We start from the raw sequence: 72,089 nt of genomic DNA, 5'->3' as shown, positions 1-72,089 counted from the left end.
TTGAGTACTCTTTAGTGAAAACCTCTATATCTGACTTCTAAATAAAAGGATCTGGCCTGTAAAATCAATACTATTAACATATAATTTTAAAGTAATTTTGTTTAAAAAATTCTAAAATATATATATTAGGTGACAAATGTTAAAATTCAGTTATTTTACTCTTCCTCTTCCCTTTTCTTTCTGAATAATTCCATGCTAAAGACTTTAGGAAGGGCAGAACAAAGGATGTGTCCATGCTGGTAGGGGTTGGGGAAGGCTGTGGTGGCTCAGAGGTGGGTGTTGGAACCTGAGAAGAGTGAGGAGGGCATTCACACCGGGGTCAGAGAGAAAGAGAAGGTGGTCCGGTGAGACCATCTCCAGGTCTGAGCTGGTTAAGGAGGGCTTCTGCACAGTGGGGCTAGTGTGTCAGCATGTGAGTGGGATGAGGAAAACATCTGTCTGTGTGATGGGTAGCCAGAGTGAGTGGCTAGAGCTCAAGCAGGGTAAGGAGGGGGATCTGTGTAGGAGGGCTTCCTGGCAAGGGTGCTGACACTGAAGCAGGCTGAGAAATGCGAAAAGAAAATGAGATAATATCTTAGAAATCCTGATGGAAAATTATTAATAACCAGAAATTTTGTACTCAACCAAACTATCAATCAAGTGTCAGAAGAGAATAAAGTTACTTTTAGGTATGTAAGGTCTCAACATTTTTCTTCCATTCACTTTTTCTCACGAAGCTATAGGAGGATAAGTTCCAGCAAATGAGGGAGCCCAACACAGAATGTAGGAAGCAAAAGGCCCAACACAGGGATAACCTCCAACATGGTGGTGAAGGGAGAACTTAGGATGAGAGCTGAGTACCAGATTGTAGCGGGAAAACAGTCCAGGTGAGAGCATGTCAGAAGTCTCCAAATTTCTTCAAGAAGATATTGATTGAATAACTGATTTGAATGAATGTCTTGGGAGGAGATTTAGAAACCAACAAAGAGTTAGAGGTTAAAGAAGTGATAAATGCATAGAACATTAAGCACACAAAACAGCAACAAGACTAATTCCAGAGAAAGCAGGAAACTGAGCAAGAAAGGAAAAGTAATTATACTTTATTTAATGGCACAGCTGTGAAAAGTGTTTTCATCATCATTATAATGTGAACATTGAATATTTATCTAACTAAAATGATTACCAGTACTTGAAGGATGGGGGAATGGGAAAGATGCAAGTGTGTGGCAGTTGTGGTGGAGGTGGTGTGGTGGGAAAGCTAAGAGAGCAACTTCTTCATGATCAAAATAGTATGTCAAGAAATAGTATCAAAAAAATATTTTGAAACATTAAGAAGTAACTACAGGGACTTCCCTGGTGGTCCAGTGGGTAAGACTTTGCTCTCCCAATGCAGGGGGCCCGGGTTCGATCCCTGGTTGGGGAACTAGATCCCGCATGCATGCTGCAACTAAGAATGCGCATGCCACAACTAAAGAGTCCGCATGCTGCAACTAAGAAGTCCGCATGCCGCAACTAAGACGCGTCACAACCAAAATAAATAAATATTAAAAAATAAATAAAAGCATTTAAAAAAAAAGAAGTAACTACACTGGAATGTTACTTGAGGTAAAGTTACACGAAGTAACACAGTCATTAACTAAAATATGAGTGCTTTCCACCAAAGGAAACCATAAACAAGATGAAAAGACAACCCTCAGAATGGGAGAAAAGATTTGCAAACGAAACAACCAACAGAGGATTAATCTCCAAAATATACAAATAGCTCATGCAGCTCAATATCAAAACAACGAAAAACCCAATCAAAAAATGGGTGGAAGACCTAAACAGACATTTCTCCAAAGAAGACATACAGATGGCCAACAAACACATGAAAAGATGCTTAACATCACTAATTACTAGAGAAATGCAAATCAGAACTACAATGAGGTATCACCTCACACCTGTCAAAATGGCCATCATCAAAACATCTACAAACAATAAATGCTGGAGAGGGTGGGAGAAAAGGGAACCCTCGCACACTGTTGGTGGGAATGTAAATTGATACAGCCACTATGGAGAACAGTATGGAGGTACCTTAAAAAACTAAAAATTAAACTACCATACGACCCAGCAATCCCACTACTGGGCGTATACCCTGAGAAAACCATAATTCAAAGAGTCATGTACCACAATGTTCATTGCAGCTCTGTTTACAATAGCCAGGACATGGAAGCAACCTAAATGTCCGTCAACAAAGGAATGGATAAAGAAGATGTGGCACATATATACAATGGAATATTAAACAGCCGTAAAAAGGAACGAAATTGGGTCATTTGTAGAGACATCGATGGACCTAGAGTCTGTCATACAGAGTGAAGTAAGTCAGAAAAACAAATTTCGTACATTAATGCATATACATGGAATCTGAAAAAATTGGTATAGATGATCTTATTTACAAAGCAGAAATAGAGATACAGACGTAGAGAACAAACATATGGATACCAATGGGGAAGGGGGGGTGGGATGAGTTGAGAGATTGGGATTGACATATATACACTACTGATACTATGTATAAACTAGATAACTAATGAGAACCTACTGTATAACACAGGGAACTCTACTCAATGCTATGTGGTAACCTAAATGAGAAGGAAAACCAAAAAAGAGGGGATATATGTATACACAAAGCTGATTCACATTGCTGTATAGTATAAACTAACACAATATTGTAAAGCAACTATACTCCAATAAAAATTTTATAAATATTATGACATAGTATGAGTCTGTTTCGTGTTTGGTAATTGCAGTCATTGTTGCTTTTGTTGTGATCATCCATTTACAATGCTTGGTGTCAGTTTATTTATTTTTTTTTTGCGGTACGCGGGCCTCTTAGTGTTGTGGCCTCTCCCCTTGCGGAGCACAGGCTCCGGACGCACAGGCTCAGCGACCATGGCTCACGGGCCCAGCCGCTCTGTGGCATGTGGGACCTTCCTGGACTGGGGCATGAACCCGTGTCCCCTGCATCGGCAGGCGGACTCTTAACCACTGCGCCACCAGGGAAGCCCAGTTTATTTATCTCGTGTAAAAATAAAATACAGTGTGTGTGTGTGTGTGTGTGTGTGTGTGAGAAAAAATTTATAAATAAATAAATAGATAGATAAATAAATAAATAAATATGAGTGCTTTCAACTACTTCCCATTGGCCCTTACCATTTCAGTTTGACTGGATCTGACTTTCAACTTGTAGCACCTGCACTCTTCTTTTTTTTTTAACGTCTCTATTGGAGTATAATTGCTTTACAACGTAGTGTTACTTTCTGCTGTATGACAAAGTGAATCAGCTATATGTATACATGTATCCCCATATCCCCTCCCTCTTGCATCTCCCTCCCACCCTCCCTATCCAACCCCTCTAGGTGGTCACAAAGCACCAAGCTGATCTCCCTGTGCTATGCAGCTGCTTCCCACTAGCTATCTGTTTTACATATGGGAGTGCATATATGTCCATGCTACTCTCTCACTTCGTCCCAGCTTACCCTTCCCACTCCCCGTGTCCTCAAGTCCATTCTCTATGTCTGCATCTTTATTCCTGTCCTGCCCCTAGGTTCTTCAGAGCCACTTTTTTTTTTTAGATTCCATATATATGTGTTAGCCTACAGTATTTGTTTTACTCTTTCAGACTTACTCCACTCTATGACAGACTCTAGGTCCATCCACCTCACTACAAATAACTCAATTTTGTTTCCTTTTATGGCTGAGTAATATTCCATTGTATATATGTGCCACATCTTTATCCATTCATCTGTTAATGGACACTTAGGTTGCTTCCATGTCATGGCTGTTGTAAATAGAGCTGCAATGAACATTGTGGTACATGACTCTTTTTGAATTACGGTTTTCTCAGGGTATATGCCCAGTAGTGGGATTGCTGGGTCATATGGTAATTCTATTTTTAGTTTTTTAAGGAACCTCCATACTGTTCTCCATAGTGGCTGTATCAGTTTCCATTCCCACCAATAGTGCAAGAGGGTTCCCTTTTCTCCACACCCTCTCCAGCATTTATTGTTTGTAGATTTTTTGATGATGGCCATTCTGACTGGTGTGAGGTGATATCTCACTGTAGTTTTGATTTGCATTTCTCTAATGATTAGTGATGTTGAGCATCCTTTCATGGGTTTCTTGGGAATCTGTATATCTTTGGAGAAATGTCTGTTTAGGTCTTCTGCCCACTTTTTGATTAGGTTGCTTGGTTTCTTTCTTTTTTAAATTTTATTTATTTATTTATTTATTTATTTATGGTTGTGTTGGGTCTTCGTTTCTGTGCGTGGACTTTCTCCAGTTGCGGCGAGCGGTGGCCACTCTTCATCGCGGTGCGCGGGCCTCTCACTGTTGCGGCCTCTCTTGTTGTGGAGCACAGGCTCCAGACGCACAGGCTCAGTAGTTGTGGCACATGGGCCTAGTTGCTCCGCGGCATGTGGGATCTTCTCAGACCAGGGCTCGAACCCGTGTCCCCTGCATGGCAGGCAGATTCTCAACCACTGCACCACGAGGGAAGCCCAGTTGCTTGGTTTTTTGATATTGAGCTACGTGAGCTGCTTGTATATTTTGGAGATTAAACCTTTGTCAGTTCTTTTGTTTGCAAATATTTTCTCCCATTCTGAAGGTTGTCTTTTCTTCTTGTTTATGGTTTCCTTTGCTGTGCAAAAGCTTTGAAGTTTCATTAGGTCCCATTTATTTATTTTTGTTTTTATTTCCATTTCTCTAGGAGGTGGGTCTAAAAGGATCTTGCTGTGATTTATGTCAGAGTGTTCTGCCTATGTTTTCCTCTAAGAGTTTTATAGTGTCTGGCCTTACTTTAGGTCTTTAAACCATTTTGAGTTTATTTTTGTGTATGGTGTTAGGGAATGTTCTAATTTCATTCTTTTACAGGTAGCTGTCCAGTGTTCCCAGCACCGCTTATTGAAGAGGCTGTCTTTTCTCCATTGTACATTCTTGCCTCCTTTATCAAAGATAAGGTGACCATATGTGCATGAGTTTATCTCTGGGCTTTCTATCTTGTTCCATTTATCTCTATTTTTTTTTTTTTTTTTTTTTGCCAGTACCATACTGCCTTGATTACTGTAGCTTTGTAGTAGAGTCTGAAGTCAGGGAGCCTGATTCCTCCAGCTCCCTTTTTCTTTCTCAAGATTGCTTTGGCTATTCGGGGTCTTTTGTGTTTCCATACAAATTGTGCAATTTTTTGTTCTAGTTCTGTGAAAAATGCCAGTGGTAGTTTGATAGGGATTGCATTGAATGTGTAGATTGCTTTGGGTAGTATAGTCATTTTCACAATGTTGAGTCTTCCAATCCAAGAACATGGTATATCTCTCCATCTGTTTGTATCATCTTTAATTTCTTTCATCAGTGTCCTATAGTTTTCTGCATACAGGTCTTTTGTCTCCTTAGGTAGGTTTATTCCTAGGTATTTTATTCTTTTTGTTGCAATGGTAAATGGGAGTGTTTCCTTAATTTCTCTTTCAGATTTTTCATCATTAGTGTATAGGAATGCAAGAGATTTCTGTGCATTAATTTTGTATCCTGCTACTTTACCAAATTCATTGATTAGCTCTAGTAGTTTTCTGGTAGTATCTTTAGGATTCTCCATGTATACTATCATGTCATCTGCAAAGAGTGACAGCTTTACTTCTCCTTTTCCGATTTGGATTCCTTTTATTTCTTTTTCTTCTCTGATTGCTGTGGCTAAAACTTCCACAACTGTGTTGAATAATAGTGGTGGGAGTGGACAACGTTGTCTTGTTCCTGATATTAGAAGAAATGGTTTCAGTTTTTCACCATTGAGAACGATGTTGGCTGTGGGTTTGTCATATATGGCCTTTATTATGTTGAGGTAAGTTCCCTTTAGGCCTACTTTCTGGAGAGTTTTTATCATAAATGGATGTTGAATTTTGTCAAAAGCTTTTTCTGCATCTATTGAGATGGTCATATGGTTTTTCTCCTTCAGTTTGTTAATATGGTGTATCACATTGATTGATTTCTGTATATTGAAGAATCCTTGCATTCCTGGAATAAACCCCACTTGATCATGGTGTATGATCCTTTTAATGTGCTGTTGGATTCTGTTTGCTAGTATTTTGTTGAGGATTTTTGAATCTATGTTCATCAGTGATATTGGCCTGTAGTTTTCTTTTTTGTGACATCTTTGTCTGGTTTTGGTATCAGGGTGATGGTGGCCTCTTAGAATGAGTTTGGGAGTGTTCCTCCCTCTGCTATATTTTGGAAGAGTTGGAGAAGGATAGGTATTAGCTCTTCTCTAAATGTTTGATAGAATTCGCCTGTGAAGCCATCTGGTCCTGGGCTTTTGTTTATTGGAAGATTTTTTTTTTATGGTTCTGGCAGCTTTATTGAGGTATAATTAGCATACAATCAATGTAAATATTTAAAGTGTATAATTTTTTTAAAGTGTATAATTTGATAAGTTTTGACATATGTATATACCCATGAAATGACAGCCACAATCAAGATAATATTCATCATCTCCGAAAGTTTCCTTGTCCCCTTGGTAATCCTTACACCTGCCTTTCCCTGTCTTGCCCCTTCCCTGTTCCTATGTAACCACTAATCTACTCCCTGTCATTATAGATTTTATGAATTTTCTAGAATTTATATAAATGGATTCATATGGTAGGTACTATTTTGTCTGACTTATTTCACTGTCTGGCCTAATTATTTTGAAGTTGTGTGCACCAATAGTTCACTCATTTTTATTGTTGAGTGGTATTTCATTGTATGGGTGTACCAAATTTGTTTATCCACTCACCTGTTGAGGGATATTTGGTTTGTTTTCAGATTTTGTCTGTCACAAATAAATCTGCTATAAATATTCATGAAGAAGTCTTGGGTCTTCCCTGGCAGTCCAGTGGCCAAGAATCCACACTTCCAATGCAGAGTGCGTGGGCTCAATCCCTGATCAGAGAACCAAAACCCCACGTGCAGCGCAGCATGGCCGAAAAATCAAAAAAACAAAAACCAAACAAAATAGCTTCAATTTCACTGCTTGTGATTGGTCAGTTTATATTTTCTATTTCTTCCTGGTTCAGTCTTGGAAGGTTGTGCTTTTCTAAGCATTTGTCCATTTCTTCCAGGTTGTCCATTTTATTGGCATAGAGTTGCTTGTAGTAATCTCTCATGATCTTTTGTATTTCTGCAGTGTCAGTTGTTACTTCTCCTTTTTCATTTCTAATTCTGTTGCTTTGAGTCTTCTCCCTTTTTTTCTTGATGAGTCTGGCTAATGGTTTATCAATTTTGTTTATCTTCTCAGAGAAGCAGCTTTTAGTTTTATTGATCTTTCCTATTGTTTCCTTCATTTCCTTTTCATTTATTTCTCATCTGATCTTTATAATTTCTTTCCTTTTGCTAACTGGGGTTTTTTTTGTTCTTCTTTCTCTAGTTGCTTTAGGTGTAAGGTTAGGTTGTTTATTTGAGATGTTTCTTGTTTCTTAAGGTAGGATTGTATTTCTATAAACTTCCCTCTTAAAACTGCTTTTGCTGCATCCCATAGGTCTTGCGTCCTTGTGTTTTCACTCTCATTTGTTTCTAGGTATTTTTTTATTTCCTCTTTGATTTCTTCAGTCATCTCTTGGTTATTTAGTAGCGTATTGTTTAGCCTCCATGTGTTTGCATTTTTTACTGGTTTTTTTCCTGTAATTGATATCTAGTCTCATAGAGTTGTGGTCGGAAAAGCTACTTGATACAATTTCAATTTTCTTAAATTTAGCAAGGCTTGATTTGTGACCCAAGATATGATCTATCCTGGAGAATGTTCCAGGAGCACTTGAGAAGAAAGTGTATTCTGTTGTTTTTGGATGGAATGTCCTGTAAATATCAATTAAGTCCATCTTGTTTAATGTGTCATTTAAAGCTTGTGTTTCCTTTTTTATTTTCATTTTGGATGATCTGTCCATTGGTGAAAGTAGGGTGTTAAAGTCCCCAGTATGATTGTGTTACTGTCCATTTCCCCTTTTATGGCTGTTAGCATTTGCCTTATGTATTGAGGTGCTCCTATATTGAATGCATAAATGTTTACAATTGTTATATCTTCTTGTATTGATCCATTGATCATTCTGTAGTGTCCTTCTTTGTCTCTTGTAATAGTCTTTATTTTAAAGTCTATTTTGTCTGATATGAGAATTGCTAGTCCAGCTTTCTTTTGATTTCCATTTGCATGGAATATCTTTTTCCATCCCCTCACTTTCCGTCTGTATGTGTCCCTAGGTCTGAAGTGTGTCTCTTATAGACAGCACATATATGGGTCTTATTTTTGTATCCCTTCAGCCAGTCTGTGTCTTTTGTTTGGAGCATTTAATCCATTTACATTTAAGGTAATTATGGATATGTATGTTCCTATTACCATTTTCTTAATTGTTTTGGGTTTGTTTTTGTAGGTCTTTTCCTTCTCTTTTGTTTTCTGCCTAGAGAAGTTCCTTTAGCATTTGTTGTAAAGCTGGTTTGGTGGTGCTGAATTCTCTTAACTTTTGCTTGTCTGTAAACATTTTAATTTCTCCATCGAATCTTAATGAGCTCCTTGTTGGGTAGAGTAATCTTGGTTGTAGGTTTTTCCCTTTCATCACTTTAAATATGTCCTGCCCTCCCTTCAGGCTTGCAGAGTTTCTGCTGAAAGATCAGCTGTTAACCTTATGGGGATTCCCTTGTATGATATTTGTTACTTTTCCCTTGCTGCTTTTAATGTTTTTTCATTATTTTTAATTTTTGATAGTTTGATTAATATGTGTCTTGGCATGTTTCTCCTTGGATTTATCCTGTATGGGACTCCCTGTGCTTCCTGGACTTGACTATTTCCTTTCCCATGTTAGGGAAGTTTTCAACTATAATCTCTTCAAATATTTTCTCAGACCCTTTCTTTTTCTCTTCTTCTTCTGGGACCCCTATAATTTGAATGTTGCTGCATTTAATGTTGTCCCAGAGGTCTCTGAGACTGTCCTCAATTCTTTTCATTCTTTTTTCTTTATTCTGCTCTGTGGTAATTATTTCCACTATTTTATCTTCCAGGTCTCTTATCCATTCTTCTGCCTCCATTATTCTGCTGTTGAGTCCTTCTAGAGAATTTTAATTTCATTTATTGTGTTGTTCATCATTGTTTGCTCTTTAGCTCTTTTAGGTCCTTGTTAAACATTTCTTGTGTTTTCTCTGTTCTATTTCCAAGATTTTGGATCATCTTTACTGTCATTACTCTGAATTCTTTTCCAGGTAGACTGCCTATTTCCTCTTCGTTTTTAACTTACTGTGTTTGGGGTCTCCTTATCACAGGCTGCTAGTTCATAGTTCCCATTGTTTTTGCTGTCTGCCTCCAGTGGGTAAGGTTGGTTCATTGGGTTGTGTAGGCTTCCTGGTGGAGGGGACTGGTGCCTGTGTTCTGGTGGGTGGGGCTGAATCTTGCCTTTCTGCTGGGCAGGGCCAAGTCTCGTGGTGTGTTTTGGGGTGACTGGGAACTTAGTAAGATTTTAGGCAGTCTCTCTGCTTATGGGTGGGGTTGTGTTCCTCTCTTGCTAGTTGTTTGGCATGGGCCATCCAGCACTGGAGCTTGCTGGCTGTTGAGTGGATCTGGGTCTTAGCGCTGAGATGGAGATCTCTGGGAGAGCTCTCATCGAATGATATTATGTGGCGCCGGGAGTTCTCTTGTGGTCCACTGTCCTGAACTCGGCTTTCCCACCTCAGTAGCTCAGGCCTGACACCTGAGCACCAAGACCCTGTCAGCCACGTGGCTCAGAAGACAAGGGAGAAAAAAAAAAGAAAAATAAATAATAAATAAGTAAAAAAATTTAAATTATTAAAATTAAAAAGTAATAATAATTTTTTTAAAAAAGAAGGGAGCAACAAAACCAATAAACAAATCCATCAATGATAACAAGTGCGAAAAACTATACTAAGATAACCATAAAAATCAAAAACAGGGCTTCTCTGGTGGCACAGTGGTTGAGAGTCCGCCTGCCAATGCAGGGGACACGGGTTCGTGCCCCGGTCCGGGAAGATCCCACATGCCGCGGAGCGGCTGGGCCCGTGAGCCATGGCCACTGAGCCTGCGCGTCCGGAGCCTGTGCTCTGCAACGGGAGAGGCCACAGCAGTGAGAGGCCCGCGTACCGCCAAAAAAAAAAAAAAAATTAAAAACAAATTAGTCGCATACAGCAAACCCCAAGTCTACAGTTGCTCCCAAAGCCCCCTGACTCAATTTTGGGATGATTCATTGTCTATTCAGGTATTCCACACATGCAGGGTACATCAAGTTGATTGTGTGGATTTAATCCGCTGCTCCTGAGGCTGCAGGGAGAGATTTCCCTTTCTCTTCTTTGTTCGCACAGCTCCTGGGGTTCAGCTTTGGTTTTGGCCCCACCTCTGCATGTAGGTTGCCCTCAGGCATCTGTTCCTGGCCAGACATGAGGGGGTTAAAGCAGCGGCTGATTAGACTCTGGCTCACTCAGACCAGGGGGAGGGTGGGGTATGGTAGTTATAACTGGAATGCGAGGCGAGCCTGCTGCAGCAGAGGACAGTGTGATGTTGCAACAGACTGAGGTGCGCTGTGTGTTCTCCCAGGGAAGTTGTCCCTGAATCATGGGACCCTGGCGATGGCGGGCTGCACAGGCTCCCGCGGGGCAGGGGAGGTGTGGATAGTGACCTGTGCTTGCACACAGGATTCTTGGCTGCAGCAGCAGTGTTAGCATTTCATGCCCATCTCTGGTGTCCGAGATGATAGCTGTGGCTCACACCCATCTCTGGAGCTCGTTTAGGCAGTGCTCTGCCTTCTGTAGGCAGACGGAGAAGGAATCCCCTCTCCTCCTGCACGCCGATACAATGGTCTCTTGCCTCTTAGGCAGCTCCAGACTTTTTCCCGGACTCCCTCCCGGCTAGCTGTGGCGCACTAGCCCCTTCAGGCTGTGTTCACGCAGCCAACCCCAGTCCTCTCCCTGGGATCTGACCTCCGAAGCCTGGGCCTCAGCTGCCAGCCCCCACCGGCCCCGGCGGGTGAGCAGACAAGCCTCTCAGGCTGGTGAGTGCTGGTTGGCACCAATTCTCTGTGCAGGAATCTCTCCGCTTTGCCCTGTGCACCCCTGTTGCTGCGCTCTTCTCCGTGGCTCCGACGCTTCCCCCCCTTTCCACACCCCGTCTCCACCAGTGAAGGGGCCCTAATGTGTGGAAACTTTTCCTCCTTCACAGCTCCCTCCCAGAGGTGCAGGTCCCGTCCCTATTCTTTTGTCTCTGTTTTTCCTTTTTTCTTTTGCCCTACCCAGGTACGTGGGGAGTTTCTTGCCTTTTGGGAAGCCTGAGGTCTTCTGCCAGTGTACAGTAGGTGTTCTGTAGGAGTTGTTCCACATGTAGATGTATTTTTGATGTACTTGTGGGGAGGAAGGTGATCTCCACGTCTTACTCCTCTGCCATCTTGAAGGTCCCCCCACCTGCACTCTTATCTGATGGTTTTCTTTGGCCTCTAGATCCCACTTTGCCTGAACACCATTTGTGCTGGAGAAATAACACACCAGGAGCTGCCCTCCACCAATTAACTCAAGAGTGGGTTATAAATACCCCAGCTCTTTCACTCCTTGGGTGGGATAACTCTGGCCTGAGGGGAGGGTGTGTTCTAAACCATTTCTGAGTTCCCCAGCAGGATTAAGCTCCAGTTGCCCACAGAAGTAATTTCCTGGGTCAGACTTCATTTACTGGCTTCCTTTTCTTCCCCAATTCCCCACAAGTGTTTCTATGAGCATCTCCCAAATAAATGCCTTGATCAAGCCATTATTGCAAAATTCGCTTCAAGGAGAACCTACACAGAGACAGCTAAAAGAGATAAAAGTGAACATATCTGAGGAAAAGAAAATGCGAAGGAGAACAGAATGCCTTTTAACTATGACCCATGAGCCTGTTTGAATTTTTCCTTTTCCTAAAATTCTCCTGTTCTAGTAGGAAATTGATGTCTCTGCTTGAATTGCTGAAAAGAACTTAACGAAAGTCAGAACCTGAACAGAACCTCCTTTGCCTGCGTAGTTAGACTTTCAGGCTGTTTCAGAGGTAGTGGGCTTGTCCTAAGTCTGCAGTTCAGAAAAGGAAACTGGCTGGAAGGTCAGTCCAGCACCCTGTGTTTTCCATGGCTATTGAATTCAGAGAAGTAACTATCCATAGGCACAAACTGTATTCAAACCCCAGGTATCTTTTTATTATTGCTAGTTTGAAATAGGTAGCATTAGTTGGACTCTTTTCAAAAATTTTAGTTCTTTGAAGATGAAAAGGAAAGCATTCCAGAGGCCAGTTTTTCTCTCTGTTATTTTAGGAAGATGTAAAATTGTCAAGTATCTCAGAATCCATATTGGGTTCCTAGCGCTCTCTCTGCCTCTGTCTCTCTCTCTTTTACAAAATCACCTTGGTGGATAGAGTTGTTGCTACCTTCTACTCAAGTCAGATCTTCATCAGCAGTACTTTAATGGTGTGGGGATGGTGGGAAGAGAAGGAAAAATAGTCACCTGTATTCCTCAAAGCCCAACCATATTATCCTGACATCCTGACAGCTTTTCACCGACTTCCCTTATCACACTTCAGTGTCTACTAATATCTCTAGTCTGTTGACTTTCACATACATTCAATAGCTGAGTCCTTACAGTTTTTTGAAACCTTCAAGCTATGATAGATCTCTGATTGCCAGTCTTCCATGGGACTTAACTTCATTTGGACACATTCTTAACTCTGTTCTCCTAACACCAAATGAAATGCCAAAACCAACTTGGGTTCAGGGTCTGTCTGTCCCTTATGTCCAGGCAGAGCAGAAAACACCCACAAAGTGCCACTGACCATAGATGAAGTCCTCCAAAAAAAACCAGGTAAACTGAGGTTAGCACTGCATCATTCAACCCCGTGACACTTGTGGATTAAGAAATTGTAAACAAAAATGTCATCCAAACCTCAGACTCAGCAATACTACTGAGTCGTTATCAGTGGGGTACAGATTTCCATTTGCTTTTATCTGTGGTCATGATGAATTTGTGCCGCCCCAGGCACACTTCTTACTGTCTTCCAAGTAGCCAGAGGAACAAGTTAGCACAGCAAAATAAACTGGCCTGTGAGGGGATCCCATGGGTGACTTTGGTCCCTGGGGGCCTCAGCTCCCCCAAACAAGCTAGTAACTGAACCCTGGCAGCCATTCTTGAGCTGTTTACTGTGAAAGGCATTTGAGTCAGCTCTATTCCTTTATGAGACTACACTTCCTTGGTCCTCTTCTTATTTTCTAGGCCTTTCTCACTTCCCCTTCTCTACCCCTGGCCATTCTGGGCTTCCTGGTGCACCTGTAGCCCAAGTACTGCTCCAACCTTCATAAACTCCAAGACTGACACAAAGTTACTGTAGAAAAATCAGCAGAGGTGCTAAATAGTTAGCCCTGAATGTTAGAAACAACTCTCTACAAATTGACAGTGGGTAGTATGCAGGGTATTCCTGAAGTCTCCTGTAGGCATCCACAAGGCCAAACCTAAGGAAACATTTCCAACCCTCATGCAAAACAGACACACTTGAAGGCCAAGAGAAACCACACCGCCTGAGTTACAGGCTTTATTTAAAAATATTTTCTCAAAAAAAAATATTAAAAAAATATATTTTCTCAGTAAGAGTTTGTTCCTTTCCCAGAATAATGGAGGGGAATAGGTTCTGGCAAGGGTCTCTAGAATATCCCATTTGAACATGTGAATATTAAAATTGTTGAAGTCTATAAAAATGTTTTCAATTTCATATTGCTCATATTCCCATTACATTGTTGTAGATTATTTTTGCATTCTGAGTCTGATTCCTCCCCATCCTCTTCTAACTCATGCCCTTTTAACCTCACTTTAGGACACCTTCTAAGGCTCTGAAACTGAGCATATGTGATAGTTTTTAAAAATTATTTTTGATTTTGACTTTGTCCTCTTAGAGTCAGGCAGCATGTTGCATTGGAAAAAATCCTGCCAGTGATACCAAACACCAAAGTTCTAGTACAAACTACCATTACCAGTTGTGAAACTTTAGGTAAATCACTAAAGGCCCCCATTTTCTCAACAGTAAAAATGGGGGCTTAGACTAGACCATTTCTAAAGGTCTTCCCTCCCTCTTTAACATCTTGACAATAATTTCAGTATTTGTCATTAAAACTGTTTTGAGTAGATTTGGGACACTGCTATAATCTTTACAAAGTGCAGTTAAGTACTACGCCACTAAGGACCATTCAACATTACCCCCAAACAGAAACTGAATTGGGTGGAACACCATATAAACTTTATTTATTTGTAATTTTACTCCCCAGTTGTCTCATTTAAATATGAATTTAAAACATTCAAAACACTTAGGTACTGTGATGTCATAAATTGCATTTTTAATATTACAATATTATTTACTATTGTAAAGTGATTTCCAAGAAGGGTCATTCTGCTGTAGAGAATTTCTGGACCCGTATTTATTTCCTTTAAACTATGACAACCTCTGCATACACTAAGAGAGTCTCTGTGTTGCTTTAGTTGAACCAACAATGTTTGGGGAGAAATGGATAGCCACATGGACTGAAGGTGAGATTCCCCCCCCCTCAACTTTGTTCCTAATCACTGACAAAGACATTGGATGAGGCTACCGTTATTTTAATCTCTAAATCTTTGCTCATAATCAGACAATAGTTTCTCATCCTTCTCCTTATACACTTTCTCAGAATAATTTCCTCATTCTTCTTGTAATATCACAAAAATTTGTGGTTATAAGGTAGCTGAACAAAGACCCTATCAGGTTCAGTATTTGGAAATGTCAGATGTCTAGTTGTTAATCAGGGCTTATTATTAATGCAAGTATTAATTAACATAAATGACTAAGGAATAGCTCAAGAATCAGGGCATAAATGTTTGTCTTTTCAATTAAATGATACTGTAAACAATAAATTAGGGGGAAAGCTTTGGATAATCAGTAATACCAAAGACAATTGGGATATATTTTAATATAGTCGAGTTGCAAAGCCATTAGTTAATAGCTCTGCTTTGATTTTTGCCTCACCACACAATTGGGAGCAAATGAAAGTGTGAGTATGTGCGTGTGTTTAGCAGGGGCTCTATTCAGTAACAATTACTAATTAACTCAGGGTCAATGCCAAGAAGCCAAGACAAATGAATGACCTGGTGGTTCAGAGGGGGCTCAGGGCCTGGTTATGTTTCACAGCAACACAAATCCCATGTAAGTTATTTAGCCAGTCAACCCTTGCAGGGGACTCAAACCCACTCTTGGTAAGCCCTGGCTAGACTATGTCAGGAATATTTGGACAGCATGATTGAATTTAAGGGGAAAGAAAGACTTACAATTCCAGATTCTGACATGGTCTACAAACCAATGCTAGATATTAGATATCCAGTAGACTACCAGTATGCCTCCCAATCACTTCTTTCCCATGTTCTCCAGGGGCCCCAGATAATCCATGTGGATTAAATGAAAGGAAATCACCTTCTCCCTCTAAAACCTCAAGCTGGTTTCCTAGTCCTGTTATTATTCCTTTTCATTTTCCTGAATCCATCCCCAAAGCCACGCCTTAGCCAAATTTGGGCCCTGGTGAATGCTCAGGTGGACCATTGCAGCAATTGATTGGGCGCTGGGATCTTCCCCCCACAATTGACTGATCCCGATCCCAATTCAGATTCTTTCATGCCCATCACACAGAGATAGAGTGCAAACTATAGAGTGTTACACCCAAGGTCCTTCAGGAGTTGAGCTGTGCCTCCAGGCTCACTTCTTAAAAGTACCCCATGTAAGGAACCTCTTGCTCCAGGCAAACTGAACAACCAGCAGCCGATCCCCAGACTTGGCACAGATGGACGTGCCTTTAATCAGTCTTCTTCTGCCCAAGATGCCCTTCCTCTTCACTTCCTTATCTTCCTGGAGAAATTCAGTGGATCCTTCAAGATCTGGCCCAAGTTCTCTACAGCTTTAATTGTTTCAAAACCGTATCTTGCTATGCTTGGGGGTAGTGGCCATTATATTCATAATTGTTTCCCCCCTTCAGATTTCATCTTCCACTATTCTCTCTGGCCTTCTTTCTATTCTCTGGCCATGCCAATTCTCGGAGCTTTTCCTCTGGCTCTTCCCTTTGCCTAGAGATCCCTTCCCTGTCCCCATATGTGCTCTTCACAGGACTGCCTCATTCAAGTCTTAGCTCAAATGTCACCTCTGCAGAGAGGCAGTCCCTACTGTCTCAGATCTAAAGTAGCCTCCCCCAATATTCTTCTAATCATTCTTTTATTATCCTGTTTTCATTTGTCTCCATCAGAAATGAACTTGTTTATCTTCATGTTTATTTCTTCTCTCCCCAGCTCTCCCACTCCTCACTAGAACATATTTCTCTGCCTAGGATATAGCAACCTTGTCTATGCATTCACTCATGTAGCCCCAGTGCCTACAACAGTGGCTGACACATAGCAGGTATTAATAAATATCTTTGGAATTAGTGTATGTAGGGTTTGCAACTGTAGGAATGGATATAAATAGGATTATTTTATGAGTATAGGTTTCCTGGTGAGTGGAAATAAAAAGGTGGACATCCTAATCAACCTTCCCCTCCTTCCCACCTCTCTAGAAACTGTGCCCTGAGTCATTATTTGAATGTTTTTACCTTTTGTCTTTCACAATTGTCTTTGCATGTCAAGAATGCATTAAGGCATAACTTTTTCAAGACCTTTTAGAGTATAGACAATGGAGCCAAACCATTTAGGGTTATGTCCCAGTTCTGTCTGTATGACAAGCAATTCAATCTCTTTATGCCACAGTTTCCACATCTATAAAAATGATGGGGGCTTCCCTGGTGGTGCAGTGGTTAAGAATCCGCCAATGCAGGGGTCACGGGTCTGGGAAGATCCCACATACTGCAGCAACTAAGCCCATGCACCACAACTACTGAGCCTGCGCTCTAGAGCCCGCAAGCCAAAACTACTGAGCCCTCATGCCACAACTACTGAAGCCCGCGCGCCTAGAGCCCGTGCTCCGCAACAAGAGAAGCCACTGCGATGAGAAGCCAATGCACCGCAACGAAGAGTAGCCCCCACTCACCGCAACTAGAGAAAGTCCGTGCACAGCAATGAAGACCCAACACAGCCAAAAATAAATTTATTTTTTAAAAAATGATGCCTGCCTCATGGGATTGTTGGGATAATTACAAGAATATGTGCAAAACAATCAGACAATGGCCATAGCAAATGCAATATACATGTTAATCATTAATATTAGTTGTTTTCTATTATGTGGAGACAGGACACAATTGACAAATCCAAATAAAAGCAGTATCTGTGGGAGATTAATGTAATGGGGTAAGTGTGTGCAACAGAGAAATGAGAACAACAGAACTTTTGCTTCCAGAAATTCAAAATAATATAGTTTATTAATTTTACATTTAGATGTTTGTGATACACACACATATATAGGAAATCTGAAAGTTAGAGTACCTCCATGATTTTGTGTTGAAGGTTATACATTTTATTTTAAAATAATTTAACAAAGTTCATCTTAAATTTTATTATTTTAAAATAAAAACCATTATATCAAAATCTCAAGCATTTAAAAAATTGTAAAGGCCATGATTCAAGTCAACAATTCTGTATTTTGAGATTTGGTGGGTAAACATGATTTCATTTGTCTATGAAGAATTTACTCTGTTCCCTTCTTGCTTTTTCAAGGTTTTCAAAAGTGATCATTCCTTTTGGCAGCTGCAACTTACTCTTTTCTGTTTCCAGTATGTTCTCGGCTTCACCTTAAATAAAGTACAGAAATGTGCAAGGTGACAAAGGGGTCATCAGCATTTTATGAGAAGACCTACTTGTTGTGTTCCACTGACATGCTGTAACACTGTGTGGAGGCATGCCCCCAGATCTCACAGTTAAATATTTCACCCACTGTCCCCGGTGAAGTGACCTCCCAAAGGAAACACAATAATGAATTCTGAAGATTCATAAAGAGATAAATCAGATGCCAGAGACTTTGACAGAAGACAGCATTTTAAAATGTAGAAGAGAAAGAATACCAAGTACTGTTTTTTTCCTTGAAGGAAAGTCAGGATGATAACTATTAGTTGTGTTAGGAGGGGTTTAGGGTGGTGAAACCCCATATGGTTCTTCTTGTTGCCCCTTATTATATCATAAGTCATGTGAGAAGAAAATAAAGTTTACTAAAAAACTGTAATTTTTCAGGGAAGCTAATCTTTGACTTGAAACTACTTATAAATACCCCAAGTAATATTAAATGTTCTTTAGTCCATATATACATACATACACACACATATACACATTTTTATAAACAATTCCTCTTAAATAATAGCTAGTAATTTCTTGGGCACAGTGACATTTGCCAACTTTTATTGTTGAAGACTAGCGAAATTTTGGAAAACTATAATATATGTTGTTGACATTCCATAAACTTTCCTTGGGAATAAAGGCAGTTGTTTTCTTGAAGTATTCCTCTTTTAATGCACAATTAATTTATACTCCAAACCCAACAGGGCAGGCTACAATTTGCAAATTATCACAGCATTCCAACAATCTGCAAACATTTTTTTTCTCAGTCTTAAATACTAAGTAAAAATCATTATAAAATTGTATGTAATTGGGCAGGCTATTGATGACAGACTAGATGTTTCCATGGGAGAGTGCCTTCCATATGGCAGATTCTTAGTGTGTATTTACAGAATGGCTAATAATAAAGTCAATTAAACAGGAAGTATATATCTTGGGGTCATCTCTAGTTAACAGGGCTATATATTATAAACTAAACTTTTTAATATGATAAATTTCCTGGTGGATTCTAAAGTTTTTTTTTTTTAAATAGGAAATTTCCACAACATGCCTTGGAAGTTAAATTTTTATATTCTATAGACTCTGATGGACCTGTAATAAAATTACTTCCCAATTATACAATCAAAATATTCCTAGAAAATAAATTTGCTCTCCATTAGTAATACATTCAAGTGAATGCTGTATAATAGAGTTGAGATTTCTTAATACTACATACTAACTTTTATGAGGGACTGAGAACTCTAATGTTTTTATAAACAGTGAGACATAGTTGAGCTCAGACTAATGAATTCTTAAGCAGATGAGTAACATGAACCTGAGCAGGTTATTGAAATGAGTTTTAACATAAGTAAATCAGTTTTGTACAGTTAGTTTCCAGCTTAAAATGGAATTGTACTCCAAAAGTTAATTTGTAGATCAGTGTTTTAGAATTCAGAATACATTTTCCCACAGTAATATATGCTATAAATAAATTTCTAGGCCATCAACAAAACACTGTTTAGCCCACAATATAGCTGAACTATGATACCAATAATGTCTGACCCCAAAGGACATTTTAATATAGTTTCTATGTGGAAAATGTACTTCTGTTTTCAAATGGCAATTTTTAAGAACATATAATCCCTCCATTTCCCTAAGTCTGTGAATGAAATGTTCTACTGCCTACTCCCAATACCTGCACCTTCTTTTTTCCAATACTAAACCAGTCCCCACAGAGCCTCAGGGATAGTGATGGGCCTATAGCCCAGGAGAGAACAGGATGGCAAAAATGAAGACTTGGGAAAGCACTGTTTCCAGCATGCTCTGGGTTGAAGGCTTGAGGAGTAGGGAAATAGGGATCCTCATGAGAGGTGTGTAGTGGTGGGAATTTGGAAGACATGGATATCCTAGACTAATGGGAAACTCTGTCTTCTTGGGACAGGAATGGCATCTGTGGCAGCAGTGCTATTTTCTAGGGCAATAAAAGCCAGAGTTCAGTGAGAGCAGGACGGTGCTGGTGAAAATTTAACAACCAGCTTTCCAGAACAAAAACAAATGTACATAAGTTTATTATGTACATAAGTTTATTATAAATTTTACTTCTATGAAATGTATGTAGAGTACAATTTATAAATGATAATAACAGGTACAGGACCCTTTATCATAAATTCCATATAGCAAATTGATCCTCAAAGAATGTTTTTATTGATTTTTGCTGAACTCTTTTATCCATAGCTCGCCTAAGCAGTTGATGAGAAAGTATAATTTCAACATGAATGATGGTTGGTGTTTTCATTTACGTTAATGAGTAGGACTAAAGTGAAACAGTGACATATGTTGGAACTTTAGTTGTTTGAGAATATTGTGGACTTTGTTGAATCAGATAACAGTTTTTAAATATTAGGACATTTCCTGAAATTTTTTATGCTATTCACAACATAATGGATATGGACACAACACACTTTTAAGACTAATATACATTATTAACATTTTCTTCATCATTTTCTTAAGTCTAGACCATGGGTTGGCAGACTTTCTTAAAGGGCCAGATAGTAAATATTTTAGGCTTGTGGGGACTTGCATATCTGTTGCAGTGACTCGGCTCTGTCATGGAAATGGAAAAGCAGAGATGAATGGGTATGTCTGTGTTCCAATAAAACTTTATTTTCAAAAATAGGTGGCCAGCCTGCAGACCATAGTTTTGTCAACCCTGATCTAGACAATCAACAAAATAGTAAGTCAAGCCTTGATTTGGTATTTGTAGATTTCCATGGTGTAAATACTCCCACCATGACCACCTTCAAGCTGACATACCAATGGGATGTCACTGAAGTCAGAGTTGTATCTGTATTTTATTGTTTCTATATATTGTATCTGCACTTCCACCATACAGATATAGTAGATATACATAAAAGAATAGATATACATAACTTAAGAGTACAGATATTTGTAAAATAATTAGAAACTAAGTTCTGATTATTTATTATTGTTTTTAATATAATTTAATATTATGTATTTTCTGTAATTTATTTAATTGTAAGTTTATATAACTTAATTTTTAAAAAAATTTTATTGGAGTATAGCTGATTTACAATGCTGTGTTAGTTTACATAATTTAATTTTTAATAATGATTATATTTAACAACCAGCTTGCAAAATTCCTGAACATTTGACAGTTGGTTCTTGTGAGCTGGTATGAGGTGACTCCAGCATACCACTATGTGAGAGGGGGCAGAAATATCAGTCATTGGTAGCTCAGGGAGAGTCTTGTCAGAATTTTCATAAGTCAAGGGGGTGTAAGGAGTGGATCCTGGAACCAGAAAATGAATCAGAAATTGAGACTCTGGTTTATCAAAGACTTACCTTTCATTCTTTGTATAAGGGTCCCGTAGCCCATGTCATACTGGTAGGTAAGGACAAATCCTAATGGAACGATAGGGAAGAGGAAGGCAGGCTTCTTCTTTTTAATTGCTCTGATTCAAGAACAAAAAAGAATGAATATCAAGGAATAACCTGTAAATAAATATCTCAGTAGTTGATGAAAGGAAAAAAGTTATCCCCTTTTGGGAAGAATATCCTCCATTTCAGAAGTTACTTAATTCTTCTATGGAAATAGGATTTGCTTACCCATAATCCCTCAGCAGATTCTGCAGTTCTTGGGTAGGGTCTATGATTTGTTCATCTTTATTTGATGTTGAGGCTCAGATTACTCATTTTAAAAATATTTTAAGTATTGATATCTATCCCTTAGGGACTGTGGGGATGAATTTGTAGAGACTTCCTTCTGTCTTGGTGCAAAGTCAGTACTCTCTCTTACTTATAAAATGGAGAAAAGTACAGAAGAAATCTAAGAAACTAAAGGAAGAATTAACTATTACTATCCTGGTTCTACAGAGTTACCGCCAAGGACTTAGCTATCAGGGTTACTTTGTTTGCCTATACGTGTACTATTTGGATCAAAGTCCTATCTTGGCCAACTTAATAATATGATCATGGCAGAGACAAAAAGAAGTAGAAGAAAATTTTAAAGTAAGTAGCAAATATACCCAGCTGTTAAAGAGACGGCTGCAACGCCAAAAAAAGTTCCAAAATACTTGAGGAATTCCCGAGACCAAGCAATCTGCATAGCCATTTGTCTTTCTCTCATTTCATTCTGCATCATTAGCTGCCTTTCCAGCTGAGGACAGAACAAAAGACAAAGTGTGGTTATTCATCTTTTGAATCCGAGTACAGAGTTAATAATTTGCTTTTCTAGTGGATTTTCTTTCTTCAGTAGCTTTAATTCATGTTTTTTCTTTTTTTAATCTCAAGAGACTTTGACTAAAGTCCCTCTGGACTGCTAGCCCCAACTGTAAACTTGGCAGTGAAATCTGGAATATATATGGAATAAGTATGATATTCTTCTTCAGCTCTTGTATGCATGTAGTCTGGAACGTTTATCCAAGCCCAAAATATATGTTCAGCTTACTATATGAAATGTGAGAAAAATATCTATGTGCCTTTAAATACAGAAACACTTTATTGGCCTTAATTACCATTTGCACTGAAATCATTTTGTCTTCCAAAACCATCCAACTCCACACTGAAATTCATTTGAAGTATTGGGTCCATATTGCATCATAATATGATGGTAGAGGGGGTATTATTTTGAGATATCAATAGAGATTTTTCTTTGCCACATTTTTCTTGTTGCCTCAAGTCCTTCACCACTTTAGTCAGTGCCTTTCACTGCCTTAGAACAGAAAGCAGATACAGCCCAGAACACAGGAGACCGTATTCTGAATGGATTTTTAGAAAATACATAGGAGAAGCAACGGTCTGAAAGCCCAAGCCCATTATTTTGAAAGAGTTAGATTCTTGAGAGAGGAAAGAGCTCTTTTTAAATTCTCAAATCTTGGCACTGTGTATCATTAGCAAAGCCTAGAGGATAGCAAGCATATAAACCATAGTGTGAGAGGAATGAGTGATAATGTGACTCAATTTTCCTTCCATGCCTTCTTTCTCCTGTGGGAGGGGACTGGAAGAGGAGAATAAGATTTTATGAAAAAAGATGGGGCTTGGCTCCGTGACCCCTCGTGGGGGTTGAAGCCCCAGGGGATGTGATGGATTTCGAGTTTGAGAATCCTCAGACAGAGAGCACTTGTAGTTCTGCCTCCTGTCAAGAATTCTGGGAAGGGGCATCTAAAGTAAAGCAGAAATGGTTGCAGAGCAGATCTAGGCTTATAGAAGGCCTGAGAGAGGCCACCCCAGTCTCCCTCAGCTGCCAAGGGTTGTGGATAAAGTCTGCAAGGTTCCCAGGTCAACGTGGAGAGGGTCATAGAAGGTAGCTGATAATTGAAAGCATGTGGCTTACCAGAGCGTCACCAAAGCCTAGGGCCCAGGAACCTAATAATAGACACTTGGGTAAAAACTAAGGATATTCAGAAACTCTGAATACCCTAACTTTACTTATCTATAAATCTGAAACTATTCTAAAATTTAAGTTTATTTTTTTAATGGTTATAAACAAATCTTATATTCTAGGTCTCTACTCTCTACCAATAAGAATAGAAGCAATCATCTCCATATATCATAGGGAAATTGTGAAAATCAGCAAGACTGTATATCTGCAATAAACTAAGTCTAGAGTTGAAAAAACATCCATGCAGACCCCCTCTTTCATGGGCAAAAAATCCTGATGAAGGACATCATTGAGCTATAATGCTAATTATCAATTAAAACTTTATTAATTACCACATACTTTATAAAATTGTGTTTAAAGTCACAGGTCTAGGTCCAAATACATTTTAAAATTCAAATTAATTAATAAATTTTATCACCAAACTTTTTCAATAGACATAAGGGGATAATTACATTAATGTAATTATTAATTTACCAGTAATAGGCATTATTTAACTAAATGTACATTCATTTTCACCCTTCTTCCCCAAATATTGACACTAATAACGAGCAAAAGAGAACACGTACAGTAAGTTTCTATAACAGTCTTTAACCCAAATCATAAATATAAAATTCTTTATCCTATTTTAAAAGAATTTTACACCTTTTTATAATAATTATTTTCCTATCTCTGTTACTTTTGATACTGCTTTATAGGACAATTTGAAATTAAAATGTTCCTCATTATGACTTCAGACTAAGATGATTTTACAGGCTTAGCTGGTACTAGTTTAACAATTACAGAGCCACAATTAATTTTAAAGAGAATATAATAAAAGGGAGCTAGCTTATTAAAAATTATTGTTCAGGGGCTTTCCTGGTGGCACAGTGGTTAAGAATCCACCTGCCAATGCAGGGGACATGGATTTGATCCCAGGTCCGGGAAGATCCCACATGCCACAGAGCAACTAAGCCCGTGTGCCACAACTACTGAGCCTGTGCTCTAGAGCCCGCGAGCCACAACTACTGAAGCCTGCGTGCCTAGAGCCTGAAGCCCACACACCTAGAGCCCGTGCTCTGCAACGAGAAGCCACTGCAATGCGAAGCCCGTGCACTGCAACCAAGAGTAGCCCCCACTTGCTGCAACTAGAGAAAGCCCGCGTGCAGCAGCAAAGACCCAACGCAGCCAAAAGTAAATAATAAATGAATTAATTTAAAAAATCATCATAGCGTTTCTTTAAAAAAAATTATTGTTCATAGTAGGAGAAACCACATTCTGACCACCTTCATAAAACTGTTACATTCACTCTTGTGTATTTTAACTCTTCAAATTTTTTGTTTAAAAAATATTAAGGGCAGCCACAAAATTACTGACCTCAGTAATTTGTCAATCTTTTGAGTCTCAGAAGGGGCAACTATGTAAAGATCCACAGACCATTTAATACGTTTCCCTTTAATACAATCTTAAAATGATTAAATTTCATGTGGATACATAAAACATTTTCACAGCACAAAAAAGGCAATGACATTGTCCTATAAATTATCTTCATTGTAGTTTTAATTTTTTATTAATTAGAGCCTTTCCTATTTTTGAGAAATAATTAGGCCAACCTTGAAAAAAATCCATATACTTCTGTGTTTTTAGTTTCCAACAGTCTTTTAATTTATGCATAATATATTCACATGTAGTAGAAAAGTTGTCTTTTTATTTGCCTAACTGTACAATGTCAAAAAGCTATTCTGCATGTTTTGTCACCAAAGAGATTTTGTTTTTATCAGAAATGAATATTTTATATTTGTCTATGCCTTTTTAAAATTAACAGAGACATTATTGATACCTTCTAAACTAAAAGCAAAATCAGAATTTCAGGTAAACAAACCATAAAGATCATTAAAATAAAGCAACCATAATGAAAGCTGTGACAAGTGGCATTTAACTTTAACTTGCTCTACAGATATTTTAAATGTTCAACATCCAGTAAGTAGTTTGGGAAGAATCTGGAACGGGAAATGAATAACAAATTGAAGCTTTTAAAAAATAAGTCCAGGGCTTCCCTGGTGGTGCAGTGGTTGAGAGTCTGCCTGCCAATGCAGGGGACACGGGTTCGAGCCCTGGTCTGGGAAGGTCCCACATTCTGCAGAGCAACTAGGCCCGTGAGCCACAACTACTGAGCCTGCGTGTCTGGAGCCTGTGCTCCGCAACAAGAGAGGCTGCAGCAGTGAGAGGCCTGCGCACCGCGATGAAGAGTGGCCCCCGTTCGCTGCAACTAGAGAAAGCCCTCGCACAGAGACAAAGACCCAACACAGCCAAAAATAAATAAATAAATAAATAAATAGATAGATATAAAAATAAGTCCATTGTTTAATCAATGACTTTTGAAAATAAAAAAATTGAAGTATTATTCAGAAGCTTAAAAGCTTTGGTTACAGCATCTTGTTACATACCTTCCAATAAAGATTACAACAATTAAATCCACTCTTACTCTCAGATGTTTGTAAACAATAAGGTCACCCTATGTAAAAACTAAGAATTCCAGTTTGGCAAAAGCCCTTTATATTACTTATGGATTCTAAAATATATGGACTTTCTCCAGCAAGATCAGAAGCTGCTGACAAGATGAGTAGAGCCTGGGAAAGAATGAAAGATCAATGACGTTCTCGTCCATTATCTAAAATTCTTTAAAGACATAGCTGCTAACAGTGTCTGGTACATTATAAAAGCTATTAACTGAAGTTGAAGGCAATTCCAGAACTTAAGTAAAAAACAATAATAATCATATTTTCTTTTATCCTAGACTTCCTCATCTTAAAGGGTACATATTTCTTACTCTGATACTTAATGTTCCTCTATGTCAATCCTAGCTGTGCACAAAGCTAAGACTTCTATTCTATAATACTTAGAACAAAAAATCTTAGAAACAAAATATGCTTCAAAAATAAAATTAGAAAATCATTAAGATATTGTAAGATGCTTACTTCTACTTTATTGTGGCAGCTGATACACTGATAGGAATAATAATGTGGCTCACCAGGTGCTAAGCACTGTACTTAATTTACATATTTTGACTTTCCTGCAAAACCCTATGAGGCTGGTCTATGAGTTGAAGATAATGGAATCCACTCCAATTAGTAATTTAAACAGAATGGGAATTATTGCAAGGTATTTGGCAGGTTAAGAATTTCTAGGGGAGCCATGGAAGTTAGTTTGTATTCTATACTATCAGGAATAACATAGCAGGGAGAAATGCTCAGCCAGAACAGGGGACTCTCTTATGGGAACCCCACAGCTACTGCCTTCTGTCATAGATGCTCAGAACCAAATACTGAAATTCCACCTCCACATTCCCAAATGTCAGTCAGCTCCACTACAGTGATTACAAGAAGATCCAACATCTTCTAGAAGCTTTATACTGCCCATGTCCACCTCCCAGGTTTCCTTCAGGTGTGCCTAGATGGCAGAACCATGTCAGATGTGAAACCCAGCTGCAAGAGTCTGAGAAATCTGCCTCTGGCTTTCCAGCCTCTGTTGTACTGGCAGGCACGCCATAAGGGAGTTGGATGGAATGGAAGCTGAGCAGAGGATGTTTTGACTCAGTTTACAGTTGAGGAAACTGAGGATCAGAGTTCAACTGATTTTTCCTGTGGCCTCAGTTATCAAATGGCAGATCTAGGATTCAAACCCAGGCCTGCCTGTTCCAAGGCCCAACCTTGCAGTCTACTCTCAGTTCACTGGCAATAATCAAGTCAATGTGGAAAATGGGAGTAAAGCAGGCAGGGTATGTTGTTACCATCTGAAAAGCCTTTGGCCTTCTATTATAATTAATACAAGAATTTTAAAAAGACACTGTGTAACGAGCTCTAAATTTACCGGGATACAGCCTGACCTGAATTAATCTGTTTAATTCCCCTTAAAAGAGCCCCTCTACACACTGTCTCTGATTTTATGCCCCCATCCCTGTAGTGATTTCAGTGACCAGCACTCTGAATGTGATCCTCCTAAGGCCCCTGTGACCTCCTCCTCGTTGTCATATCTAATTTCTCAGAGAACTAGGGGCAACCACCACATCCAAATGATGACCATGGCCTGCAGACTTGATTTCTAAACAATTTCTTGAGATGTGGCCTCTCCTACGCTGTTGCGCAAGCGTGGGTTTGGGGCTCAGGCCAAGGGCCCTGGGAGAGAACAAGGCCAGCCTGTGGCTCTATAAGGAAACTAGTGTCTGTGCTCAAGGTGAGGGCAGAAGAGGAAGCTAAGGAAGTTCTGAAAAGTCAAGACCTGCTCCCCTTCCATAAATGAAATACAAAGGGGAAAGGCAACTCCTAAAAACAAAGAGGTACTAGAACCTTTTCCAGAGAAGGTCTTTCAAATCCAATCCTCTATTTGTTTACTTTCCCTTAGAATTTTTTTCTCCTCCATCTCCTCTTGGTCTTCGCAGCTCCTGGTGATATTATCACTTTCCAGGATCCAACTACCACTTCTTGCTGATGACGTCTGAATTCTAAATCTCTACCCTGGAGCTCTTTTCAGTGGTAGATTGTGTTTCCAACTGTCTTCTGAGCATCTCCACGGGGAGATAGACAGCCAAGTCTTACCTAAATGTCTCTGCACACCTCTTAAATCCAGCCTTCTTCCTGCTGTTCCTGCTCCAGCTCCGAGCATCATTACCCATCAACAAAAGCACTATATTACCACCAATCTGTCTCTATCCTAGTTTCTTCTCCCTCCAATCCATCTTTTATAAGGCTCTCTCTATATTTATTTACATTTCTATTCCTATCTCAAAAGCAATCTCATATTACTTTCCTACTTAAAAAATTTTACTGGTTCTTTAATTCCTAGACATGACATGGCCTTTAAAAATCCTATTCCAATTTACCTCTTGGGCTTCATGTCCTGCTAGTCTTCCCCTAGACCACAGCCAGCAATCCTTACCCAGACTAGGCACGTTCATCTTTCCACAGCTTTTTGCTTATAGAAAGAGACAGACATTGGAGTCACTTGGACTGGGTTCAAATTCTAGTTCTGTCACTAACTTGCTATGTGATTGTGCACAAGCCCCCTAAATGTCTTGACTCCAATTTCTCCATCTCTAGGAGCAACACAGTTACCTTACAGGGATGCTCTCCTAAAGAAGATGGCATATTTGAAAGGGAGTTTTGCACTGCAGGCATTGGAATGTGTTAGACCCTCTGTCTTGCTTTCTCCTCTTGTCTCCTGTCCCAATGGTTACCTAGACTTAGAGCCTTTTTCCTTCACTATCTTCCCTCTCTCTTTCTAGGACAGTTCACCTGTTTTCTGACTTCAAAGTTTCTCTTTGCTGAAGATGCCCACATCTCTATCTGGAGCCCCATCAACTCACTGAGCAATGCTGCCAGCTGCAGTTGGCTGACTCGTGTTCCTGGTACTACACTGAATTCAGCACTCCCTGCACTGTGACTGTTAGTTCCTCCAGACCAGCCCTCCTGCCAGCTCCTTGTACTCCTCAGAGGCTCCATGATTCTCCGAGAGGAATGAAAACTTTGGTTTCCATCTTCAACTCACTCTTCTTCTTAACCCCCCACGTATCTAGTTAGTCCAGAAATTCTACCACCAGCTTTTCCTCTGAAATCTTCCCTTTTCTCCATTCTTGCTGCCTCCCCTGAAATCCAAATCTCTATCACCTTAGACTTTGGGTACTGCAATGGCCCCATGTTATCCTTATATGTCTAGCCTGTGGTATAGATCTATTAACAAAAAAGCACTGTGGCCCAGAAGTTAATACTATGGACACTGGAGCCAGACTGCCTGAAATTGAAGCCTGGCTCCACCACTTGCAAGCTGTGTAGCTTCTGGCAAGTTCTTGCATCTCACTGTGCCTCAGTTTTCTCATCTGCAAAATGGGGCAAATGACAATGCCTACCTTAAAGGGTTGTTGTAAGGATTAAATGGGCAAACACATGTTAAGGTCTTAGAGCAGAGCTTTAATAAAGATTCAATAAAAGTTAGCTGCTATTATTTGCCTCGAAAATAGACATAAGATTGCAAGATTATTTTAAAATATTTTAAATTAAACATAATAAAAAGTTCTGCTCCTGTCATTCCCCTGCTCAAAAACTTCTAAAACTTCTGTTTTCTGCCACATCATGTATAAATGCTCTACTCAGCTTTCTGAGCCCTCTGGACCAGATCTGTGCCCAACCTCATTTTCTACTGTAGCCCTTCCCAGCTTTGGTCAGCTGGACTTCCTGCAGTTTTCCAAATGTGGCTCTATCTGACTCTTCCTGGCCTTGTGACCTTAGGTGAGTCACAGCATGTCTAAACAGCCTGTTTTCTCATCTGTAAAGTGGGGATAATAACAGTACCTTCCTGGTGGGATTTTTTTTTTATGAGACTAAAAAGGAATTAAAGCATCTTTTTTTTTAACATGCCTGTAGTTGTTGAAGGAGAGCAGGCTTGTATGGGAAAAGCAGCAGCAGTCTACATAGTGTCAATCAGAAATACATTTCTGTAAATCTTGAAGCCTAGGGAGGTAAAAATACATTTCAGGAGAAAAAGACAAAGTTTCCACAGAAATGAACATAGTATCCTTAAAGGCTAATGGTTATTGAGTCATTTACTCTTTATAACAGTTTGGCAGGTGTCACTAATATTCCATTTTTCCAGATGAGAAAACTGGTGGTAAGAATGATTAAGTAACTTGCCATTGCCTGTAGCTCTCGTACATCCTGGGTGTTTCTTTTACTTCTTAGTAATACTACTTAACACCTTTTATAATAATAGCCAGGAAATTAATAAAGTACTTATTTTCAGAATACAAGCCAAGGCAAAAGAGAAGTAAAACAAAATAAAACAAAAAGACAAAACTAAACCCCAATGAATACAACTGTGACCATGTAGAACATTCTTTAATTAGTTTCACTTCTATCGTCTCAATGAGTTGTGTGTGCTTCTGACCCTACATTTCAGTATCCATGGAATCCCCAAAACTAGAGGGTTTTTTTTAATCCAATAAAAAGTATTTCTGTACTTTGATGTGCTTGTCTTACATTTATAAGTAATATAAAATAATTCTTCTAAAATGCTTCAGAAGATGGAGGAAGCCAAAGCAAGAAATAAGAGGGATTAAAAGCATTGTTGAACAAAGGACTTTCCACCTGGTTGACAGGAATTTTTTAAAAATTTGCTTGACAAACTGATTCGAAAAGTCCCTTGGAGGAGAAACATCCCACAACATGGATGAACCCCAAAAATATTATGCTAGGGAAAGAAGCCAGACACAAAAGACCACAAATTGTATGATTCCACTTCTGTGAAAGATCCAGAAAAGGCAAATCTATGGAGACAAAAAGTAGATTAATGATTTCCTGGGTCTGGAGTTGGGATCAAAGATTTACTATACTTGAGCACAAGTGAACTTTTGGGGATGATGGAAATGTTCTAAAACTGGATTATGGTGATGGTTGTACAACTCTATAAAAATACTAAAAATCATTGAATTGTACCCGCACAATGTGTACCCCTACAGTTTTAGAGTTTGTGAATTACTCAATAAAGATGTTTAAAAAATAGAAGTAGGACAGAGTAGCCTTTCAGCATCAGTAAGTAACAGCATGCGTTTATTTTAAATCATTAACAAAAATGATGATGCTTTGTGGTTATATAGCTGCCTGACCACACAATTATTCCTGTGTCTTAATGAGGTTTTTCATGTTCCACTCTCAAGAACTGTTCAGAAACATCTGAGCCACTTGGAAAGGAATAACTCTATTCAGATGCAAAGACTTTATAAATCATTTTATAATAATATATTCCATCTTTATATTTATCAAAGAGGGAAGAAAAAACTTTTTAGCATTATATATATAGTCCTTTTCATAAATAATTAGTTTTAAGCTTTATATTCCATACATTTTCTATTTTCATACTAAAACACACCACCAAAATTTTCCTTGCAATGTCAAGAGGTGGGGAGGATATTGTTTTTTCTCTGTAAATGTTTCTATTTTCTCTTCAAGCATTCCTATCCCTAATACTCATATCACCCTCCCTGGGTATTATACCTTATTTGCCCTAAAGAGGTGCAATATATACCACAGCAAATTTTTGGTTAAAAGGGTGGGTTGAGCTGATCTATCTTACTTTAAAACACTGCTCAAATATCGGCTCATCACCAGTTTTGCAAGCTATTTTGGGAGCTCAGCTTAGATGGCTGTTAATCTAGAGATTCTTTTATTTAGAGGAAAATACATTTATACAGCAGCTAAAATCAGAATCCAGTTAACACCAGAAGGTTAACCTAGTGATATAATAATTGTTAATGGGAAGAATTTGTGGGGCAAGTCATTTCCAATTCTAATTAATTTTAGGCAAGCCTTTAAATTAGAAATTTATTTAAACCTGCTTTCAATATGAAAACAAAAGTAGATTGTGGAAAGAATTCATTATTTAGTTATCCATTTCTGGGAAAAGATACTTCTGATAATTCATGTTCATATGAATTTAAAAATAAAATATCATTTCACTATTATAAGAAAATAATCATTAATTCCTGAAATGGAAAAACATGTTATTTTTACATGTTGTCCTGTTCTGATTTGTATGCATCTCAGAGTTCTGCAGAAAGGTGAGCCTGACCCAGTCAAGACCAATAAGTCTTAGATTTGCTGTTTAATCCCTGTAGTGACACTCATTTCTTTTCAAATACAATGATAAATAAAAACCTAAACTAAATAGCCACAGATAGGGAGAGAGAGTCAAACTGAGAAATAAACATAAATGTAATTAGAGTTTTATGTCATAAGATTTTTTTGTGCTATAAACGTTTTCACACAGGCTTTTTGTAAACATAAATTTTTTTTTAGTGGCTTCTTTTTTAATTTTTATTTTATTTTGGAGTATAATTGATTTACAATGTTGTGTTAGTTTCAGATGTACAGCAAAATGATTCAGTGTCATATGTATATTTTTTTTCACATTCTTTTCCCATTTAGGTTATTACAGAATATTGAATTGACTTCCCTGTGCTATACAACAGGTCCTTGTTGATTATCTATTTTATATATAGTAGTGTATATATGTTAATCCCAAACTCCTAATTTATCCCTCCTCACCACCTTTCTCCTTTGGTAACTATAAGTTTGTTTTCTAAGTTTGTGGGTCTGTTTCTATTTTGTAAATGAGTTCATTTGTATCTTTTTTTAGATTTCACATACAAATGGACAAATATCATATGATATTTGTCTTTCTCTGTCTGACTTACTTCTCTAGGTCCATCCATGTTGCTGTTAATGGCATTATTTCATTCTTTTTTATGGCTGAGTAATATTCCATTGTATATATGTACCACATCTTCTTTATCCATTACTCTGTTGAGGGACATTTAGGTCGCTTCAATGTCTTGACTATTGTAAATAGTGCTACAATGAATATTGGGGTGCATGTATCTTTTTGAATATATGCCCAGGAGTGGGATTGCTGGATAATATGGTACCTCTATTTTTAGTTTTTTAAGGAACCTCCATACTGTTCTCCATAGTGGCTGTACCAATTTACATTCTCACCAACCGTGCAAGAGGGTTCCCTTTTCTCCACACCCTCTCCAGCATTTATTGTTTGTAGACTTTTTGATGATGGCTATTCTGTAGTTTTGATTTGCATTTCTCTAATAATTAGCGATGTAGTGCATCTTTTCATGTGCTTTTTGGCCATCTGTATGTCTTCTTTGGAGAAATGCCTCTTTAGACTTGCCCATTTTTTGACTGAGTTGTTATTTTGATATTGAGCTGCATGAGCTGTTTGTATATTTTGGAGATTAATCCCTTGTCAGTCACATCATTTGCAAATATATTCTCCCATTCTGTGGGTTGTCTTTTCATTTTGTTTATGGTTTCCATTGCTGTGCAAAAGCTTTTAAGTTTAATTAGGTCCCATTTGTTTATTTTTGTTTTTATTTTCATTACTCTAGGAAGTGGATCAAAAAAGATATTTCTGTAATTTATGTCAAAGAATGTTCTGCCTATATTTTCCTGTAAGAGTTTTATAGTATCCAGTCTTACGTTTAGGTCCTCAATCCATTTTGAGTTTATTTTTGTGTATGGTGTTAGAGAATGTTCTAATTTCATTCTTTTTACATGTAGCTGTCTAGTTTTCTCAGCACTACTTATTGAAGAGGCTGTCTTTTCTCCATTGTATATTCTTGACTCCTTTGTTGTAGATTAATTGACCATAGGTGCATGGGTTTATTTCTGAGCTTTCTATCCTGTTCCATGATCTATATTTCTGAGACACATATTAATCAAATTGACAAAAATTAAAGACAAAGAGAAAATATTAAAAGCCACAAGGGAAAAGCAACAAATAACATACAAGGGAATCCCCATAAGGTTATCAGCTGATTTTTCAGCAGAAACTCTATAGGCCAGAAGGGAGTGGAACAATATATTTAAGGTGATGAAAGGGAAAAATGTACAACCAAGAATACTCTACCCAGCAAGGGTCTCATTCAGATTCGACTGAGAAATCAAAACCTTTACAGACAAACAAAAGCTAAGAGAATTCAGCACCACCAAACCAGATTTACAACAAATGCTAAAGGAATTTCTCAAGGCAAAAAAGAAAAGGCCACAACTAGAAAACAAGAAACTTATGAATGGAAAAGCTCACCAGTAAAGACAAACATACAGTAAAGGTAGGAAATCATCCACACACAAATATGATATCAATGGGAGCAATCGTGAGAAGAGGAGAGCACAAATGCAGGATATTGGAAATGCATTTGATATTAAAAGAACAGCAACTTAAAACAATCTTGTATATATATAGTCTGTTATATCAAAACCTCATGGTAACTACAAACCAAAAATCTACAATAGGTACACAACAAAAAAGAAAAAGCAACTGAAACACAACACTAAAGATAGTCATCAAATCACAAGAGAAGGAACAAAAGAGGAAGGGAAGAAAAAAGACCTACAAAAACAAATACAAAACAATTAAAAAGATGACAATAAGAACATACATATCAATAATTACCTTAAATGTAAATGGATTAAATGCTCCAACCAAAAGACACAGACTGGCTGGATGGATACAAAAACAAGACTAGTACATATGCTGTCTACAAGAGACCCACTTCAGATCTAGGGACACACACAGACTGAAAGTGAGAGGATGGATAAAGGTATTCCATGCAAATGGAAATCCAAAGAAAGCTGGAGAAGCAATACTCATATCAGACAAAACAGACTTTAAAATAAAGGCTGTTACAAGAGACAAAGAAAGACACTACATAATGTTCAAGGGATCAATCCAAGAAGATATAATAGTTGTAAATATATATGCACCCAACATAGGGGCACCTCAATATATAAGGCAAATGATAACAGCCATAAGATTTTCTTTTATAATCCTCCTGAATGTTTTATTTTCATAAGAAAGAGGTACTTTTTTTTTCTTTTTTTTTTTTATTTAACAAATTTAATCAGTTATACATATACATACATTCCCATATCCCATCCCTTTTGCGTCTCCCTCCCACCCTCCCTATCCCACCCCTCCAGGTGGTCACAAAGCACCGAGCTGATCTCCCTGTGCTATGTGGCTGCTTCCCACTAGCTATCTACCTTACGTTTGGTAGTGTATATATGTCCATGCCGCTCTTTCGCTTTGTCACAGCTTACCATTCCCCCTCCCCATATCCTCAAGTCCATTATCTAGTAGATCTGTGTCTTTAACCGCTATGTTCTTCATGACATTTTTTTTTTCTTAAATTCCATATATATGTGTCAGCATACAGTATTTGTCTTTCTCTTTCTGACTTACGTCACTCTGTATGACAGACTCTAGGTCCATCCACCTCATTACAAATAGCTCAATTTCGTTTCTTTTTATGGCTGAGTAATATTCCATTGTATATATGTGCCACATCTTCTTTATCCATTCATCCGATGATGGACACTTAGGTTGTTTCTATCTCTGGGCTATTGTAAATAGGGCTGCTATGAACATTTTGGTACATGACTCTTTTTGAATTATGGTTTTCTCAGGGTATATGCCCAGTAGTTGGATTGCTGGGTCATATGGTAGTTCTATTTGTAGTTTTTTAAGGAACCTCCATACCGTTCTCCATAGTGGCTGTACCAATTCACATTCCCACCAGCAGTGCAAGAGTGTTCCCTTTTTTCCACACCCTCTCCAGCATTTATTGTTTCTAGATTTTTTGATGCTGGCCATTCTGACTGGTGTGAGATGATATCTCATTGTAGTTTTGATTTGCATTTCTCTAATGAGTAAAGATGTTGAGCATCCTTTCATGTGTTTGTTGGCAGTCTGTATATCTTCTGTGGAGAAATGTCTATTTAGGTCTTCTGCCCATTTTTGGATTGGGTTGTTTGTTTTTTTGTTATTGAGCTGCATGAGCTGCTTATAAATTTTGGAGATTAATCCTTTGTCAGTTGCTTCATTTGCAAATATTTTCTCCCATTCTGAGGGTTGTCCTTTGGTCTTGTTTATGGTTTCCTTTGCTGTGCAAAAGCTTTGAAGTTTCGTTAGGTCCCATGTGTTTATTTTTGTCTTTATTTCCATTACTCTAGGAGGTGGGTCAAAAAGGATCTTGCTGTGATTTATGTCATAGAGTGTTCTGCCTATGTTTTCCTCTAAGAGTTTGATAGTGTCTGGCCTTACATTTAGGTCTTTAATCCATTTTGAGCTTATTTTTGTGTATGGTGTTAGGGAGTGATCTAATCTCATACTTTTACATGTCCCTGTCCAGTTTTCCCAGCACCACTTATTGAAGAGACTGTCCTTTCTCCACTGTACATTCCTGCCTCCTTTATCAAAGCTAAGGTGACCATATGTGCATGAGTTTATCTCTGGGCTTTCTATCCTGTTCCATTGATCTATCTTTCTGTTTTTGTGCCAGTACCACACTGTCTTGATTACTGTAGCTTTGTAGTATAGTCTGAAGTCAGGGAGCCTGATTCCTCCCGCTCCATTTTTTGTTGTCAAGATTGCTTTGCCTATTTGGGGTCTTTTGTGTTTCCATACAAATTGTGAAATTTTTTGTTCTAGTTCTGTGAAAAATGCCAGTGGTAGTTTGATAGGGATTGCATTGAATCTGTAGATTGCTTTGGGTAGTAGAGTCATTTTCACAATGTTGATTCTTCCAATCCAAGAACATGGTACATCTCTCCATCTATTTGTATCATCTTTAATTTCTTTTATCAGTGTCTTATAATTTTCTGCATACAGGTCTTTTGTCTCCTTAGGTAGGTTTATTCCTAGATATTTTATTCTTTTTGTTGCAATGGTAAATGGGAGTGTTTCCTTGATTTCACTTTCAGATTTTCCATCATTAGTATATAGGAATGCCAGAGATTTCTGTGCATTAATTTTGTATCCTGCTACTTTACCAAATTCATTGATTAGCTCTAGTAGTTTTCTGGTAGCATCTTTAGGATTCTCTATGTATAGTATCATGTCATCTGCAAACAGTGACAGCTTTACTTCTTCTTTTCCGATTTGGATTCCTTTTATTTCCTTTTCTTCTCTGATTGCTGTGGCTAAAACTTCCAAAACTATGTTGAATAAGAGTGGTGAGAGTGGGCAACCTTGTCTTGTTCCTGATCTTAGTGGAAATGGTTTCAGTTTTTCACCATTGAGGACGATGCTGGCTGTGGGTTTGTCATATATGGCCTTTATTATGTTGAGGAAAGTTCCCTCTATGCCTACTTTCTGCAGGGTTTTTATCATAAATGGGTGTTGAATTTTGTCGAAAGCTTTTTCTGCATCTATTGAGATGATCATATGGTTTTTCTCCTTCAATTTGTTAATATGGTGTATCACATTGATTGATTTGCGTATATTGAAGAATCCTTGCATTCCTGGAATAAACCCCACTTGATCATGGTGTATGATCCTTTTAATGTGCTGTTGGATTCTGTTTGCTAGTATTTTGTTGAGGATTTTTGCATCTATGTTCATCAGTGATATTGGCCTGTAGTTTTCTTTCTTTGTGACATCCTTGTCTGGTTTTGGTATCAGGGTGATGGTGGCCTCGTAGAATGAGTTTGGGAGTGTTCCTCCCTCTGCTATATTTTGGAAGAGTTTGAGAAGGATAGGTGTTAGCTCTTCTCTAAATGCTTGATAGAATTCGCCTGTGAAGCCATCTGGTCCTGGGCTTTTGTTTGTTGGAAGATTTTTTATCACAGTTTCAATTTCAGTGCTTGTGATTGGCCTGTTCATATTTTCTATTTCTTCCTGATTCAGTCTTGGCAGGTTGTGCATTTCTAAGAATTTGTCCATTTCTTCCAGGTTGTCCATTTTATTGGCATAGAGTTGCTTGTAGTAATCTCTCATGATCTTTTGTATTTCTGCAGTGTCAGTTGTTACTTCTCCTTTTTCATTTCTAATTCTATTGATTTGAGTCTTCTCCCTTTTTTTCTTGATGAGTCTGGCTAATGGTTTATCAATTTTGTTTATCTTCTCAAAGAACCAGCTTTTAGTTTTATTGATCTTTGCTATCGTTTCCTTCATTTCTTTTTCATTTATTTCCGATCTGATCTTTATGATTTCTTTCCTTCTACTAACTTTGGGATGTTTTTGTTCTTCTTTCTCTAATTGCTTTAGGTGCAAGGTTAGGTTGTTTATTCGAGATGTTTCCTGTTTCTTAAGGTAGGATTGTATTGCTATAAACTTCCCCCTTAGAACTGCTTTTGCTGCATCCCATAGGTTTTGGGTCGTTGTGTCTCCATTGTCATTTGTTTCTAGGTATTTTTTAATTTCCTCTTTGATTTCTTCAGTGATCACTTCGTTATTAAGTAGTGTATTGTTTAGCCTCCATGTGTTTGTATTTTTTACAGCTCTTTTCCTGTAATTGATATCTAGTCTCATAGCATTGTGGTCAGAAAAGATACTTGATACAATTTCAATTTTCTTAAATTTACCAAGGCTTGATTTGTGATCCAAGATATAATCTATCCTGGAGAATGTTCCATGAGCACTTGAGAAAAATGTGTATTCTGTTGTTTTTGGATGGAATGTCCTATAAATGTCAATTAAGTCCATCTTGTTTAATGTATCATTTAAAGCTTGTGTTTCCTTATTTATTTTCATTTTGGATGATCTGTCCATTGGTGAAAGTGGGGTGTTAAAGTCCCCTACTATGAGTGTGTTACTGTCGATTTCTCCTTTTATGGCTGTTAGTATTTGCCTTATGTATTGAGGTGCTCCTATGTTGGGTGCATAAATATTTACAATTGTTATATCTTCTTCTTGGATCGATCCCTTGATCATTATGTAGTGTCCTTCTTTGTCTCTTCTAATAGTCTTTATTTTAAAGTCTATTTTGTTTGATATGAGAATTGCTACTCCAGCTTTCTTTTGGTTTCCATTTGCATGGAATATCTTTTTCCATCCCCTTACTTTCAGTCTGTATGTGTCTCTGGGTCTGAAGTGGGTCTCTTGTAGACAGCATATATATGGGTCTTGTTTTTGTATCCATTCAGCCAATCTGTGTCTTTTGGTGGGAGCATTTAGTCCATTTACATTTAAGGTAATTATCGATATGTATGTTCCTATTCCCATTTTCTTAATTGTTTTGGGTTCGTTATTGTAGGTCTTTTCCTTCATTGTGTTTCTTGCCTAGAGAAGTTCCTTTAGCATTTGTTGTAAAGCTGGTTTGGTGGTGCTGAACTCTCTCAGCTTTTGCTTGTCTGTAAAGGTTTTAATTTCTCCATCAAATCTGAATGAGATCCTTGCTGGGTAGAGTAATCTTGGTTGCAGGTTTCTCTCCTTCATCACTTTAATTATGTCCTGCCACTCCCTTCTGGCTTGTAGAGTTTCTGCTGAGAGATCAGCTGTTATCCTGATGGGGATTCCCTTGTGTGTTATTTGTTGTTTTTGCCTTGCTGCTTTTAATATGATTTCTTTGTGTTTAATTTTTGACAGTTTGATTAATATGTGTCTTGGCATATTTCTCCTTGGATTTATTCTGTATGGGACTCTCTGTGCCTCCTGGACTTAACTATTTCCTTTCCCATATTAGGGAAGTTTTCAACTATAATCTCTTCAAATATTTTCTCAGTCCCTTTCTTTTTCTCTTCTTCTTCTGGAACCCCTATAATTCAAATGTTGGTGCACTTAATGTTGTCCCAGAGGTCTCTGAGACTGTCCTTTGTTCTTTTCATTCTTTTTTCTTTATTTTTCTCTGCATCAGTTATTTCCACTATTTTATCTTCCACCTCACTTATCCGTTCTTCTGCCTCAGTTATTCTGCTATTGATCCCATCTAGAGTATTTTTCATTTCATTTATTGTGTTTTTAATCGATGCTTGATTCATCTTTAGTTCTTCTAGGTCCTTGTTAACTGTTTCTTGCATTTTGTCTATTCTATTTCCAAGATTTTGGATCTTGGAAATAGAATCTTGGATCACCTTTACTATCATTATTCTGAATTCCTTTTCAGGTAGACTGCCTATTACCTCTTCATTTGTTAGGTCTGGTGGGTTTTTATCTTGCTCCTTCTCTTGCTGTGTGTTTTTCTGTCTTCTCATTTTGCTTATGTTACTGTGTTTGGGGTCTCCTTTTTGCAGGCTGCAGGTTCGTAGTTCCCGTTGTTTTTGGTGTCTGTCCCTAATGGCTAAGGTTGGTTTAGTGGGTTGTGTAGGCTTCCTGGTGGAGGGGACTAGTGCCTGTGTTCTGGTGGATGAGGCTGGATCTTGTCTTTCTGGTGGGCAGGTCCACGTCTGATGGTGTGTTTTGGGGTGTCTGCAGACTTTTTATGGTTTTAGGCAGCCTCTCTGCTAATGGGTGGCATTGTGTTCCTGTCTTGCTAGTTGTTTAGCATAGTGTGTCCAGCACTGTCGCTTGCTGGTCGTTGAGTGAAGCTGGGTGCTGGTGTTGAGATGGAGATCTCTGGAAGATTTTCGCCGTTTGATATTATGTGGAGCTGGGAGGTCTCTTGTGGACCAGTGTCCTGAAGTTGGCTCTCCCACCTCAGAGGCACAGCACTGACTCCTGGCTCCTCAATTTGGGATGATTTGTTGTCTATTCATGTATTCCACAGATGCAGGGTACATCAAGTTGATTGTGGAGCTTTAATCCGCTGCTTCTGAGGCTGCTGGGAGAGATTTCCCTTTCTCTTCTTTGTTCCCACAGCTCCCGGGTCTCAGCTTTGGATTTGGCCCCGCCTCTGCGTGTAGGTCGCCGGAGGGCGTCTGTTCTTCGCTCAGACAGGACAGGGTTAAAGGATCAGCCGCTTCGGGGACTCTGGCTCACTCAGGCCGCGGGGGAGGGAGGGGCACGGAGTGCGGGGCGAGCCTGCGGCGGCAGAGGCCGGCGTGACGTTGCCCCAGCCCGAGGCGCGCCGTGCGTTCTCCCAGGGAAGCCGACTCTGGATCCCGGGACCCCGGCAGTGACGGGCTGTACAGGCTCCCGGAAGGGCGGCGTGGACAGTGACCTGCGCTCGCACACAGGCCTCTTGGCGGCGGCAGCAGCCGAGGTACATTTTTTATTATGGGCTGTTTATTCACACTCACTTTCTTGCGATAAAAGTAAGCCTAATTTGATAGCATTGATAAGCAAGCAAAGATAGGAATATTAAAAACAACAGTGGCTCAGTATTGGCCCTGGGTTGGGGGGCGGGGGAGCCACAGGAAAGTCAGAGTGGTAGAAAGGGAAAGGCATGAACTATCAGGAATGACACTTGCATCACTGACTCTTCAGTCTGGAAGAAGACAGTTAGTACTCCCTATCTTAAATCAAATAGAAAATTAATTCCAGGTGAATCAAAGCCCTGAATATACCAAATGAAGTGATAAATATATTATAAGGAAAATTTGGAGACTGCTTGTATAACCTTAGGAAGTCAAAGACCTTTCCAACAAAAACAGGAAACATGAAGGAAAAGATTAACAGATTTTATACATGAAAAATAAAAAAAATCACACCTATTAGGATGGTTATTATGAACAACAACAACAGAAAATAACAAGTATTGGCCTGGGGCAAAGATATGGAAAAACTGAAACCCTTGTACGTTGCTGGTGGGAATGTACAGTGGTGCAGCTGCTATGGAAAATGACATGGCAATTCCTTAAAAAAAATTACAGAACTACCATATGATCCAGTAATTCCACTTCTGGGTGTATACCCCAAAACAATGGAAGCAGGGACTCGAGTAGACACTTATACACCCATGTTCACTGCAGTATTATTCCCAATACCCCAAAAGTAGAAGCAACCCAAATGGCCACCAACAGGTGAACGAATAAACAAAATGTGACATATACATGGAATATTATTCAGCTTTAAAAAGGAAGAAACTTCTAACACATGCTCCAACATGGAAGAAACTCAAGGACATTGTGCCAGTTGAAATAAGCAGATCATGAAATAACAAATATTATATAATTCTACTAATACGAGGTACCTATAGGAGTCAAATTCATAGAGACAGAAAGTAGAATGATGCATGCCAGGGGTTGGGGAGAGCGGGGAGTGGAGAGTTAGTGTTTGATGAGTACAGAGTTTCAGTTGGGAAAGATGAAAATGTTCTTAGAGTTGGATGGTAGTGATGGTTACACGAGAGAGGCACAGTGAAGGGGTTAAGAGTGTGGGCCTTGCAATCAGACTGCCTGCATTTGAGTCTGATGCCACCACTTATTAACACTGTGTCCTTGGGCAAGTCACTTAATCTCTCTGTACCTCAGTTTCTTCATCTGTAAAATACAGAAAATAACAGTAACTACCTCGTGGGGTTGTCTTGAGGACTACATTATTAAGGAGAATAGCATGTAGAAATAATACAACCCTATGGTTGAATTTGGAAACATCTATTTTAAATGCACCTACCCCTTGATCTAGCAATTCCACTTTCAGGCTGAGTCAATACTTAATAAAAACTAGTTGTTTTTTCTGTTCTTCTTATCATCATCATCATCATTATTCCTATGCAGCTATATATTCTGATGTGGAAAAATCTTTCAGCCTAATATATATATATATATATATATATGCATGGCTATATATGTATTTTTTTGCCTTTTTTAAACATCTTTATTGGAGTATAATTGCTTTAAAATAGTGTGTTACTTTCCACTTTATAACAAAGTGAATCAGCTATACATATACATACATCCCCATATATATGTATTTTTTTCCCTGACATCTGTTTCTTCCCTTTCCACCATCACCACTACTTAATCTTAGTCTTCCCATGTCCTTCACCTATAATTATACTCTGGGTTCATTCTTTATGGGTAAAAAGAAGTTAGCTACCATAATGTGAAATTAAGGTCACATGGTAAGCCGACAACTGGGTCAGGAGAAGAAACTGCTGACCAGGTCCTGCTCACACAACCTCTCGATGATGAGCACGTCTGGGGTATCTAAGGAACAGCAAAGTAACCGGTGTAGCCAGAGAGGAATGAGCAAGGGGGAAAGTGGTAGATGATGAGGTCAGAGAGGTGATGGCAAAGGGATAGATCACCAAGGGCAGTGCTTCTCAGACATGCATGTGAATCACCTGGGGGATATATTAAAAGCAGATTCTGATTCAGTAGGACAAGGAGGGACACATGATTCTGTATTTCTAACAAGCTCCAGTGTTGATGCTTTTAAAAAGTGGACCATATTTGAGAACAAGTCTTGTAGGCCTTTGCTGGAACTTCAGTAAAAACTGTGAGGAAGATGGGAAGCTGCTGGAGGGCTTTGAGCAAGAAGCTATGTGATATGACATTTTAACGGATCAGTCTGACTTTGAAGAATATGATGTACCCAAGAGATGTGAGCACATACGTTTACCACTCATAGCAGCAATATTCATAATAGACCCAAACTGGAATCAATCTAAATATCTATCAACAGTAGGATGGATACATAAATTATGGCATATTCATATAATGGAATACTACAAAGCATGGAAAAAGAATGAATTACTGCTACAACTAACAATGTGGATAAACCTTACAGGCATGAATTTAAAAAAAAATGAAAAAGAGTACATACTGTATGATCCCATATATATGAAGCATTAAAAAGGCAAAACTAATTTATAGAGGCAGAGGTCTGGATAGTGGTTGCTTTTAGCAGTGGGAGAGGCAGGAGGAAGCTTCCTGGGCTGGAAATATTGTATATATTGATCTGGATGGTAATTATATGGGTATAAACATATGTAGAAATTCACTGAGCTCTGCACACAAGATTTGTGCACTTCACTGTGTTTATGATATACTTCAAGAAAATAAGAAGTTGTAAGGGAGCAAGTGTAAAAACTGTGAAAGCAGCTGGGAGGCTGTAGCACTAATCCAAGCAAAAGATGGGGGTTTGGAGTAGAGTGACAGCAGTGAAGGTGGTAAGTGGTTGGATTCTGGATATGTTTAGAATTTAGAGCTGAAAATCATTTTCTGATGGACTTGATAAAGGGATGTGAGAAAAAGGGAAGAGTAAGAGGCGATCCCAGGTTTGTAGCCTGACCACAGCGTGGTGGTGCCACTTATGGAGATGGAGAAGCCTGCAGGATGAGCAGATTTGATGGATAAGAATGGGGTCAGAATGGGTGAGAATGAGGAATTGTGGTTTGCATATGTTAGTTTGAGATGTTTGTGGATATCCAGATGGATATGTCAAGTCAGCAGTCTATAGTTACAGCCAAAGTCTGGGCTAGCAATAGAAATTTGAAGTCATCCGTTATATATGTGGTATTTGAAATTATGAGACTAGATGAGCTCCCCTAGGAAGTGCGTATAGATGGAGAAGACAAGTGTGATCTGAGCCAGGGCCACTCCAGGAATATGCAGGAGTCAAGGAGAAGAGGAGGCAAAGGGGACTGAGCTGGTGTGGTCAGGGAAGTAGGGAGAGAACTAAGAGGTGTGTTTTCCCAGAAAGGAACTGAAGAATGTGTTTCAAGGAGGGAGTGATCAATGGTCAATTGTGTCAAGAGTTGCTGAGAAATTGAGTGTGATGAGGACTGAGATATTAATTATGTTGACTAGTAAACATCTGAAACTACACCTGTCACATAGTTAAGTGTTCAAATATCATAGGCTATATGGAGAATATCATGGAGGATATACATTAAAACCTATATATATCAAATCATTGTTTTTGGCAGGAGATCATGTTTTGCAGTGAAGAAAATAAAAGTTCTGAAATGAGCTCACGCTTCTACTCTTTCCCCTTGGCCCTTGAGGTTTTGGCTTAAGATGGGCAAGTGGAAAGGATCTTCTCCCCATTTGGAACAGCCCTAGGGAACTAGCCTAGGCTTCAGTCACCTCGGTCCTAGAGATCATAGAGAAATGAAGTGTTTTCTTGGCCTGTTCTGTAGCTTAAAGACCGCCCAAACTCATGAGGGAATATCCTTCTTCAGGGAAACAGGACTACCACGTAGTCAAGCTCCCCGTGCTTCAGTTTCCTCATCAACAAGATGGGACTAATTATCATGCCCATTTCATGATGTGTAACAAGGATTACAGGTATTAATATATACAAACAGCTTAGAACAGACCTTGGCACATAGTAAGTGCTAAATAAACAGTAGACATTTATCACATTATCATAGTGATATCAATGTCCTCCAGCTAAAGAATACCAGGAACATACCTATAGTCAGAAAAAGTAGGGTTCATGGACTTGTTGCAGTAAAGAAGACACATACTATGGGGAACTGTGGGGAGTCTCAGTGAGAAGGTATTAGAAAAAGATTTATACCATCTGGACTTATGTCAAGTGATTTGGGGGAGGTTCAAAGATCATTTGGACAGGGTGCTGCCAGGAAGTGGGAGTAATCTTGCCTGGGCTCTATCCCCACAGGGTCCAAGGGCACAATGTGAATACTATTACATCATTCTCACCTTTACTCTACTATGTTTATTCTCTGTGGCATTACATGATTCACCAAATCAAGTTGGGTTCTGTGGCTCTGGAGCCAGAGGGACCAGATTATCAGCCTCCTTTGGTTACTAGTTATCTGATCTCAAGCATGGAACTCTACACCGCAGTTTCCTTAACCTGTAAAATGCAGCCAGTAATACCTCCCTTGCAAGGTTATTGTGAAACTTAGAGATAATATTTGTAAAAAGGCAAGCCCAGGGTGTAGGAAACAAAGGATGATGATAGCCAGTCAAATCTACATCTGTGCTGCCTTCCACATCTCATGTTAAGTGGGAACATTTTCAGGGAGGAATTTTTAAATGTCTTCCAAATATAAAATGACTTAAAAAATCTATTGACTAACGTAATGCTCAACTGTCAGAAAAATTGTAACAAAGGGACATTTGTTCTTTTACATTACTAAGTCTCTCTACCCTAAATATCGAAGTAGCAAGATTTTCTAGGAACAGCAATTGAAGGATATATAGCATATCCTAATAGCCAGAAAAATAATTTGCTGAGCTGATGTTGGCCACAAAAGACCTTAAATTTGTCTCCTATGGTTAAATGTTTGTGTGTGCGTAAAGCATCATTAACTTTATCTAAAATCATTGATTTGAGTAAACTTTGGATGAAGCAATATGATTTTGATTTGTGCTAAATCAAAATAAGATTACTTTCTTTGAAGCAATCTCAATTGATGACATTTGTTTACTCAGTGTAGAAAAGAAAATAGCCAAGATGTCCTAAAACATGGTCTGGGGGGAAAGGTTAAGATAAAAGAAGGAAGTCATAACCTACTGCAATGCTAATTTTATCTAGATTATCATAGTATTTCTCATGAGGGTAGCATACTTTAGTTTTCTATTAGAAAATTCCACAGAAGTAGTTTGTCACATGTAGGAAACAAAGGATGTGCTGTTGGGCACAAAGGTGATGTCGCATTGACCAGTTCTTAGAGCTTTGGTCAGAAGCAGTGAGAAACTGGTGTTGATTGAACTCTGCCTTCTGTGCATCATCCTGTGATCAGTGGCACACATTTCTGAGATTGTCCTCCACAGTCAAAGGCAGGGTCTGTGGCCTTGAAGCAAGGGTAAGGTTGGCCCTAAACTGCCGAGCCATGCAACAAAGCAGGCAGCCGCATAGGTGTCCTGGTATGTGCACTGACTTTTGTGCTTTGTCCTTCTCAGCTGTCCTCAATCTTTTAGCTAGCCAAGACACCCTGAAGCTGGTGACTTACTAGGTTCAGTATAAAATTTGGGGAAAGAAGGGTTGGTTGGAAAGCCTCACAGGTAATTTGGATACACCTCCCCCTTACCCACTGCTAACATGCTGAAGGGTGTGGGCATGTTCTCCTCAACTGGGCAGTCCTAGGCCAACCTCCTTAGCTGCAAGGATGCACAGAGGTGAGAAGTTGGCCTGGCCTGGACAGCACTGAACTCATTTCTTAGATTTCTGACATTGGTACTATGATATCCAGAGGGGGAAAGGCAGCAAATCTCTTAGAACAACAATGCTGGGGAACTAGGGTTTAATCAAAATGAGACTTAAGCAGGCTGAACACTGTGGAATAAATCTCCTGATTTTTCCTTGCCTTTGGTTTTTTCCCATTTCTGTTTTAGACATGGCAATAACTGTTATATAATCTGCTTTCCTCAGGACTGCTCCAGAGAGGAACTCTTAGAATAAATTAAGTGACACTTGCCAAGTTGTTATAGATGCTTACAATAAAGATGATATCATAATTCAGATTAATTGCTGAGGGTTGATATGCTCATATAAATTAATTTTCATTGACAATAAGACCCAGGAGAGTATATTTCTTATTTCCACAGCTTATGCTAAATTTTATCTTAAAACTCCTACTCACACTTCCTGTATCATTACTGTGCAATTACTACATAGATATTCATAAGCCAAACTGTTTAAGGTTAACTCACCTTCTCATATTAGGTAATTACCCTGGGCTTTTGTATATGTTTTGCGAAAAACTACTTGAAGCAGAAAGAGACAAGTATTGTTATGTAAAAGTGCAAATACTGTAGTCAGACTCCCTGGTTTGAATCTTATTATATACACTATATACTGACTGTGTGACTTCAGGCAAGCTACTTAACCTCTCTGGGCTTCAGTTTCCTCATCTATAAAATGGAAATAATAATTGGATCTCCTTATTAGGTTATCATGAAATAAAATAAGAGAATACATAAAATGCTCAGAATAGTGGCTGGCATTTAGTGAGCACTCAGTAAAAATTAGCTATTAGTTTTATCGACATGTTTCTTTATTAAAATAATTCATGGATTAAAAAAATAATTTGTGGGCTTCCCTGGTGGCGCAGTGGTTAAGAATCTGCCTGCCAATGCAGGAGACACGGGTTCAAGCCCTGGTCTGGGAAGATCCCACATGCCACAGAGCAACTAAGCCCATGTGCCACAACTACTGAGCCTGTGCTCTAGGGCCCACGAGCCACAACTACTGAGCCCGTGTACCACAACTACTGAAGCCCATGTGCCTAGAGCCCATGCTCCACAACAAGAGAAGCCACAGCAATAAGCCTGCGCATCACAATGAAGAGTAGCCCCCGCTCACCGTAGCTAGAGAAAAGCCCACGTGCAGCAACGAGGACCCAATGCAGGCAAAAATAAATAAAATAAAATAATTAATTTTAAAAAGTAAAATAATTTTCAATGTTATAGTAAAGAGACTTCATCCTGCCATTTTCACTTCTCTCTTGATTGGTGGAAGTTGGGGCAGGGGGTGATGAATAGTATTCTTTATTTTTCTCCTATCATCAACTCAGTAATAAGAAATAGCTGGTTTGAAAAATGAACATCTCATAATAATATGAAACAAATTTTAAGGCTTCTATGTATATCTTATACCTCCTGTTGATTGTTACCATAGTTACTGTGAAAGGTATAAATTTTTTAAAAATTGGCTCTAGCAGTTAAATAATGTTGCTGTAAAAATCTCACTAAGGCATGTGTAAATAGGTATAACTGTTTTTTCATAACCAGACCCCTCAAAGCAGTTTCTTCTATAATTTAATATGGTCTTTCAACATTAATCTTTTTACTTAGCAACAGATAATATGTGCTTTCTCAAAGGGAACTGTAGATTAACAGAACTAACAATTTTCTTTTTTTTCTTATCTATTATTTTCTTTTGGTTCCAGATATTCTGTTACTAGTTTGTAGTTTATATTCAGGTTTTTATTGCTTTAATAAGCTGATAATAAAGACCAGCAAACTCAAGGAATCAAGTAATTTCCTTCTAATAATATTTAACCATTTGTTGATTTAAAGTAAAACTAGTTCTTCCTGGGTAGTTTCCAAAGATAATATATTTCTATTTTAAAGATTTATATGATTGGTAATAACAAACAGGCTAATCAAATACAAACCTGTGCCTTCATGGAAATGACCATTAAAAAAACTGAATTGTGATAACTGTACTTAGACATCTGATGATTTGGGAAGGAAAGAATCTTATATTTTATAGAGATTCATTCTCCTTCAATTAGTAAATCTGTAGAATGACCATCTCCCTAGCTCAGTATTCCAACTAGTGTTGCTATTTTTATTATTAACACCAAGTTTCATATATATGAACACATTCCTAAGGAACTGTGAACACATTAGTTATAATTTACTTGGTTAAGTGAATTTTTCAAAGGCTTAATGGTCTAGACTTTTTGATATAGTGACTGAGGTTTTTGAAGTTCTTGGGAAGTAAGAACATGCAGCCTTTATCACTTACTGATCAATGTGGGATGAGGAGACAGAAAGTAGAGGAGGCAACATAGTCACTGAGAAAAAAAGCAAAACAAATGGTCAAGATGTAAGGAAATAAAAAGGGGGAAAGAATTGGAAGTAATATAACTGTATGAAACTTCTCAATGTAAGTTCCCTTTCATGAAAGGCTTTTTAAAAGTAACTTTTCATTTAGAAAAAGCCAAATATTGGATGCTGTAGACAAAATACACCATCAGTTCCCTCTAGCACCAATTTAAACACGTCTGTTTTTCATCAACTCTCTTTTTGCCTGAGATAGAGCCTAAAGTTGAACTATTTCCAAACAGCAATCTGAGGTGTTGCTGGCTGCAACAGACACCTATGTGAAGGTGGTGATTGCTCCGTGGGTAGAGAGATCAGGGGCAGAGGCGCTCCCATTCTGCCCATTCTGCAAGGCTGCAGCAATGACAGATTCAGACATGTTTTATTTCACTAATTATTTTATTAGCAAACCATTATTACAACAAAACATTATACTCAAAACATCACACTTAGATTTTCCTAGCTGTGAAAAGATTTTGCTAAAAGAAAACTTTGTGAAACATCATCTTCAAATAGTTGCTGTATACAAAAGTTGGGAGTGGGGCGTCTTTCTTATCAATTTGCATGAGAAGTACTCAAGAAATAACGGTAGTTAAGTGCCTGCACATGCACATTAAGCGGACAGACTTGTATTAAGATTCAGGTTAAATTAGTGGGTTGGCCAAAAAGTTCGTTCAGCTTTTTTCTGTATTTATGTAAGCTATAGAAGCATGTAACTGAAAAAAGAATTTTCCCTGACTGTGTGATCGTTACTCTGAGGCATGATATTAGTTTCTGTAATAATTGGCAAGAAAGCTACCCAGTCAATTACCTAAACCAGAAGTCACTGAAAGCCTGGTTAGTGGTTCTAACCATCTCTCTGTAGGTAACTTTGCAGAAACATGGAGCAATTTTAGAAAATAAGGGCAGTGATCATTAGGAAAAAAAAAAGTATGAACTCATACAGCAGAAAATAACATAAGAGAAGGTGAAAAGAAAAGTTTAAATTTAAGAACATCTTTAGAACAGGGCACATTCCTTTGTATAATAATCTATTCACAACTTCAAGAAATTTTTGTCCTCCTGTGTGATTGCATTATAATTTGGAAGCTTGCCTCTTCCCTTTTATCTGTCACATGGGCAGATTTTTTTCCCCCTTTTTTTCAGAGGTGTGCATTTTGGGTTTCCGGTTCTTGAAAATGACAGTTATATTGCAAATGAAAGTTCTAATTGACGTACTTATTAAAGAGGCACACCAACAGAGTGTTAATTATATCAATTTTAATACATTAAAAAAAAAACTAACCTAATAGAGTTTCCTTTGCTTTCAAGTTCCTAAAGGTTTTAAATATGCAAATATTTAAATACTAAAAACATAAGCAAAGTATTCTATTAAAATATACATTCCCAAGCAGCTTTTATGGTGGAATTGATTTTTTTTATGATATGTGCAAAAAACCTTTTACCAGAAGCCTGTGGGTAGACTGGCAGTTGCTAGTGCTAAGGTACAAGGTCTACAACTGCAGCTCTCCCTGTTTACTTGTTTGTGTATATTATAAAGATACATATAATCACAGAAAGATTTTTCAAGAGAGGAAAAACACTGATAATCACCTATTCTAATATAATTTTTTTAAGCTTTGAAGTCTTCATGTTCAATTTTTCCTCCAAACAAACATGGCTTCAAAATAATATTTTTCTTTTTGGGTGCATAACTGAAAATAAATATTTCATACTATATAATTCAGTGTCCGAGCCATGTACAATGATTTAAAAATCAAGTGAATGTGCTCATACATAAGAAAATCTCAAAGTCTAAATTATGTATTACCATTAATGTAATAAATCTAAAATTTAATAGCCTACACATTTCTAATTTTTCATCAGTAAATATACCCAAGCTGAACCTAACCCAAAACCTAAAACTATCGTTAATTTACCGAATAGATTCAAAGAGAACACAAAATTTTTCTTTACTGAAAATGACCCAACCATTTCTTCTTCCAAGAAAAGCACTCTGTGAAATAATATGAACCATTTCAGAACATAATACAATTACTCAACTTTGTCTTTTCATCTTTATATCCTCGTTGACTAGCACACGGCCTGGCATGTGATTGGTCAGTGTTCAATAAGCATTGAATTAATAAAGCAGTATCAGAATAGTCTCTTTGGAGTTCTATTCTTTGCATAAACATTAATAAGAAGCAAACAGAAATGACAACATGTCAATTACAATGCTAGGCAGCAAAGTTAATGTAATTCTAGCATATTTTTCTAGAAACATTCTGAGGCATTGCTTTGCAAATGCCTAAGTTTCTGGACAAATGTAAAAGTTGGGTATTGGGAGAGTTTATCCTTAAAAACCCCAGAAACCAAGTTAGAGAGATCATAAAATTGGATTAGAGTTTTAAAGTAATGTTTTGATTTAAAAACTTTATTTTCGAAAGGAAGGAAAATGTGCTGCTGCTGGAGTTGACTGTACCTCCTTGTGTGTGTGTGTGTGTGTGTGTGTGTGTGATTGATATGAGCTCTTAAGGCTGTCATTTTCAAGTACAGAAGTTTAGTGTTCTATTATCCAGTCTGTACAACAGACATTACTATAAGTTCAAACATGAAAATTAACAGATGTTCATCAAAGACATTAAGAATAACTTAAGCAATAAGAAGTTTAAGTGTAGGAAGGGCTGTAAAAATTATGTTTTAGAACCACCTCCAGAACTCACTGCCTTCCCACCCTCCAGGCTCCTGCTGGTGCATCCCAATGAATGGTCCAACCAGAAGCCAGAGGGGAAGGGAGTCTGGGAGATGCAAGGCCAAGGGTCAGACCCCCAGTGCAGGGTAGACAAGGGCAGAGAATGGATCTAGGTGGGGGCAGGGAAAGGGGTGTCGAACAGAGAATAACCAACAAAGTGGTGACCTGATTTATATGAAATAATGATTTGATTCTGTGTGAAAGAATGTTTTCAGAGTTCTGGTTTAGATCAGATCCAAAAGTCTTAGAAAGTATTAAAGACGGGCAACAAATTGTAAATCACTTTTTAATTTTTTTGTAGATAATATGGTCATATACAAATCAATATTAGTTGTAAAGTAAATGCTAAGTATTAGAATAGGTATCAGATCTCTTGACAAGAAAAATTAGGTATAAGAAATACTTTTTTTTTTTTTTTGCGGTACGTGGACCTCTCACTGTTGTGGCCTCTCCTGTTGCGAAGCACAGGCTCTGGACGCACAGGCTCAGCGGCCATGGCTCACGGGCCTAGCTGCTCCGCGGCATGTGGGATCTTCCCAGACCGGGGCACGAACCCGTGTCCCCTGCATCGGCAGGCGGACTCTCAACCACTGCGCCACCAGGAAAGCCCAAGAAATACTTTTATTCAATGATTATAATAGAAGCAATTATACTTTAAATTGCTATTATAGTCAGTCAGATTTAAATAAATGGCTCTTAAGAGAGAGAAGCTAGTTTCTCCCCAATTACTCTGGTTCTTCAGGACAATGTCTACTCAGTACCTATCTAAATCTGTGCTGTTTCCTTTGCAGTATTTCACATACATCACAACTAAATTGGTATTTAGTGAACTCACTTTAAACTGGGATTCTTTTTTGTTCTGAAATTTCCCGGGGGAAGAAAGCATAAAAACCCTGAAATATCGTATGTGCAAAAGAAATGAACAAGAAGTGATTCCTTTTTGTACCAAGGTGGGCACACAGGAATACATCCATGTCCTCTGGACCAGGTCACAGGGATCTTTTGGAATGACTTAGGTTCTGCCATGGCTCTGGAGGGGACACTTGCTAAGGTCTCTTAGTGTCTCAAGGCTGAGCGTACTCAGTGGGATCAGGAATGCCTATGAGAGTATGTGGGGCTAAAAGGCTAATTAGTCCCCTTTTCTCATTACCAGAATTGATTTTTTAAAGTGCTAAACATCCTGCAAGACAGAAAGAGAAGTAGAAAAGCATATGCCTGACCACAGAATTGAAGAGGTGGGGAAAGATAAAAAATGATAAAGAATGAAAAATGGAGAATGAAATTAGAGATGGAAGAAAGAATGAAGTAGAGACTATGAGTAAATAAGAGAAAAGAAAGTAGAAAAATTGGAAATAAGGGAACATTTATTGAGCATCTCCTTTGCCATACAAGTCAGTGGTACTTGGGTATCCTTCTCCCCATTTTAGTGATGAAGCTGAGGCTCAGAGAGCCTACGTCATTTATCCAAGGTTAGACAACTAGTAAGTGATGGAGCCAGGGTTGGCCCTAGATATTTCTGTCTCCAATGCCTGTGAACATCTCATTGCAAGAAGATTAAATCCACAGTCCTTAGCACCCATAGCCTGGCCTTACATCCAGCAGGCAACAGTCTGGGGCCCAGTTTTTCTTTCTAGATTTCCCATTGTGCCATCCCAACCTGCCTGGAGGTTCTGCCATTCTCTCTCTTTCTAGTCTTCAGTCTCACACATTTCAGAATAAGAATGTCCCTCCCTCATGTGCACTGGTAACATAGTCCCTGCCAAACAGGTAAGGAATCCAACTTTAAGAATATTTGTATGATCATTTACAGGAAATTTTAAAATTTAACTTAAATTTTTCCCTTTTTTAACCAAAAACACTTTGGGTTAGTCTGTAATTCATTTATAAACTCCTGGAAGACATAAAAATAGACCCAAACAAATGGAAAAACATTCCTTGTTCTTGGATAGGATTACTTAACAGTTCTTCCTAAATAAATTTATAAAAGCATGCAATCCCAATTTTAAAAATTGACAAACTGTTTTAAAGAGTTGGACAAGTTGACACTAAAGTTTCTATGAAAAAGCAAGCATGTAATAACATTGAAAAGATAAATTACAAAGGCATACTAGCTTAACCAGGCATCAAAATATATTATAAAGCACCTTTAATTACAATACTGTGGTACTGGTACACGAATAGACAAGTAGGCCAGTGGAACAGCATGTCCAGAGACAGATCTAAGTACATATAGAAGGTTATTAAAGGTGACATCTCAAATCACTGAGGGTAAAGATGGAGTTTTCAATAAATGTTGCAGGTACCACTAGGCAGCCATTTGGGAAAAAATAAAAATTAAAATCATATCTCACACCATGTATGGAACAAACTCCACATGGATGAGGGATCTAAATGCAAAGGAAAAAGAATGAAGCTATACAAGTACTGTAGGGAAACATGGGTGACTGCCTCTTTAACTTTAGTACAGGAAAAGGCTTTCAAAATAAAGACTCAAAATGCAGAGGCAATAAAGGATTGTTCATTTGGATACATAAAAATTTTTAAATTTTTTCATGGCAAAAAAAGAAAACCATCATAAACAAAGTCAAAGACAAATGATAACCTGCAAGAAAATATTTGCAATATATTCCACAGGCAAGAGATCAATACCTCCAATGTATAAAGAACTCTTAAAAGTTGAGACAAGGGATAAAAACCCAATAAACAGACAATTCACAAAAACAAGGTATATAAATGGCCCTCAAACATGTGAGAAATGTTCAAGTTTACTCATAATTAAAGAAATGCAAATTAAAGCAAGACTGAGATTCCATTTCTTGCCTATCGGATTGGCAAAAATTAAAAAGCAAGTACATATTCTGCTGGGGAGACTTCGGGAAAACAGGCACTCTCAAACTGGTACAACCTTTCTGAAGGGAAATGTGGCAATACCTAACAAAACTCAAGGCACGTGCCTTTGACCTAGCAATCCCACTTCTAGACTTCTACCCTGAAGGTATACCTCAACAGCACAAAAATGTAAAAGCACAAGGTTATTCATTGAAGGACTATTTGTAACAGCAAAATATTGGAAATAACCTAAGCACCTGTGGTAGGCAGAATAATGCCTCCCCCCAAGAGAAGTCCATGTCCTAATCCCCAGAACCCATGAATATATTACATTACATGGCAAAAGGGACTATGCAGATATGATTAGTTAAGGAATTTGAGATGCGGGGATTAGCCTGGATTATCCAGGTGGGCCCAATGTGCTTAGCATGTAGCACATTATTTCATATATATTAAATAACTGTATTTTTGGTTTATAACTGTACCTCATTTTCTTAACACCAAACACTACGTAGACTTACAGGTCAAAGGCTGGCTCTTTCTCTAATTGTGGCGGGGGGGGGGCGCTTTTCGTTGTGGTGTGCGGGCCTCTCATTGTGGTGGCTTCTCTTGTTGCAGAGCACCGGCTCCGGGCGTGCGGGCTTCAGCAGTTGTGGCATGTAGGCTCAGTAGTTGTGGCTTGTGGGCTCCAGAACACAGGCTCAGTAGTTGTGGCACATGGGCTTAGTTGCTCCGCGGCATGTGGGATCTTCCCAGACCAGGGCTTGAACCCGTGTCCCCTGCATTGGCAGGCGGATTCGCAATCACTGCACCACCAGGGAAGTCCCTCATGTATTTTTTTAAGTCATTAGTTTGTTGCCTGCTCATAGTGAACAATGAATAAACTGCCCTACTAATCTTATACATGGGCCATGACTGCTTTTCCTACAAAGCACTACAGCACAGCAAAACCCATGGAATCTTCCCTCATTTTTTCTGTTTTATACTTCCAGTTTCTATCCTATTTTATACCATCAAAATGCTTTTCTGGCCACTTAGGTCATATAAAATTGGTTTAGGTGTGCCATCTAGTGGCATTTTTAAGGAAGTATTCATTTTTACCTGATTGATACTTGGCTTAATGAATACAGCCATCCATCCACCATCCTCAGTAACAGAGGCTAGACAGAGCAGTGAGAAACTGACTTTTGCTGATGATCTGAAAACATTATTATACCGAGTAGTATGAATCCCCTCTAGCTCATCTGGAACCAACTTGTTAATAAAAAAGAAACCATTTTGATTTGAAGCCTTTTATAAATTTTTATTAACCAGACTCCAGTGATTGATTTAATTTCATGATTAACTTACCTAAATTGAAAACTTATTTGGGTTTATCTCCAATGTGTGCAATATTAAATCACTGCCAATCACCAATTACAATTATGTAGCAAAAGGAAAGGGCAAAGGTTCTCAACCCAGGCTGTGCATTATAGTCCCCTGGAGAGCTTAAAGCAACTACATGTCTGGCCATGAAGAGATCTGATTGGTCTGGGGCGGGACCTGTACATTCAAAAGCCCCTCTGAATCGAATATACAGCCAGAGGCGGGAACCTGGTATAAGATGTAGCTGAATCTCTAATTCTGGTCCTTTCTTCTGAAAGATAAGCACCAATAATATGGAATTATCAAGTTATGATTTTTTTTTTTTTACCAAAAAAAGTAGAACTTAAAAAAACCCACTGGGAAAAGGATTATAGTTATTAGGCTTCTTTTTAATAAATGCTTTGCTTTATTTCTTCTATTTATCCTTTTTAATTGAAGTGCCATCAAATAGGAAAAGAGCCAAAAGACATGCCATCACAGGCTAGAGATATTAGTAGGCCTGGTATTTCAACTGGGGTTTTTTAAACCTCCCCTTTGAAGAACTGACATGCCATCTCCCACCCCAGTGGCCCATTCCTTCCATTTTCAGAGTCATGCTTAGTTCTAGGAACTCTGGGACATTCCAGCCCAGCTTTAGCTGTTTGGGTTCATTCAGCATATAGGGAGGAACCCATATGTAGCTTCAGGGGTATTGTGATAATATAATTCTTCAATTTAGTGATGGGTTCATTGGTGTTCATTTTATTATGGTTCATAATTTATAAATATATTCTCTTGTATATATAAAATACTTCATGATATTTCATATATATATATATATATATATATATATATATATATATATAAAAGAATAGCTCTAAGCCTTAAAATGATGCTAGATGTTTAGTTTCTTTAAATGAGGAACATCAAGGACCAACCCAATCTTCCAAAACTGCTACAGATGAGTATGTTTCTCCCTTGGCTGTCCCAGTTAGGATGAGAACTCAAGCAGCTTTAGGGTTGGAAGGCTGCTTCAACTGTATTGATCTATATTCTTTTTGTCATCCTTTCCTGAAATTAAAAGATAATTAATAAAATATATCCCGCTCAACAAGGAAAAACTAATCATCTTAACCAACACATGTGTTGGAAGAATCAATCTGCCATGGGCCCTAAGCATTCTTGCTGAGTAGGCCAAGGATGCAGGCCCTGACTACTCTTTGCCCAGGCCATTTGTCAGGGTTGTGTTTGCAGTAAGCAACTTTGAGGGATGAAGTAACATCTCTTCCCAGTCAAAGAGCAGCCTTGCTCACCATTCATGACAAAAGTGATAGATTCTATAAGCTCACTGTTCCTCACCTATGTCACAAACCCAGGCACGCACCTAAGCATACAACTAGGCCCACCTCCATCACCTCCACGGGACTTGGAGTGCGTAGAAAACTGGCAGCAACACCAAGCTTATGCTCCTTGTTGTGCTGTGAGTAACAAAATCTTCTGCCAGCATCTGTGAAACAGTAACAGGCTAACTTGTTAATTTGCAAGTAGGGTAAATTCCCAGACCCTTCATGCGGCCTGCCAGTTTGGGTGACAAGGATAAGATGCTGATAGAGATGGCGTTCTGGAAGAGGGCCCTTGTTGGTCAGGTTAGAGGATATCAGAAGGCTCCCTGAGATCTGGAAGTAAATGCTTTTGCATAGGCGGTGGTGAAAGTAAGAAGGTAGAGTGAAGATCTCTCACTATCTTTTTTTTTTTTTTTTTTTTTGCTGTACGCGGGCCTCTCACTGCTGTGACCTCACCCGTTGCGGAGCACAGGCTCCGGACGCGCAGGCTCAGCGGCCATGGCTCACGGGCCCAGCCGCTCCGCGGCATGTGGGATCTTCCCGGACCGGGAAACGAACCCGTGTCCCCTGCATCGGCAGGCGGACTCTCAACCACTGCGCCACCAGGGAAGCCCTCTCACTATCTTATGAGTTAAATGAGGCTGAGAAACAAAAGGTAGGGTCCAAACGAGACTCCCAGATGGTGCTTTGGTTGTGGCACATTCTCCTCTGGAGTGGGAGAAGGAAAGGATGTTTTCATGACATCAGTGGGGCAGCAAGCCCCACACCCCAGCCAAAAGTCATGCAATGTGGCTATGGCTGATGGGTCAATGCTTCCCCAAAGCTGAAATAATGGTGTTAGCAATGAAGATATAGAACTTTGCATAGGCTAAATACGTTAGAAATCTGTTTGTTGAGTCCAGCCACGGGAGGCTCTTTGAAACAGAGTAAATTCAAACCCTTGCTGACTGGCACCGAGCTGCTTTTTCCCTCCTCCACTCCTCCAACTTGAGCTGCTTTAGGGAAGAAGGCTGAGTGTGCCAGGGAATTTCAGGGAGGGGAGAGGAGGAACTCAATGTTTATAGCTTTGTTGGATGTGGGCGCCCATGTCTACTTGGTCCCATACAGGGAGGATGTGCTAAGTGCCAGCGTGGCCCAAAGTGCTGAGGATACAGGGCAGAGCAGTGGCACCAGTGTTGGCTAAAAGAATGATGCCCCTTGAGCCCCAGTGCTCTCCAGAAGCCAAGGGAGCCCAGGGGAGGAAGTAATACCAATTCTGGGATGAGAAACCAAAGGGCAAATACACATTTGTATTCTCTATCTCCCCCAGCTGGGAAACAGCCTAATCTCCTGAAACTGTCATGATAACCCCTGAAGTACCTATGTTAATATCTTTGATCTGTGTTCCCATAGAGCAAAATTCAACTGATAGGGTTTGAGCAGTTTGCAGTGAGAAAGGGAAGTTAAAGAACATTCAGCTGATTCAACGTACTGCAGTTGTGTCCCCTGAATATAAATATATAATGTATTCTGTGTTACTTGCTTTTATTGTAAACATACATAGTGATGAGAGGACATTCTCCCATTCAGGGATTCTCTGACCCCTTCCAAGTGGTCCAATAGAAACAATATAGAATCCCAGGGCGAAAAAGAGAAAATTACAGCCATCTCCAGAGGCCATTGCCCAGTACAGCAGCGACACACGCTGGACACAGGCACCAGATACATCCTGTATTAGTTTTCTGGGGCTGCCATAACAAAGTATCACAAACTGGGTGGCTTAAACAACAGAAATATATTGTCTCAGTTTTGGAGGCTGGAAGTCCAAAGTTAGGGTGTCAGCAGGGTTGGTTGCTTGTGAGGGCTGTGAAGGAAGGCTCTGTTTCAGGACTCTCTTCCTGGCTTGTAGATGGTGTCTTCATATTCACACAGCCTTTTCCCTGTATGCACGTCTCTGTGTCCAAATTTTATAAGGACACAAGTCATATTGGATTAGGGCCCATCCTAATGACCTCATTTTAACTTGATTACCTCTGTAGAGACTCTATCTCCAAATAAGGTCACATTCTGAGGTAGTGGGGGTTTGGTCTTTAACATATGAATTTGGAGGGGGGGGATGGGACACAAACCCATAACAGACCCCTTTCAAAATGGGGAGGCAGTTATTGGCCTATTACTGAGCTCCTGTTAAAAATGAACACCTTACCCCTGGAGAATTTGTGACTCAGGCCTGACATCCCCATTTTTGGGTGGGTCAACTAGGAGATGACAACTACAAGGAAAGCACCCATTTGCTGGTTAAATGCAAATAATGTATTTGAGGATGTGCCTAGCCTGGCCCTGGTGTCATCTCAGTTTTGCATAAAGGAGTAGTAGCTACCCTTTGGTGAAAACTTTATCCCCGACTCTGCCACCTGTAGCAAAGCTACTGGCTCAAAAGGGCCTTGGATTCACAGAGACTGTCCTAAATGCCTGGGCCTGGTTCACCTTTGGTTCAGCTAAGCTGAAAACTAATGGTGCTGATAGTGTTCCGGCCAGTTTGACCCTCAGCACCAGCTATAATGGTCGCTGGGATCAGTGGGCAGAAGTCAAGGCTGTTCTCAAAGCTCTGGTCAATTGCACTAAGGGGGCAATCTGCCATGGTCCCTGAAGGTCCCCCCACATTCTGGGTAACCCAAGAATGCAAGGCCCAGACTGCTGTTTATTCAGACCATTTCTTGAGGTTGTGTTTGCAGGGAACAACCTTGAGGAAGGAGTTAAAGTTCTCCCCACCTCAACTCCACCAGCTCCTCATTAACTAGAAAAGCAGCAGATTCCCCAAGTTCAAGGGTGCCACAACCCACCGAGTGCACAGCACCCATGTGAACCCATCTTTGTCACCTGTGTGAGACTTGAGAGGCATGGGGAATTGACAAGAACCTCATGCTTATGCTCTTGCTGTGCTGTGAGTAATAAAGTCCTCTGTGATGTAGGTGTCTCCTGTGTTCTGCCAGCATCCATGGGATAGTAATAAGCTAATCTCTTAGCTTGCAAGTAGGGTAAAATCCCAAACCCTTCACAGACCCTGACTTCTGACATAAAAGTAAAAGCCCTGTAGTTTCTAGAGGTCTTGGACAAGGAATCTCTGAGTATGTGACATACTTTGCTGGTTCATAAACCTAATGTTTGGTCTCCTCTAGGTCACTTTGTTCTGTTAAACAATTCAATTACCTGTTCTTTCAACAGTTCCATTCCCCCCAAAGAGATCTTTATCCTGCACAAGACAGTCTTATCACTCTTTAATAGCAATAATAACAGCAACAACTAATGCTTATAGAGTGAGAGACATTGTTCGAAAGACCTGAGGTGTTGTTCTACACACTCTCTGTATACCGTCATCTTTACTCCTCATAGCAACCCTCTGAGGGGGATACTATAACCTCCAGTTTACAGGTTAGGAGACTGAAGCAGAAGCCACACAGTTAGTCAGGAGGTGGAACTAGGATTCAAACCCAGGCTGCCTGGCTTTGGTCCTCACTTTTAACCACTCACTATATGTCTCACAATAGGACCGTCTACTCCCAGGGCCATAATGAACCACAGAGGCCTAGAGATCTTTGTTAGACGTCTTAGGAAAATAATTTCAGTCAAACTTTTAATACTTGATTGATGTACAACATTTTAAAATACCTTTTGATGACCTATATTAGGCATTTAGACAATCTTCTACTTTGCTTTGATCTTTTTATCCAGCCATTGTATAAATCAAATGTCGAATGTTTCCACTGTATTAAAATTTCCTATTGCTGCTATAGAAAGTTATCAAACTTAGTGTCTTAAAACAACACAAATTGATTACCTTATAGTTCTGAAGGACAGAAGTCCAGAATGGACTGGAGTGACTGCATTCCCTCTGGAGGCTCTCGGGGAGAATCTGTATCCCTCCCTTTTCCAGTTTCTTGAGGTTGCCTGAATCTTTTGGCTCATGGCCCTTTTACTCCATCTTCAAAGTCATCAATCAGCATAGCATCTTCAAATCTCTCTCTCTCTCTAACTCTGACCCTCTTGCCTCCCTCTTTCCCTTATAAGGACCCTTATGATTACACTGGGCCCATCCAGATAAACCAGGATAATCCAGGGTCTTCCCCAATTCAAACTCCTCAGCTTAATCACATTGTAAAGTCCCTTTTGCCATGTAAGGTAACATATTCACAGGGATTAGGATACAGATGTCTTTTTGGCAGGGTTGGGGAGGGGCATTATTCTACCATACACTCTAAGCAGTTATCTCTTCCTGCAGTATGGAAATTTTTACATTAGATATCTAGATTAGAGATTTAAACAAGCCCATTCACCAGATAGTTAGTAGTCCACTTCATCTTGGCTTTGAGGGTACAGCACCGAGGGCATCTTACCTTTTGGGAGGTTAGGGAGAACACAGTGCTGGAGCACATGTGACAGAAACTTTAACCACTGTAACAACATAAAAGCTTAATTATCTAAAAATGTATCTGAAGGACTTCCCTGGTGACACAGTGGTTAAGAAACCGCCTGCCAATTCAGGGAACTCAGGTTCAAGCCCTGGTCCGGGAATATCCCACATGCCACGGAGCAACTAAACCCATGCGCCACAACTACTGAGCCTGCGCTCTAGAGCCCGTGAGCCACAACTACTGAGCCCACATGCCACAACTACTGAAGCCCATGCTCCTAGAGCCCGTGCTCTGCAATGAAGACTAGCCCCCGCTCACTGCAACTAGAGAAAGCCCACGTGCAGCAACAAAGGCCCAATGCTGCCAAAAATAAAAAAAAAATTTTTTTAATTAAAAAAATAAAAATGTACCTGAAGTCGGGCATTCATAAGCATGAACTCCTGCTGGCTTTTCATGTTCTCATTCATAGATTTTGAAAATATAAACCCCATCTTGACCTAAAATGTAAAAAAGCAAAGTTTAAAACAATATATTCTACAGGCATCCTCACATGCTCTGTTTTCAGGCTACCATGAGCCTAAGACAAAGTAAAAAAAGAAAATTTTCTGACCTGGGAACACAGTATGGACACTAGTCTTTGCTCCTAACTAGCTATCTGATCTTGGACAAACTTAACCAGTCTGGCCATCATTTACTTACATAAGAACAGCTGATTGAACTGAATGATTTCCAAAATCTTTTCCTGCTCTATAGCTTCATGTTTCCTGATTTTTCTTCCCACTGTATACCTTGAAGAACTGAGCACTTAAAAACAAACAAAAAAACCCTCTCATTTTTAGGAGGGGCAGGGTGAATACCATCCACCCTCTTACCTTCTGTACAGCTGGATGACAGAACCTTTGCTTCTGAGGAGGAGTGATTTAGAAGATGCATTGTTCACCTTGAAGACCGATTTCTCTGTGCTCCTTGCATTTGTATATTAGGACGTTTCAGGTATCTCAAGGTTACTATATCAATACTCTTCCTATAATCCCTACCCCTCTCCTACCCACTTGCTCTTTCCATCCACCCACTGCTAACATCCCTTGGCCATCCTCCTCTAGCCTCACTTTTTTCTTCTTAAGCTACTACTGAAGTTCTCAAAAGGGGGAAAACCTAAGGATACTTAAATGTTCTGGGAAACACAAATTTTAAATGAATACATGGTATCGTCTATCTTATTTATCTTACTTAAGAAGTTCTTAAGTGGGCTGGCAATTTTAGATGGTCCAGAACTCCAATTTTTGTTCTTAAGTCAATTGGGTGGGTACAGAAGACCTCAGTTAGTTGTTGATTCTACCTTCAGAAGACTGCAGAACTCAGGGAAGTTACGACTACTCTACCCGCTTCAACGATGTTGCTGATTCTCTTTGGTAGGCTGTTGAGCACTTTGTGAACATCAGGTCAGAGTGGCCATTCCTAATGCTTTCTACCCAGAATTCACAATATTCTGTGGGAAGCCCAGACAGAGTTCCTATTTTCCATAGCCTCAGCAGAAAATCTTGGGTTCTAGCTAACTGGTGAGAAGATGGTGGGAGAGGGACGATATTTCGTGCCAGATGCAATGGGTTATCCCTGCTAACGGGGCTCCAAGTGAGTGTATACTATAAGCCAGACTTCAGTGGCTTCCCTGTATTTTGGGCAGAGATGCACCCTGGATTTATAGGGGTCTCCGAGCTAGAGTCAGCTTCAATGCTAGGCACAGGAGGCTGAGCCAGAGGAGGAGAGGCAGAGTCCTGAACAGGCCTGGGAGGTCATGAGATTTCCCTACCCACCCCACCCCTCGGCCACTGCCCTGCTCCATCCTGTGAGTGACCAGAGGCAGAGTCACCCAGTAAGCGTGGGCAGATCTAGCAAAAGTTCTCTGCTGTCTCCAGATTTGACAGCCCCAAGTCCATTGTCTCCAACAGCAGAGCAGAACTTGCCTGAAGGCAGAAGCAATATATTATCCATTTTGGCAGTCAGCAAGGTGTCTCTTTCCCACAGATGTGCAGAAAGCATGAGTGATACAAGAGAAAGTGTAGCTCAGGCAGTTGCCATTCCTTATTTTTTCTTTTGCATGTAGGAGTAGATCACTGAATTTTTACATATGCAGCAAACATTTATAAAGAAAACAGCTGTCCTCTAATCCCATTTACACACACACACACACCCTGTATGTCAGAGTTATGTCCCTTAGAGTGCTCCTATTTATAAGGGGGTGGACTCTTCCCTAAGTGGAGTGACAATCCTCATGTCAGTCATCCAGGGAAGAGAAACTATGTGGAAAGTTAGGACTTAGGCTTACCTTTTTCTTGGCCTTGCTCTCTTGGGTCTGGATTGTAGTTTTGATGTATCAGGGGATATTCCCACAGGTTAAAGGTAGAAGCCAAGCAGGAAGAAGAGCTTTCCCTTGGTTCCCAAAGGAGACCACACCTGAAAATGAGTGCACCACACCTTGTAAACTGTGCCCTGGAATTCGGTATTGTCAACCTTCTTCTCCTTTTCCCACCCTAAGAAAGCCATTTTCCAAAGTCTGGGAGGTTCCTTAGGGTATCCAGAATACTCTCAGCTTTCACTCTCCCACTCACAAAATATATATCAGAAAATAAACAAGAGTGACCTTGCAATAGGAGTAACTTTGAATTCACCAAGTTGTATAAGGTGAGTCTTTCAAAAATGCTAACACTTTGTCATTGGTGACAAACGCCTTGCTACTTACAACTTTGACACCAGAGTGTGTCAGAGGGCTAAGAATGCTGATTTGGGTCCTTTCTGCCTTCGTTTTTCCTTCAGTTACTCCTGAGACCTTAGAAAGGACTCTTTAATGCTCCAACCCTGCCTCAGCTGTGCTACAGATAACAACAGGCATGGGTATTTCTGAGGAAGAAGTGTTGGGACCGCAAGTTCCAGGCAGCCCTTCTCAGGTTGCATCTAGGAACCAGGATTTGATTTTACTTTAAAAAGAAAAAAAAAGGATAATTCCATGACCCATAACCTCTGTCATCCAAGTTTCTGCGCTGACTCATTTCCTGATCGAATGACACATTAACTACCTACATTTCTGACTGGTTGCATGATTACAATCATTTTCAATAAGTCTTTGGGTTCCATTCCAACTAGCTCATTTCCCCTGCAGATTCCAGCCGAGAACTCACAGCTTCAGATAGGCTTTCTGTAATTTGTAACTCCACCCGCTCATCCTGGACCCAATCACAGTAACTTGGGAATTCCTGCAGTGGTATGCTGATTTCCGTTGATAACGCTCTGCCTACTTCCCCCAACTTAATTACAACGGATTGGGAGAGGTCTGGAGTCTTTAGCACTAGAACCGGTTCCTCCGAAACGAGGTTGGCGATACTAGGAGCGGGAGAGCCAAGGGCACTCACGAGGAGAGGGCACCCAGCGCGGCCCGGCAAGCCCGGGGCCCCGAGCTCGGCGCCGGCAGACGCAGATGCAGCCCCGCGGACCCGCCCTCCCCAGCAGCCTGCGACCGGCCTGGCACGCACGGCCGGCGCTCACTCACTGGGCAGTGGGCACTGGAAGTGCGGGGACACTGATCAAAGCAGAGGCCTCCACGCCAGAGTCCCAGACCGCAGCACGGACCGGGTCTCGCCCCGCAGAGCTTTGGGATTGGCTGGCCATGGCAGGGATTCCGAGCCTCAGCCTATCAGCGCTGCTCTCGTCTCCCTTAAAGGGCCCGCTTGCCTGACTGAGGAAGCCTGGTGTTTTCTTTTCCGCCTGGCGCCTGGGAGGGGCAGGTTAAAAAGGCAAATTCAAAATCCAGCGACTCAAATTTTGAGGGGAGGCAGAAGAAGCATAATGGAAATCTCACTTAAAGTCCTCAGTGAGCTTTGTCAGTTACCCACGAGGAGCCTGAGCAATCCATGCTCCCTCGCAGAGCTAAAACCTCCATAGAGCTTAATGAGCCATCTCACAGTTCTTCACATACTATGTCAACCACCACTTCTAGGCTCTGTTTCTAGAAGAGAATGTGTCTCGTGAGCGGTTGTCACTTAAGCATAATCCACAGTTATAAACATTTGTAAGGTCTTTTCTACTTATAGAACAGGTTTATGTTGAGCGTGGACTTTTTTTCCCATTTGAATCTCAGCACAGACATAGTTTATTTAATTTGTTAGAGCCTCAGCCTACTCCATCTGTTGAGCTGTCACCCTTAAAGTGGCAAAAAGATTAAGACAGAAAACGAAAAAGAGCAGACTTGACCAGAGTTACCAAATTAATTTTTTTTTTTTGACAGAGCTATCTTTCTCCCCTTCTGCTCTGAGAGAGTCATTTCTTCTCACCCCACTAGTAATTTCTATCTTGAGTAAGTCAAGCCTCTCTCCCAGCTTCATTGAGAGAATACTTGAGGAACTGTTGGCATTCTGTTCTTTGTTATTAAATGGCTTGGAAGAATAGCATGAACTTCACCAGGCTCTGGCCTTGAGGAAGGTCAATGAGGAAGGTCACTGGCCTTAGCCCTGGCTGACCATCACATCTGTGGAGAAGGGATCTAACCTTCCCCAGGCTCTGTATGTGAGCGAACACCACACCGACCTGTTGCCGGAGTGACTGGGGCACCACAAAAGCAAAGCCACGTGGAACTTTGACTCTTTAAGAGGGGATAACAATTGGTATGATAGCATTTGAGTACTTGGACTCTAACGTAAGCACACCTATATTTGATTTGATTTCCAGCTCCATCACTGTCACTCTTCATCCTCTCCAAAACTTACTTTTATCATCTCTACAATAGGACTACAGCCATCTAATGTATTGGATTGTGAAGACTAAATGAGATAATATATTCAGGCACTTAGCACCATGTCTGACACAGTTAGCATTAAATAAACAGTAGTAACCAGCAACAGTGGGATCCTGTTACTAACTCTAGGTCTGAAGGGACAAAGGTAAGGGAGCAGTTACTAAAACCAGGTGAGAGCCATAGCTGTGGCTGTATAAGAGGGCTACCAACAGGAGTTATGTTGTTCAGGAGAGGAAAGCAGTCGATGCTGACCTTTGGCCCAGGAGGGTAAGATCCTATAGTTGTAGCCACTGCTAGCACCTCAGCTCCAAGTGGGGATAGGGTGGAAAAGAAAGATACATCCTTCTGTCCTTCCATGCTCTGATATCCTGCTGAAATCTTCCATTGGCTGGATCCACAAGAAAGCCAGAAGATGGGGGAGCCAGATCCATACAGTCTGTAGAGGTTCCTAGGCACAAAGACCTAGGACAAATGAAAATATCCGGCACACCATTTCTACAACCTTGGGTTTATCATACTTTGAACTCCTAGTTCAAAAGGAAGAAATGCTTCCACTAGAGGACCCAGCCATAGCTCCATTGAATTGGAAGCTGAAACTGCCCCCGATCAGTTTGGTTCCTCATGATGATGGAATTGGAATAACTGATCCTAATTACCAAGAGGAAATGGGGTTGCAGCTATACAATGAGGGCAAGGAGAAATGTGCATGACTCCCAAAGATTCACTGAGCATATCTTAATACTCCCATGTGCAATAATAATGATCATTAGATAACTACAGTAACCTGATAAAGTCAGGAGCACTTAAATTTCAGACCGTTCAGGAATTAAAGTGTTGTATCACCATACCAGGTAAAAAATCCTAATCTACTAAGATACTGTATACGGTAAGGGAAACAAAAGTGAGTGAAGTAGGAAATTGTGATTATCAATTTTAGCCTAGCAACAAGCTATAGAGGCAGGGACTACTGTAGCTCTGTATATAAAACGTTAATTGATTATTTCTTCCCTGCCCTTCCTTTCCCTGTTTCCTTGGATGAAGAGTACTGATGGAGACAAACATTATAATTTAGTTTCTAGGTCAGAGTATTGCCGTCACCTCAAAGCAATATAGTACTTGGTAGGACTCTGTGATTCTTATGTTTAGGGGATGCATTTCTCTCCATCTGAGCAAAGGGAAAGAATAAATACTGGGTGGCAAAACAGGTAGACTATCTGGGTGTTCTATTTGCCTCCCCTCATATCCATCCTCCTCCCTTCCTTGCCCTATTCTATACCTCAGCAGCTGAGCTCTTTGGAAAACAGCACCTGGGCTCTTCTCAGCTGGCTTCCATTTGGGTTGGGACTTTGGAGGCATCCACAGGAGACAGGAGGCAGGAGAAAAGAGAGGTAGGGTATGTTTTATCCATTCTTTGTTTAAGGATCTGGCAGTGGTTGTGTCCCTCCACAACTGCAGCTCTTGACCCGTGGCCCCTCCTCTGTGGCTCCAGCTCACAGAGCTCTGGATATGCTCTCCTCCCTTGCTCTTCAGCCTAGAGATGCTATGGGTTTCCCGCTGCTCTCAACCTGATTGTTCTTCACCCCAACTTGGTGGTTGGGATAACTCGGCTGGATGGTTCTCTTAACCCTACCCCCACTCCTTTAATTAGCATCTAAGATCTCTTTAGTCAAACCAACTGAGTAGAATTCTGATTCCTGATGGAAACCCAATGGATACACTTTATACACATAAATACTCTTGTATGTATTTTAAAATATAAGTGAAAAAAGTGACTATGAGAATATCTACTCTGGGAATTGAGAGAAATCTTGGTATAGATATTGAACATATTTTATAGACTGTGGGGTGAGAATATTAAAGGAAAATTATTTCAATATCAAATGACATATAACTTTAACTGGTGTGTACATTATTTCTAATTGTATGAATTTGTGAATGTATGTATATGTGCTTTATACACACATACAAATAGGCACTTTTAAAAATCATTTTGCATTATAGCATAAGGATTTTCATGTTGTTAAATGGAATTCATATATGCCATTTAACATATGTAAGATTTTCAGCAAGTATGTATACAATTTCCATCATTGGATATTTCTGATTTTTTTTGCTACTGTCAGTAACATCATTGTTAATCAACTATGCTCCAATATAAAATAAAAATTATAAAAAAGAATTAGATGGCTTCCCAGAGCCTAAAAAATAACATCATAATGATCGCCTCATATATATATAGCTTTTTAATATTTTGATTGGAAATACTGGGTTAAATAGTATACATATTATAGAAAGAATTGATGTAAAATCCATAAAGTCCTCAACTCATTTAAAGTCCCCTACCTCAGGACAGTAAAGTTACTCAATGTTTCCCTGTATATCCATAAAGTAGTTTTTTAAGAAAACAAAGTTTTTAATTGGGGGATTGGGATTGACATATACACATTACTATGTATGGAATGGATAACTGATGAGGACCTACTGTGTGGCACAAGGAACTCTAATCAGTGCTCTTTGGTGGCCTATATGGGAGGGGAATCTAAGGAAGAGTGGATATGTGTATGTGTGTAGCTGACTCACTTTGCTGTGCACCTGAAGCTGGCACAGAATTGTAGATCAACTATACTCCAATGAGAATTTATTTTTTTATTTTTAAAAAATATTTATTTATTTATTTATTTATTTATTTATTTGGCTGCATCAGGTCTTAGTGACGGCACGCAGGATCTTCGTTGTGGCATGTGGGACCTAGGTCCCTGATCAGGGATGGAACTTGGGCCCCCTGCATTGCGAGCATGGATTCTTAGCCACTGGACCACCAGGGAAGTCCCAGAATTTAAAAAAGAATATTTAGAATAATAAATAAAAGTTTATAGAGTAATAAATTTTTTTAAAGTTTTTGAGGGCTTCCCTGGTGGCGCAGTGGTTGAGAGTCCACCTGTCAATGCAGGGGACATGGGTTTGTGCCCCGGTCCGGGAAGATCCCACATGCCGCGGAGCGGCTAGGCCCGTGAGCCATGGCCGCTGAGCCTGCGCGTCCAGAGCCTGTGCTCCGCAACGGGAGAGGCCACAACAGTGAGAGGCCCGTGTACCTCAAAAAAAAAAAAAAGTTTTTGAAAGTTCAAGAGGTATTCCCTTTTTCTTTTCTTTTTTGCGGTACGCGGGCCTCTCACTGTTGTGGCCTCTCCTGTTGCGGAGCACAGGCTCCGGACGCGCAGGCTCAGAGGCCATGGCTCACGGGCCCAGCCGCTCTGCAGCATGTGGGATCTTCCCGGACCGGGGCATGAACCCATGTCCTTTGCATTGGCAGGCGGACTCCCAACCACTGGGCCACCCGGGAAGCCCAAGGTAGTCCCTTTTAAAAGGATGCTTTTGAAAGGAGTGTGAATTTCTTCATTAAAATGGGAAACAGGTTTAGCCAAGAACTTCAGTCTATGAAGGAGAGCTTGTGTGGGGATAAGGATAGAAGCTCTTCAGTATTAAGCTATTCTGGAATTGTGTTGCTCATACTCTGGAACACAGTCTGAATTTTAACTTTAGACTTCATTCATGGGGCATACTGTAGCCTGGGCACAATCTGAACCAGCAGAGCATCACTGAGCTTTGGACAGCCTTCTTTGGACTTTGTCCATTCCTCAAGTGACACCATATGGCACTGTAATATAATGGCAGCAGTGGACTCAAATCTTGTTTTCTCCCTACCTAGAAAATTTTAGATTGAAATATAATTCACATATCATAAAAGTTGCCATTTAAAATAGTACAGTTTAGTGGCTTTTAGTATATTCAAAATGTTGTTCAACTATCACCCCTATCTAATTCCATAACATTTTCATCACCCCAAAAAGAAACCCCATACCCATTAGCAGTCACTCCCCATTGTCCCCCTTCCACCCCAGCCCCTGGCAACTCTTAATCTGCTTTCTGTCTCAATAGATTTGCCTATTCTAGACATTTTATATAAATAGAATCATACAACATATGGCCTTTTGTATATGGCTTTTTTCACATAGCATAAGGTTTTCAGGGTTCATCCAAGTTGTAACATGTATCAGTACTTCATTCCTTTTAATGACTGAGTAATATTTCATTGTATAGATATACCACATTTTGTTTATCCATTCACAACTGATGAACATTTGGATTGTTCCTACTTTTTTGCTGTTATGAATAGTGCTGCTATGTACATTCATGTACAACTTTTTATACCTATGTTTTCAATTCTCTTGGTTATATACATAGGAGTAGAATTAGCTGGGTTAAATGGTAACTCTATGTTTAATTTTTTGAGGTTGAACAAATACGTGATGCCACCAGCAGTGAACAAGGATACACTTGTATGGTAGTTAAGGGCATAGACACTAAAGCCACAGTACCTGGGTTTGAATCTCAGCTGTACCACTTCCTAGTTATATAAGCTCAGACACGTTGCTTAAGTTTTGTGCCTTGGTATCCGCATGTCTAAAATAGGGGTGATAGGGACTTCCCTGGTGGTGCAGTGGTTAAGAATCCTCCTGCCAATGCAGGGGACACGGGTTTGATCCCTGGTCTGGGAAGATCCCACATGCCTTGGGGCAACGAAGCCCAAGCACCACAACTACTGAGCCTGCACTCTAGAGCCCACGAGCCACAACTACTGGGCTCACACGCCAGAATTACTGAAGCCCATGTGCCTAGAGCCCGTGCTCCTCAACAAAAGAAGCCACCGCAATGAGAAGCCCACACACAGCAATGAAGAGTAGCCCCCCTCGCCGCAACTAGAGAAAACCCACATGCAGCAATGAAGACCCAATGCAGCCATTAATTAATTAATTAAAAAATAAAATAGGGGTGATAATAGTATCTTCTTCATAGGATTGTTGTAAAATGTAGACTAGCTAATGTAGGTAAATCATCAAGACACGGTGTCTGACAAAAAATGCTATATATTTTATAAAAATGCTATATTTATAATCTTTATTATAATTATTGCATTTTGTTTTGTTAACTTGATAGTTGAAAAAGTGATGATATAGTTTGTTGAGGTTTGCCATTGAAATGGAGTAATCAGAGATGATAGTAATTTAAGGAGGTAGCCAAGTCAAGGAAAGCTTTTTTGAGCAGTGGGCGATTATATTTCAGAGTGTAACCTGAATAAAACTGAAGCTTCACATGGTTCAGTCCAAGCATATAATAGCAATCTAAGAAAACATCAACTGACAGCTGAAGCACTTAAGAATAATACATAAGCTTTCTTAAGCAGTCCCTGCAAATGATCTGCACAGCATATTTAACAGGAAACACCTAAAATCTTCTCTAGATATTTCTCTTTCCAAATATTTTTTCCACTTACAGTAGCTGCTTATATTTTTCCTTCTTCTCAACCATGAGGCTTCCATATCACTAGACTAAACCCCTGATAAGCTCCTTCACCTACAGACCATGCCACTCACATAACCCTGTTCCTAGCCAGTGACTCTCAGCCTCCTGCACCTCTGAGAAATTCAGCCTGGTCTCCTACCTGGAATCCCAGGTAGCATTTCAATTTAAGTTGAAAACAGTCCCTGAGCTCTGATTAATAAAATTATCTACCTTATTATATATTCTCTCTTTTGCAGCTCTTCACAAGAGGGACACAACATCTGTTTGGGCCATCCAGGGACATCAAAAAACCATACCCAGAGTTCATTCTTCATTCTTTTTCTCTTCCTTCTGGGGCAAGAATCTCTGGAAGTGCTGCAAAGCTTGGCCTGACAGTGTCCATTAAAATTCTTCCAAGCAAACCTTGGAACAAGCATGTCAATGTTAGACTTTATTCTTCCCCATGCCAACTCCCCATCTTCCTCTTA

General features: G+C 39.6%; 1 protein-coding gene across 1 annotated transcript; it reads right to left on the bottom strand.

Moving 5' to 3' along the window:
* Positions 1-17,356: 17,356 nt before the first annotated feature.
* On the bottom strand, positions 17,357-65,082 carry PLGRKT (plasminogen receptor with a C-terminal lysine). Its single transcript, XM_079706252.1, has 6 exons — positions 65,020-65,082; positions 63,802-63,929; positions 61,886-61,972; positions 21,816-21,946; positions 21,133-21,242; positions 17,357-17,753 (listed from the first exon to the last, which is right to left on the bottom strand). Exons 3-6 carry the CDS (start codon positions 61,964-61,966, stop codon positions 17,632-17,634), a joined length of 444 nt encoding a protein of 147 aa, XP_079562378.1. The 5' UTR covers positions 61,967-61,972; positions 63,802-63,929; positions 65,020-65,082; the 3' UTR covers positions 17,357-17,631.
* Positions 65,083-72,089: the final 7,007 nt, after the last annotated feature.

The sequence above is a fragment of the Hyperoodon ampullatus genome (assembly GCF_949752795.1).
Source record: "Hyperoodon ampullatus genome assembly, chromosome: 6".
NCBI lineage: Eukaryota > Metazoa > Chordata > Mammalia > Artiodactyla > Ziphiidae > Hyperoodon > Hyperoodon ampullatus.
Note: the sequence above shows the minus strand (reverse complement) of the source record. Positions and strands in the feature narration are given on the sequence as shown.

What these genes read in the sequence shown, in the direction of transcription:
- PLGRKT (XM_079706252.1), bottom strand. Translation starts at nt 61,966, where the DNA reads ATGGGGTTTATATTTTCAAAATCTATGAATGAGAACATGAAAAGCCAG. An exon ending in TTATGAATGCCCGACTTCAG is followed by an intron (nt 21,947 to 61,885) that starts GTACATTTTTAT and finishes TTCTGTCCTCAG; the next exon opens with CTGGAAAGGCAGCTAATGAT. An exon ending in CCTTATACAAAGAATGAAAG is followed by an intron (nt 17,754 to 21,132) that starts GTAAGTCTTTGA and finishes ACTTTATTTAAG; the next exon opens with GTGAAGCCGAGAACATACTG.